The following is a 65,710-nucleotide window of genomic DNA, read 5'->3' as shown; positions in this document are numbered from 1 at the left end:
CTAGCACTACCAAGTCCACTACTAAACCACATTCTGAAGCACCACATCTACATCTCCTTCTTTAAATACCTCCAGGGATGGTGACTCAACCACTTCCCTGGGCAGCCTATTCCAATGCTTGACCACCCTTTTGGTCAAGAAATTTTTCCTAATACCCAATCTAAACCTCCCCTGGCACAATTTGAGGACATTTCCTCTTGTCCTATTGCTTGTTACTTGGGAGAAGAGACTGACACCCACCTCATTACAACCTCCTTTCAGGTAGTTGTGGAGAGTGATAATGTCCCCTCAGCCTCCTTTTCTCCTGGATAAACAACCCCAGTTCCCTCAGCTGCTCCTCGTAAGACTTATACTCTAGACCCTTCACCAGCTTTGCCACCTCAGTGTTTCTATGGAAACAGAAAAATGGCTGTTAATTTTAAAATACACAACAGGATATGCCTTCCAGATGAGTTACTTCATATTTGATTGGATGTTTGTTTTTCTCATCTGTGCTACAAGGTTTTGATTGCCTCTCATCCTGCTGGATGTAGTGGCCTGGATCAAGCTGGCTCAGACCTCCTGCACAGACCTTATGCAGTCAAGAGCTTTACAGGAAAACTGTACTGGGAGGTCTAGTTATAAACACACAGATACTTTTCCCTGGACTAATTTCACAGGCAGTGAGATTCCCAGCTTCAGTCTTCCAGCCTTAGGGAGATCAGCAGTCCTGTGGGTAGGATCCTGTGGAACCTGCTCCTGTTCTTGCCTGAATAACTGTGAGGGCAGCTGGCTCTGTGCTCCCTCATTGCACATTACAGCCAGCCTGGAGGTGTGTGCAGCAGAGGAGAAATAGTTCATCTTTGCCTAATGAGAGAATAAGAAACAGAGGAGAGCCAAGGGGTGGTGAGGGAAGAGTGGGAGAAAACTGGTAATGTATCCTGAACAGAGGGGCAGCTTGTATTTGGCCAGGAACAGACAGTCATGAACTGTGAGAAGCAACAAGATGGAGGACAGGAACCACTGCTGTCCTTATGTTACACAAACTACCTGGGGAACCCAAACACGTTTTCTCCTTTGAGCACTCCATGGGCATCACTAACAACAGGCATATCTCGGGATCTATAAAGCCAGCCATGCCAAACACTCTTTTCCTTCCCTCAAATACCAAACAGGAGTCTGTTAGTCTTAGAAAATGCACCGAGACAGTAAGACTGGAAGTTCCTGAGTCACTGGCAACTGAAGGTTGGAGCTGTATTCTGAAGAAGAATCACTATTGATTTTCCTTGTTCTTATACTCACCCCTAGGCATCCTTTCTTGGCCACTGCCCAGGGACAGGATGCTGAGCCAGATGGACCTTTACTCTGAGCAAGCATGGCCTTTCTGATGTTCCTGTGTAAAGTATGACAAATTGGCCGTTACAAAAAGCAACAGAACTTTTAAATTTACTTGCTGACAGAAATGTCAGTTTAATACCTATTATCTCAATTCTTAGAATTCCTGAAACATGCTTCTGTTTTTGTAATGAAAATAAATACTCATTAAAAGCAAAAATACTTAGAAAAATGCTATTTACTAGCTCCTTGGTCAGCTATTGCTTCTAGATTTTCTAAATTTTCTTCTAGTTTTTTAGATTAAAACCACAAGAAAAGGCCTAACTGGTACTGCAATAAGAAGTCGATATGAGAGCAATTCCTACCAACCTCTGTGAAGAGTTTGGAGAGCAGCCTAGAATGGCTGCTTTCCCTGGATTATACAGGCTTACTGGGAATACAGATAGCTTGTCTTCCTCTGAGCACTCCATGAGGGTATCAAACCACAAACATGTGTGTTTACTATTGTGGTTGAACACAGCACCTGATAGGGAAACAGCTTCACTAGCTGCTGTCTAATCTGTCTGTTGGCTGGTGTTACTTTAATAAATGTGATGTCTGCAATGCAATTCCCATCTGGCTTCAAGTGAGCTCACCATTTCTTTACAGTTTATCCTAAAGCGTTACATAGTGTTGCTATAATCAATTAAACTGACGTCAAGAGTGAAACGAACTCTATGTGCTACTCACTAACTTCATCCAGGTGCTTTCAGATTTAATTAATTAATATTCCTAGAGCACATTTTAATCTTTGAGTGAAAATCTTTATAACACCCAAATGGAAATGTGTTTGCTATGTTAACCTGCCTGACAGCTGTGTGAAATAGGAATACTGACATTAAAGGACAAGAGTAAATCGTCTCAAGGAACACGTCAAGTAGAGAAATGATGTGACAGAGCACAAAAAGCCAATAGTGCCATTCCAACTGAGTGATGAATCTGGCTTACTCATTGATGTCAATAAGATTTTGTTGTCATTGCCTGAAATGGTCTAGGTCTAGGATTGCTGAAGCCCCCCATAGACAAACAGTTGAACATTATTGGTAGATTTTTTTTTCTAGAACAGTACTGTATAGTTAAAAGCTGCCAGTTAAAGACTGTTATTTTTAATCTTTATGGCATCTTTTCAAAGACTTTTATGGATTTTTAAGTTACTTTTTTGAGGCACAACATACAAAATTACATCCTCATTATTTCTTTGAAAGAAAATAACTTATGGCAGGTACCTGACATGGACAATGACCCAAGCCCAGAAAAGACTAAAAATTACCTGCTTGGGAATATGATGGTTCATAGCACAGAACAATACAAGGTAAACAGCAGACTGTCCACCTTAAGGAATAACTGAAATATGCCCGGTCTCTGGGTTCATTAACTTCATGAGCAGGTGGGACAACATTGTTATAAATTAAGTACTAAGTCTTAAGTACATCACACTCGATGTAAATGAACACAAAAGCTGTGAGTCTCTGAAACTGCACCAGTGGCTGTGTGACAGTGAAAACAAATGGAATGAAAGTCACAGCAGTGATTGAGGGTCAAAATCTTGGGGTTGGGGCTCAGCTCCATCCAATGCACCATTTTCTCTGTCCTTTCAGCTGGAAGTGCACACTGAATCACATTTCTTGCAGTAAATGATTCAAAAGCTGCTGGTCCCTTGGCCTTAGATCAACTGGCTGAGAAATCCACACTTGAGCTTATTGAGTAAGCTGTTGGAGCTGTGTGCTGGGATTGCTCAGAGAATGCCTTCTCTGAGGGATAAATAACAATTTATGTTTGTGTATATAGATCCTTTAGGTAGAACTCATTGTATGGCCTGCAGTTATGATGTCTCCTTACTTTTGATGTCTTACGGCTTGGACACATTTCAGTGAAATTGGTTGATCTTTCCTATGTTGGCAGTTTGAATTAGTTTTGAGAGTTCATTCAAAATAGAAAGATACTAAAGAAAAATTTATTTAGTCCAAATTAACAGACCTTTCTCCTGCTTCTGAAAAGCTATTGCACATCCCTGTCACAGGGCTGTCACCTCTAATAAAGAATGTAGTTGGAATACTGGATCCACTGCAGTAAAAGCAAAGTCATCACTAACTTCAAAGGGAAGAGCATTTCATTGTACAAGTAAAATGCACTCTTTCATGGTAGTGCAGTTTTGTTTTTCTTAATAAAGAAATGGGCACTAAATTACTTGAATTCAGCTCTACTCTTTTCACCCAAACACAGATAATCCTCAAGCATTTTCCTCAGGACTGTTCAGTACAGTTCATTGCTTTCTAGGTAAAAAACAAAACGTAAAGCTTTAAACAGGGTTGAGGTTTTGGGGGTCTTTTGTAAATATACTTTTGATAAAAGCTTTTGGTTTTCTAATCCAAAATTAAAGCTAACAGTGACCATTTTTAAAACGAAAGCCTAACTGATAATCTTAAAATGGACCATTGTCACACAAATATTTTCAGAACAATTTTGGATAACATGAAAATGTCACAAGGGTGTTTCAATTTTGAAGCTGTTCTTTGCTTTAAAAACACTGACCATTTTTAAAGTTTTATTCAGCTTGTATGTAAGATGTCGCCCCCCTGAAAGCTACATCATTTCCTAAGTCTACCTAGATGAAGTTTTGATAAGAACTTTCCCTTCTATTAGGAGGGCAAACCTGATTCCGCAGAAGCCAGCGTAACCCCCTCCTCATTACTGCTAACTGTATTTTAAAGTACTTATAAAAAAGTACTCTCCTAGCAAGGCAGTCATGTTAGGAACAGTTTTGGGTTATGCCAAGTACTGCTAGAGAGATAAGTTAACATTACCTTGTAAAATCTCTTAACAGACAATCACAAACCACTATTTTAAAAAAATGTTATTATTGCTTTGCTTTTGGGGATTGAGCCAAATAATGTTTAAAAAGCAGATGGGTCTCAGCTTGGTCCTTTTAATGTAAGTTGGATGTACTGTGTTGAGCCAATGCCTAATAACTCTGTGGGTGTTTGCTTAGAAATGGCATTTAGATTAAACACTGCTTCAGTGTCTGTACTTTAAAGGGTCAAGTGGTGGTGTTGAATTTGAAAGAGAATGAAATTCAAATGCTTGTGTTGGTCATTTAGACAAGGCAAAACTTTTAAAATCTCCTTTTGCAGAAAAGTAAGGCCTCAGCAGCAATAAAACTCAGGAACATGGTCATGACAGTGAGCTTGTGCACTGATGTATATGAAGAGATTATACCTGATGTGCAAAGAACTGCTTACATTTCTGAGTCACATTAATGAGATCTGTTGGCTCCCGAGATATTTGTAAGCTGGATTTAAGGCCAAGACAAAGAGCATTTGCTGTGTTGTTGAAGAAATACACCCTTGAACTGTTGTACCATGAAGTTCACTTTGTGATATTAGATTAATTAAACTGTTCTAGACGTGGTCCCTGGATGGAAAGTTCATATTTGGATTCAGCTTTTAGGTACGAATAGTCATGATCCAGAGTTCCAATTCAATCTCTGACCTAATTTAGCATGACACTGGGCAAAAGCCAAATCATTTCAGAGCATTCAAATGAGAAAACCAAATCCCTGGCGATGATGTAGCTTTGCTCAGTCAGGAGTGGGTCAATATACAGAAGTCTGCAACAAGTAGACCTTTGCGTTCCTTACAGTGAAACTCCTTTTCACTGTCCAGGTATTCCTAGATGTGTGTGGATTCCAGAACTGGACCTTGAATATAAGTGAAAGGCTATTTTCCATCTTGATACAAATATCAGCTGCAAGTCAATTTTCACATTCTCTTAGACCAGCTTCACTGAGAGACTCAGTTATGATGCTGTAATTCCTCTTTGCTTGTGACAATGCTGTGCAAAACACTGGCCTTACCTTCTCAACACTGCCTGAGCAATACAATAAACATAGAATATGACGACAGCATCTCCTTTAAACTCTGGAAACAGAGTTTGCTGGGAACACCTTAAAAAGCAAGTCAGAAATCTCAGTTTATAGAAGGGATTCTTACTCAGTTTATCTGTTCTATGTGTTTTTGTAAATCTTATCTTTACTAATGAAACAGCAAGCATGGAAGAATGAGCTGGATTCTGTCCTGTCTCTGGCACTAGTGGTAGAACTGTCAGATCAGCACTACTTGTAGATTTTTCTCTTGCTTGGGTAATGTGAGAGACAGAACATGTTTCTCAGGAAGGGGATGAGTCTGTGGGTCAGATTCTCTGCTGTAATACTGACTCCATGATTTCAAAGTGAGAATTATGGCACAGTCATACTCTGAAAGTCATGGTGAGCTTCCATACTCCTATGTTTTTCAGATTAAGCCCTCAATTTTTCAAGCTTAAAAGACAAATGTCAGGACTGTGGAGCCAAACTTTTCACCAATGTAGTTTCAAACAGAATCAATTTTTATAAAATTACAGGTCATGAATCTTGTTTTCAAAGACCTGCTGAATTTTCTCTCATTTTCTTATAGATTTCTTGCATGGTTATTTTTAGTTCAGGATCACACCTAGCACCTTCCAGTATGGGGATCAAACTGCCTGCTTTTTTGAAGTAGTTATTGATTTTAATGAAGGAGTGCATAGAGTCCTAGTAGGTCTGTGAATTGACCACATGCTTTCAGAATTTTTTGACAAATATGGTTTGATTTTTACTGCCTTCACTTATACTAGCTTTTTCCAGTATCTCCTTTGACACATCAGCTTCTTACCATGAGTTAGTATTGCTAATTTAGATTAAGAGATAGCCCCCAAAGCTTTTCTTCTGAAGGTTCACACACCTACATCCTTTCTCTCCTTTTCAGTTCATTCATTTTCCTTAGTTTCTCCTTTTACTGCCTGACCGGTCAGTGGCACCAGCTCTGTGTTCGCTAGCTCTGTCTGATTCACAGAACAGTCAGACATGGCAACAACTGAGCACAGGACAATTTAAATCCAACAATGGAACAGATATTACAGTGGCTTATGCTGTAAGGAGCACTATAGATGTGTATCACCTGTAGCTGTTATGCAGGCCAATATATGTAGGAACACACCATGAAGTCAACAGTTCATTTGCTAGGGACAGTCTAAGTTAGAGGTCAGTGTACCCTCAATTACCTCTAGAATCAGTGGTGGGTGCAGATATGCTGTACCTGTATAATACTCCCTCCCCCCAAGAGAAATTAGATTTAGGGGACAGTCTATCAGATCACTGGCTGTCACCCCTGCTGCAAGAAATGAAGAATTTTCCCTGGTAATATAATACGAGTCACCTTAAAAGTATCTATTTCAGGCATATTTTGGAAGGGGAGTGGAGGCAGATACACCTTCTGCAGTTCTAAGTAAATGTCAACATGTTGAACAGGAAATTCGTGGTGTGAGATACATTGAAATGCTAAGAGCTGGATCTGGATGAGTTTTGAAAGAGAATTCGGGGTCTGTGCAGAGAAGCTGAGGTCCAGCTATACCAGCCAGTATCAAAACAGCCAGTCTAGAACTACTGCTCTGACTTCAAAATCTAGTTTTGACTTATGGAATACTTTGCATGTCATCATTCCCAATGGCATTACCAGCAGCAAAGACTAGTTTTAAAATAAGAATGAGATTCTTTTTTCTTGTCTCTGTTTTATGTGCTAATGTGGCATTAGAAGAAAAGGAAACTTACAAAGGTAAGGACTAAATAATACTTCCATTCTGAAGGCTCTTAAATTCAGCATTGACCTGACACTATGAAAAAGAGGGTCTTTGGAAGCTACAGCTATGCTGTTTCATTGCCGTCACCACCTATAATGTTTCATAATGGCTTTAACACAATGCCTCTCCAGGTATAAAGAGGCAGGTGGCACAGTTCCAGAGAAAAGAACACACTGATATTTTTTCAGTAGGGGGAAGAAGGTTAAGCAGAACATTTTAACTTGTGCCCTATCTTCCTTTCTTCACCCCTCCTTTCCCCTCTTCGTTCCCATTATGGTTGAGACTTACATGTTTTATATATAAAAAAACTATTTACATGAAGGAAAAAACACAGCCTACCTGTTAGACAACAAACAAACCATATTTCAGAAAATCAAAGATGTTGGAAATGACTTAACGTGTGATTCAGCCTGTGTTCTAACATACATATTGGCATTACCAAGGTCGCTGTTACAGTGGATATAGTCAGCATAAAAGATCACACACTTGGCTGCAACGCACAGCTTCTACATACCTTGTTGCATACTAAACCCTCCAGGCCCAAGAAATGTAGGGAGAGAGACCCTTAGAAACCAACTGAGCAAGAGGTCGTAATGCAGAGGACTTAGGGCTTAGGCATCCGAGTGGCTGATGCACTAAAGTTCAGCATCTGCCTCCAGTCTTGCACAAATGGTCTTCCACGGTGCTGTGGTACTGCAAAAGGATGGAGTGAAGAAGAGGTCTAGTCAGGGCTTACACTACTGCTCTGCAGACAAGGCACAGGTGAGCCAGGCAATGTTTCTGGGATCAGGTAAAGACAGCAGGTGAGCTGCCTGGCTCAGATATTAATTAACGATATCCACCCATGTTGAAAGCCCCAGTGGGGATCATTAACAGGAAGGGATACAAATGATACCCAAGGCTGCACACGTGCATTTCTTTCTGAAAGCCTGGAGATACCTTTTGCTCACTGGCATCCCATTGCTACTGAAAGCACATTCATTGATGGTTGTGTCAGGTAAGGCATCTTTCATCATTGCTCTCCCAGTATGATATGGTTCACGCTCTTACTGACTCTTTCTCCTCTCACTTCCCCATTTCCTCTGTGCTAAATCTTCTCTGCTCTTCTTCACTTGACAAAGGGGACTGCACACCCCAGCAAGCAGTGCCATACCCGTTGGGCCTGCTGTTGCTAAGAGACTAAGTGAACAGCGGGAGAGAGTCCCTGCCTACACGATTTCCCCTACGGATCCCAATATTCCTCCTATCGCTACTCTCCATTCCTACTGAGATACTGTTGATGCAACCTTGGTATCAACAGATCCAAAGGGGTTTTATGGGATGTTTTCTCCCCCCAACCAGCATCACCAAGAAAGTTCTGAAATACAAAAAGTACTACAGTAGGCAACATGTCATTAGGGAATCAGCACTGACAGCAGATGCAAACTACTGTTTTGTAAGAAACCACTAAGGCCAGAAAATGTAGGAAACCTTGCCATGGACTAGAAGGCATGTGTAGACCAAGAGTGAGGTTCACAAAAATATCCCTGGAAAGTCAAACTAGAAGTGGGCCATTAGAGGTTCCAGCAACTAGCAGAGTGCTGGACTGGATAGGTTCCTGCTCTACCGCAGGAAGTCTCTCCAAATCTTAAAACTATGATTTTATTTCAGTGTTCAGATTGCTTACCCCTTCTCTTCAGAAAGCAGAAGAGTTCACTCTGACAATATTACTGGCAGAAGTCTTTCTCATGCCTATAGAAAGGATAACAAGCTCCAACTGATAACAAATCTATTGACATGGGAAAATACGGGGGAAGTTTTTAAAAGTCTCCTGAAGTATTGTCATGTTGCTAGGCTGACAGAGTTATCAAATCACTTCTGTCCCTGACAGTAGCGACAGACTTCTGCAGAATCATAATAGCTCACAATTGTGAAGCCTGTTTGCTGCCTATATCTTTCAGGCACACAGCCTGCAACTTGCTAGATTTTTCATTCTCCATTAAATTGGGGTCAGTGATGAATATGCGCGGAGGAAGCTCAACCATCATACCAGGCCCGTGTAATATGTGAGTGGGTAATGTCATGACACCTTTGTACATGCACAGAAATAGTTAGGTTGGAAAGCTTTCCTGCTGAACAGAAGGCATATGGAAAATAGATTATGGAGATGGAGAGACTATCTCAAAAAATAAAAAAAAAAGGTTAGGAACTGGCCAGCAAAGAGCTCCTAAGACTATGAATTCATTTAATAGAGTGAATGGAGCCTGGGCTACAGCAGGGAACGACAAGTACCCTTGGGATTTTTGTTAACAAAAGGGAGCAAAGAGATTTGAGACCTGTCAGTTGGAACCTGGAATGTCTTTTCCACCTTGGCAAGTTTAACTTTCTGTTCATGAGCAAGACAGACAGACATCAAATAGGTCACCCTAAGAAAAGCACAACTAGATGGCACACTAGCCATCTAGTTGTGCCTTTGTCAACGAGGCTGAAAAGCCTTACACCCTTGGATCACATCTCTTTGCATACGTATCTATATAAAGTGATCAAATCTTCTTTTGACCTTCCATGAAGGCCTGTTTTCTACTCTTAGATCACTTAATCACTTTAGGATTAGATCTATCTGTCTTGGAAAAATAAAGGACTAACTCCATTGTGTTTCAGCTGGAATACTGCATGGCATCTGCAGTTTACTGCAAAGTTTACAACTGCAAGTATTGCCCTTCCATGTGCTAGCAGGCAATTTGGGATTAAAATCCCAAGCAGACTACTTGAGGTGAGTAGAAACCTATAACGAGACACAAAGGAGAACTGCATGGGAAGCTGATGAGCAAAGCAGCAAGTAGAGACTGGCAGAACTACTGCACAAATGACAAAGAAGAATTATAGACAGCTGGAGAACATGGCATGTTTGAGGGGACAGCTCCTCAGAAGGGCAGAAGGGTGAATTATATACAGAAGAAGCAGGAACTGATAAAACAAATTTTCTGTGCAGTGTTTATAAGGAATGGGGAGTGTGGAGATGATGCCAAGAACAGCCATACATTTTCTAGGGAAGAAAGCAGAAACACTGTCAGAAGTTGAGATCATGCCAAAAATAGTTATAAAATTTTTTAGAATGTCACAAGGCTGACAAAACATCAGGGCCAGATGGGATCTGTCTCAGAAAAATCAAGCAATTAACTAACACAAAATACAGCATTGTATGAATTAAAGGAGTGAGGCCCATCATGCTTCACCCGGGCAATTTCACATGGGCAACTGAGTAAAATAAGCCCCACCTGGCCTCAGTAAAAGGCCAAGTTGAATGTGCCACAGGAAGGTAAGACTCAGGAGGATCCAGCTTCTCATGGGGGAAAACTTCACTCAGCTGCAGCCATTTTAAACCTCTGTGTGCAAGGTGGCTATCTCAAAAGGCAGCGTGTACTTTTGAGGAACGCTGCTTCCACCGCACTTTCTGTTGGTAGTTAAATAAGAGGGATGCGGACACTGTCTCTGGGACAAGAGCGTTAACAAACAGCCAGAGAAACCACAGGAGAAAAGGACCTGGTGGGTTGGAGAGGTGCTGGTGCATACTGCAGTTTAAGAGGGATCCAAGAACCAGGAAGAAGCCCACAGCTTGACTTCCACAGTGAGGGGGTGGATACAGAATGGAGGCACTAATTAAGGACACGCAAAAACCACTCAGGAAGTGATGACCTCATTAATGATAATGACTAGATGGAGAATCATACTTAACAAATCTGTTGAGCATGGATTTTCCAGTTTAATTGGACATTAGAAATGCTCTTTTAAATGCAGTAAAATCTAATACAGAAGTCTGTTCAACAAGGAAGCACACAGGGGCAAAGGTTCCCAAGCAACTAGAGTAAGGGTTTCATAAGAGAGAACAGAAACTTTGGATGTGTACTGGTCTTGCAGATAAAGTACGAGGATGCTTAGGGTGAGATCATGGGATTGAATCTCCCAGTCTCTGGTGACATGACTTGGCAGTTCCCTACAACCACATCATAAGTAAGTATTCCAGCTGGCTCAGCCAGCATTCCTATAGAGCCCTGGAGAAATGTATGCTGGAGTGAGATTTTTGCCAGCTATTCATGACACAGAGCCCAGTGCATGGTTTTTTTTTTTGTGTGTAGACCCCTAGGCCTCATTTAGCACAGAAAATTACTTTGGGATGGAGAGAGCCACTGACAGCTACAATCCCTTGGGGCGGGGGGAAGAAGTTTGGATTAAATTGGGCAGTTTTCTTCAGGGTTGGAAAACTGCAGGCTGTTTTCTCTCCCTCAGCCTTTGAAACCCCAAAGCAGCTACGTTGTTTTCTTTCCCTGAGCTCACCACAGTCCTCTATACAGGATCTATCTACCTGCTACCCATCTTTGCCTGGGAAAATCAGAAATGTAATAATCTCCACAGCAAACACCCCTTTCAGGGCTCAGAGAATAATTCCTGTGTAATCCCCATTGCACTTGACTCATCTCTCTCAATTACTGTACCAGGTATACTCTTCCTGTGGGTGAGAATAACTCACAAGGAGATGAGCAAATGCAACATTAATCCCGTTCTAGTTTAAAAGTAATTTAAGCAGGTGTTTTTTCTATGCTAAGAAGTAGTTTAAAGTAATCTTCCAGTTCCAGCAGGAGAGACAGGGAAGAAGTAGATGGATCTCAGAAAGAAAACCTGAGCAAGCAGTGGTTTAGACTGATAGTGCATTGATAGCACAAGAACTCTTACAGTTAGATGAATTGCAAAAACAAATGAGGAACCAGCCTCCCTCCCCACGATTCATTCCTTGAGTCCACTTACAACAGGATATTCAGTCCCTCTGCATGCTGCTAATACCAGCTCCCATTGCCTGAGAAGAAGCCTCTGTCGTTAATTCTTTCTTCATTATGACAATCTTCACTTCCCAACTCTTGCCAACATTAGTTGGGTGCATTATGCTTCAAGTGAAGCTTTGCAATTTCTTCTTTTGATGAAAAAGCTTAAAAAAACCATTTTTCTCCTATTTTAATTCCTAATAGCCATGGAACATAGCTACAGTTAGTAGCACTCTGTGGTATGTCAATGGAGTATTTACAAAAAGACTACAGTCTCAGAAAATTATGTCCCTTACTTGCTCATAAGAACAACTTGGTAGCATCAGAGAAAGTTCCTGTTGCAGTAAGTACTTGACAGTGCATAGATAAAAGTTCTCCCTCTTGGACATAACAAAAGACCTGCTGAAGCATTTGTGAACAGGCTAGTCTCCAGTGACAGGCAGCAGAGGACGTAGGTTCTACACAGTTTTTTACACACCAAAGAGAAAGATTCCCCTGTAGCTCACAGGATGACTGCTCACTGAGTCCCATCCCTGCTGGAAAGCTTGAAGTCTAATGGGTTATATCATAAAAAACCCCTGAGATCCTCATGTTTCACAGCCTGTCAGTGATCTCAAGAAAGCACTCCTCAGGCAAAACCCTTAATCTGTTCTCAGCAAGTATGGCTGAAACTGTTGAACTCCTGGTGAGGATATCAGCACCTTGGAACAGACCAGAGACCTACTGCTGTCCCACAAAATGCTGGACAAAAGCCTTCAACATAGACCAGAGCCCAGGCAGCCATGTGTAGGAAAATAGAAACCTTCTTATACTCTGTGCATAAAACTCCCCATTCCACTGGATGTGACCTATGTCACAGGAGCTGCTGATTTCCATCCAACTAAGACTACAAAGCTATGGGCAACTGTAGCAGAGAAACAAGGATGAATAGCTCATATTTTTGGACTTCTAACTCATTTTTAAAATTGGTCCCTCCAGATAAGAGGTAGAACAGTATGAGAAAAGCATGCATTTCCACTGTTCTTGTGTTGGTAAATAGAGGATTTCGTTCCTCACAGCTGTCAAATAGATGGGTACCTTTCTCCAGGATCAAAACTTATGTATGCTGGCAAATGAGACTCTGTCGGCATCACGATTCAAGCAAATGTCAAGAAAGGGGAGCAGCATATGTTTTTCTATCTCACAGCTTTCTGAAAAGGCTGTCTTACAATACATAACATTTAATCCTGTCTGAACCAGCTTTTATTGAGAAATAAGAAGTATTATATAAGTTGCAAGAAATTTGATCTGAAGAGTAATTTCATTTAAGGCAGAACGTGATGGCCTTGCAGTAGTTTACTTGATAGACTGATGTTGTTCTCAAGTCACAGATCATATTTTGACTCCCTCAGACATCATCTGAGAGAAACAGTCTGCACATGAAAGGCTCCTGTCTCATCTCACACTCATACTAGAAGACGTGTCCAAGAATAATGACCTTGAGGGAGTCAATCCAAGTGTACAAAGAAAGGAATCTGATCTGTCTAAACATTGCTTGAAGTTGTAACTCGGATACCCTAAGGCCACCGAGATCCACCCAGTAATCCATTCCTGCTTACCTTTCAGGATTGCTTAATCTTTCAGGCACCTAAATTTAGAGGTGCTTCACTACACAGTCAGGATATTTCCTTATTACATAATTTTAGTTGCCCGTTGCTCCTCATTGGTGCTCCTCTACAGAGACTGGTATATCTCCCCCACCTGCAGTTCTGCCGTGGCTTCTGAATTCTGCCTAGGTCCCTCAGAGAAGCCATGATCAGAGCATGAGAAATTTCATCTTACATGGTGGTAGCAGCATTAGCTTTTAAATAATACTCTTGGGCAGAATATACTCACCCAGGAAATTGAGCACACAGATACTGGGTTCTATTTTGTGTGAAATGTACTGAACCATTAAACGTTTGTCCTTCAAAAAGAAAGAAGCAGAAAGGACGCCAAATGGATGAAGAAACCTAATACTTCCTACTGGTTCTCTCAATCTTAACCAGATAAATAGATGCTCAACTTAAGCAGACTTGAGCATTCCTGGAAGACCTGAGGATCTTCCTCTCCACTGACTGCAACAGGGAACTTAAATGGCTATGTTAGGTAAACTGGATAGCTTTGGGTGAAGTGCCTTAAATGCAATGTACCGTTATTGTGGCAGTTTAGACCCAAACAGAATATGGGGAAGGAAAAAAAAGGTGACAAAATTGTGCCTGTCTGTTCTGTGTCCTCCTTCTGCAAACTATCACACTGCAAGGATGAAAAAAGTTTTTGAAGGGGAGAAGGCACAGGGTCTCATCTTGGCAGACAGCAGAATCTGGCAGTGTTTGAGTAAGGCTGGTACTAGAAGCTGTGAGGCAAAGCAGAGAAAAACGTATCATCATGTGGAGACACAGGGACTGTTTAGGCAATGAGATTGTGGCCAGTGGAAAAGAGGGGAAAAGGAACACTGTATTTGTGAGGTGTAGGAATGGGCCTGGAAAACACAAACAGTTTAAAACAGCAAGCCTTGGGCATTTCCAAGCACAGCAACCAATCTACTGAACTATAAGAGGACTCAATAATCCAGGATACTAAATGTCACAAGAGTTAACTCCCAGAAACTTTGTGCTGACAGCACTTACAAAAACAGAATGCCCAGGAGCATCATATAATGCCTACGATCAATAATTTGTTCATGCTGGAGAGAAGACTGCTTAAATCAAAGAACATGATGGCAGTGCACAGGAATGCTAGATGAATAATAAAGAGGTTTATGCTATGTTGCAAGGTAGAGTTTCACAGAGAAAGGGGCCATAAAAGGGGAAATGAGGTTACATTAAGAGAAAAAAGAACTTTTCAACAGTTAAAGAGCATCTCCATAAGTTCAAATGAGGATAGAGACATTAAAGACTGCTAGAAAAAATATAATCAGCGGCAAAGCAAATGGCCAGTGCCACAAGATCACTGCACCTGACACTGGCAGCTGCCGGTGTAATAGTGGAAATCTATAGCCTTCCTGATGCTTTCCATAAGTGTGTTTGTTTCAATGACAGAAAAGAAATGAGAAAAAAAGACAAATAGTATGAAATTAACAGAGCAAGGACCAAACCAAGTCAGTCCTTTTCTTCTGTACAGGTTTTGGGGGATGTTTGGAGGTGAATGAAGATCTGCCTGTAAATTTTGTCATTGAGGTCCATTTCCACCAAGACTTCATGACAGGGAAGAAGAAAAGAAAGACAAAGAACATTATTTCAGTGGCATCAACAGGATATGATTCAGAGTGAAGGACTTCCATTTGACAAGCAGTTGGTGTTAATGGACAAATAGGGTAGAAATTTATTCTAGTCAGGTTGCTTGCTTTATCTTACATGATGCAGCTGCCTGATGCTATTGCAGGTTTCACTGCAGGTTAATATCTGTTAACCTGTAACAGTCAGAGGTAAATTTTAGAATTCATCCCTGAACCTTTAGAGATTGTGCTAGAGGTGCTGCCAAATAATTTAGACAGAGGCAGTCTGACAATAAGCCTAAGCCATTCTAGCCTAAGACAGTAATAAGCAACCAAACTGGGGGCAGACCCAAACCTAAAGCCCAGATGCAATCACCAAGAGATTGAAATCCAGATTTCCATTCATATGCCACATTTCTTGGAAAACCTGGAATGCGGGAAGGCTAAAACTAGACAATTTAACAGTACAAACCCTGAACTAACTGCTCTACATTAAGGTCACCCCTCTTCTCAAACTCTAAGACAACTGAAACTTAACTTGCAGCTAGAAGGCATTTTCCATAGCAAGACAGTGCTAGACAAGTCTGTTGTGCTTACGTGGGAGAAGCTCTTGTGGGTAGCACTGGGCTTCAAAAGTGAAACACAGGAGAGAAGAACCATGTGCCTTTCAGTATCATTGCATACTTAGCGGATGCTGTTTTGTTTGGGCTCCTTACACTTGGATTTGCAGCCACTGTGACTGGGGTATCTGCTCTACTGTCAGGGCAAGTGTGCATGACTCAGAATGGGGTGGGCGTGTGTGTTTCGATGTGTAACAGTGCAAAGCTGCTTGGAGGAAGAACGACTTGCATGAACACTATGAGCTGGGAAGAAAGAAAATCGCTACATGCATTAAAACATGAGGAGGACTGTCAGTGATGAGATCCTCATGCTTTCTAGAAAGGACTGTAATTTGTTGCGCAAAGGCTGTAAAGATGAAGGGACGCTTTAGCTGAAGCCATGAAAGGAAGGCAGGAGCCAGGGAACAGATTTATCCTGCAGTCCAAAACATTTCTTGGTGATCTTGGTAGCATCACATACTCTCAAGACACAGCAGGACACAGCTGCAAATGCCACCATTGAAAGTTTTAGGCTAACAGAAATTTATGGAAAGAAAAAGACTTCCTGTTGTTTTGACAAACTCATGTAACAGAAGATGAGTTAATAAATATGAGGCTACTATTTCTCCCACTAGAACCCATGCAGGTTTTCCACCAGACTGGGCACAAAGAATCCACTTCAGCTTTTTTTTTTTAGGTCCCTCTGAAGTCTGTAACAAAACTAGTCTGGAATCTTGTGTGTGCAGGTTATAACTGTGTACTATGTCAGCAATAGGTGTAGCTCTCATTTGCACCAGGAGGAGCACACGGAGTCAAACTCAGCCTTACGCGACTGACATCTGTCAGATGGAAACTATTCATAAGGTCTCAGTGCTGTGACGGTCCTGTCAGAACAGAGTCTACATGGGCCACAATCGGTACTGGTGAATAAACCATTCCTCTGCACAGAGGTACATTTGTCTGAAAAAACCAGGGCTCCCCAGCCCCAATTTCAACTGATACAATGGATTTGTTAATGACTCTGTCACATCTGTGATCCAATAACTGTATCTCTTGTATATGAATGGAATTTATTGATTTTTTATGTTAGGGGAAATCTAGACTCCTTGAACCAAACTGTTTTCAGTCGCAATAGGTGGAACAATGCTGGATTTACAGTGGTGTACTGGAACGCAGACTTCAGGGCTCCTCCTGCCCCCAGGGTACTGTTAGTGAGCAGTAGCTCTGCTTGGCTCCTTACTGTCTTTGTTAATAACACTTCTAATTTGATTTGTGTTTGGGTCTATTTTTGTATCTCTCTTAACATGCTTGTATGATACCTAAGAAGATGGCTTTGGAAAGGATCCAAGCGTGGGAGTGGGGTGTATTTAAAAGAGATGGACTCTTGGTTAATATAGGTATGTCATTGGTATCCAGTTTGCAGGTTTTCTTCCTTTCTAAAGACAGAATCAAACTGCAGCGTGCCCAGTCCTCAGAACATTGTAACAGAGAAGCACCAACCTTTCCTTTTGCAGGACCTCTAGTTCTCCATTGACTGCATAAGAACTTAAATACTAGTACAAGCAGGGAAACAAGCGAAAGATATTTTACAGCACCAGGGCAAACTCATACAACCAGCTCAACTTGAAGTTCCCTTTGTCCTAAGGGTACTTCCCTTACACTTTAGTGTATAAGTAAAAAAGCCCATACCTGCAAAATGTTTGAAATACAGCTGTGGAAACCCAACAAAGGGAAAATCTCCCATTACAAAATCTCATATCACGCTTCCTTGAAAGTCAGCTGGTGACCATAACACAAATGTCTTCTGCTCTCAGCCAGGAGATTAGTCTCCTCTGACTGGGGATTTGGTGGCCATGAGCCACATTGGACTTCTCCAAGCCTTACATAAGAAATGCTCAGGATACTGATCAAAGCTCCAGCATCTACTTCCACAGCAACGTCCACATGCAGTATAACTAATCACAAAGGCTTCACGGTAAGACCATCGGCTTCTGTCAATCAGGAGGTCCAGCTCAAGTCTTGTTGGCACTGAGACAAGGCTGTTTCACAAACAGGTTGTCTGTTCAGGCTTGCTTATCAAGGAGCTGGCAGCTATAGGTACTCTTTTCACGACTAGAGGAAGTCAGAGGCCAGACTTCTTTGGTGTTAAGAGCTACAACAGTGTGGAAGACCCAGCCATCTGCGGAGGTCCTGCAGTTTTGTTGCCACCTAGGCCAACTACAACACCTACTCTTCACCAAACACCCAGGAGATTAAGCTGTCTCAACTTCTTAAGACTACTGTGTCCACCCTTGATGCACAGCTGCAATGCTTGTCTTCAGTTTTACAGTGCTTGCCTCCTGCAGGAACTACTATGGAGAGAAGTCTGGAGAAGGCTTGGTGAGGATGCACCCCCAGACTTGTGTGTCAATACACTGGTGCTACAGGGGTGTGCCAGGGGAGCTCTGCAATCTGAAACACCATTTTGAATTCAGGTGTGTTTTGTTTGTTTGTTTGAACCATTTTTCGTCTCAACGGCAGGCAAATAATGTTATGTATATTGGTTCTGTGAGTTGTTTTCATGCTGAGAAGTGAAACGAGTATTTGAAAGAGCAAATCTGAAGAAATCTTAGTATTTTTAATACTCACAAATATTACTACTTTTTATAAGTGATAAACTTACTTTCCTCAAAAAAAAAAAAAAATCCACCCTGGGTCATACTTTTTTACCTAGGTTCCAGCATACTTTTTCATTAACAACTTTCTTTCCTCACTTAAGCTCTCCAGGACATAGAATCTTTGTCTCCTGAGTAATGGTAAAGCATGCAGTGCACGGGTGCTCGGTATGAGATGGTTTGTATGGTTATCATGCGCCACTTGAGGAGCGCGAAACAATCACAGCAGAGTAATGTTGCCACCTATTCTTTTGTTTAGAGAAGCTTGGAAATGTCACAACTTGTTACATGATGGTATGTTTAATATACTCTTAGTCAGTCATAACTTTTGCCTTAGGCGCCTGAGAATGTCCATGAGCACTGGCAGCACAGAATTAATGATGCAGTTAAGCCTAGAAGTGCCTGCATTTTAATAGTCGGTACAGTAAGCCTTACGTACTGCCAACTAATCTTAAAGAAGTAAATGAATTAACTCACATTTGTCAAATGCTTTGAGATCTTCCAAGGAAATGTTCCATAAAAGTACAACCTGCTATTAAGAATTTCTGACAAAATATTGTTTTAATAAACCTTAGTCTTTGATTTTATCTATTTGGGCTATTCTCAGAACGCCCTTTTGCTTACTTTTAGTGTAGGTAATGTGGGCTCACCCACACGTAATTTCCAGAACCTTTATCAGTTCATCATGCGGTGGAGTCTATAGAGAATTATAACACTGCAAGTTACTGATAGCATTCCAACTGTGGATTCTGCTTTGCACAGACTAATGAATATTAGTCAATATTCATATCACACAGATTTCTGATCTGACTGTAGTTTGGTCAGCCAGCAGAGAATGATAGAATTCACGTCAGTTACATCAGATCTTTCCAAGAGAAAGTTGTTTAATAAAAGTCAGAAGATTTTTTGGATGAAAGGCATTCAGAAGATAAGCAAAAAAAAAAAAAGAGATTTTACAAGGGATGCCTGTGGTTTTAAGGTTCAGAATGCAGCTATTAGAAAATTTAAAATCCCTATAATCTAGTAACAGGATTTTGCATCTGCGTCATTCAGTTTACCTAACTTTTTCATTGTACTAACTTAATTGTACTAATTGGTACAGAAATTGATTGAACTGTTGAATCATGTATTTGTCAGGTGGCATTCCAGTGGCATATATTCAGGATTTTGTGCTGTGATCTAAACTCCTAGCAGGAATTCCTCATCAAAAATGCAGCTTTGAAACGGACAGTAAGACACTGTGTACCCTCCATCTCTTATGCAAAAATCTTGTATGTGTGACACACATTTTATACCAGGATTAATGCCTTTAATATCTTCCCTGTTTTCTCTACTGAACCCGACCTGCAATGACAGCCTCATTATCACTTTTAGCTACAGGCACGTTCAAGCTTTATCACCATTTCACTCACTAAACTGTTCCGAACAGCAATTGCCAGCCCTACGAAAGCCGATTTCATCTAGTGGCACTGATGTGAATTAAGATACATTTTTACAGTGTCCCAAACTGCGATTAGCTTCTCAGGGGCGCATTTTTCTTTCCTCTCCCTCCTAATTCTGGTGGCTCTCCTCCCTCACGGCAGGGTTTTTCAGACAACAAATGAGTGTGGGTTTAATTTACACCTTTCCTCGCACCTTCGGAGCGCAGCTATTTTAAAACCCGCACACTGCACCGCGTCTCCACTCTTTCCTATCGAGATGGCTGTTCCCCATCCCGCAGAGCCAACCGCACGGCCGCCGGGCCCGGTCCTCACGGCGGGTGCCCCGGCACCTCAGCGCGCCCGCCGCGGAGCGGGCGGGCACACACGGCCCGGCCTGCGCCCCCCGCCGCTTACCGCTGAGCTGGCCACGTTCGGTGCGGGCCCGGTGCGGAGGGGAGCGGGGTTGCGTGAGGGGGCGGCGGGGCCGGCAGCCCCGACAGCCGGGGGTGAGGCGGCGGGGCGGGGAGGCGGGAGGGGGCACCTCTGACGGACGCTGCCCGCCGGGCGAGGGGCGGGGGGAGCGGCGCGGCGGGGCCGCCTGCAGCGCGGCCGGCGGGGCGGGAGCCGGCCAGGGGCGGGGGGAGGGGAGGGGTCCGCGCGCGGGGGGCGCGCCAGGCGGGGCCGCGCGGCGGCGGGAGCGCGCGCGGCAGCAGCTGGGAGCCCGCCGGGGGCACCGTCAGGCACGGCCGCGCCGCGCCGGCCATGGAGCCCTTCCCCAAGGAGGGCGAGAGCGCGGCGGCCGCGGAGCCCAGCCGGGGCGCTGCCCCCTCCAGCGGGGTGGTGGTGCAGGTCCGGGAGAAGAAGGGCCCCCTGCGTGCCGCCATCCCCTACATGCCGTTCCCCGTGGCTGTCATCTGCCTCTTCCTCAACACCTTCGTGCCGGGGCTGGGTAAGGCGCTCCGCAGCCCCGGGCGCGGCGGGAGGGCGGCCGCCGCCGTACATCGGGTGCGGGGTGTGTGTGTGGGGGGTTCTTACGCGGCGGGGGGCTGCGGAGTGAGCGCTCCTCACCTGCCGCCGTTTGACGCGCCTGTGCGGGGCCGCCGGACCCCGCTGCGGCGGCAACTTTCCCCGACGGCGTCGCGGGGAGGGAGACGGCCAGCGCCGCCGCCCTGGCGGAAAGTTTGGCGGCGGGACCGGGGCGGCGCCTCCGCCGCGGGGTCCCGGCCTGGCGGGCAGCCGTCGGGGCAGCGGCCGCCCGTCCGTCCCTCGGGGCGGCGGCCGCGCACTGTCGCGGCGATGGGGGCTCCGTGGTGTCCCTCGGGGTGGCCCGTTTTCCTCGGACAGCGGCGGGGAGCGGTGCAGGTGCACCCGCCCGCGTCCCCGGGGGGGTGCCGCTGCGGGGCTCGGGGGGCGGAGGCCGGTCCGCGGGGGCTGAGCAGCCCCGCGCTTCCCGACCGTCCCGCTCCCTCCGGGCGGGGCACGGCCCCACGCTGGGAATCGTGTGGTCTGGGGCAGGGCTCCAGCTGTCGGGGCTCTTGCGAAGTGGGGTCGTAGTCAGAGGACCGAGGCACACAGCCGCCACATCACTCACCAGCGAAGGCGAGCTTTCCGAGCCCGGCTTCCCGAGTTTCCCGAAGGAGATCCCTCGAAAAGGTTGGTCCCGCCCCGCTGCTCTAAGGAACCGATGCCCGGATCCACAGTTCCCTCAGTGTGAAATCCCTAGTGAGCGACTCGGGAAACGCATCCCTAAGCCGTGGCTGTCATCCCATCTGTAGTTCCCTTTCCTCCTTTTTAATTAGGAAATGCTTACTGCACCTGGAGCCCAGAGTCCAGACACTATAGAGGCACCTGGAACGCAAGGCCAAATACAAGTGTTGTAGCTGCAAACAAGCAAAACAAGCACATTTAAAAAACCAAAACCCATTAGTCTCTTGTAGTCCATTCCTGGCCACCATTTCTCTACTATGGCCACTGCAGAAGCCGCCTTTGTGATATGGGAGTATCTCCTAGCTTGCCCTGCTTGTCAGGAGCTACTGCCTTGCCCTTAACTGCTTCATGTGTTTCGGGTGGCTTAATTCTTTAATGAAGCTGAAGTTCTTCTGATTAAAGTATTGCCTAAGTCTTGAGTGGTATACTTGTGTGCAGTTTTTACAAGCCATTGCTATTCCAGTGTGTTTGCTTTGAATCGATGGATGTATTCTAGAGGAAAACTTCCGCCTTTTGAAATACCTCAGGATTTTCCTGTGCAAGGAATGGCATTGGTGTATGTGCTTCCAGATGTAATGCTGCATGCTCAGGTGTGTTGTTCTCACAGCCCTTGTGTGCAAGCCCTCTGAAGAACCTGGAGTGATGAATCAAACAGAAACTCTCCAGTTGAGTGCTTTCAGGGGGTTTGAGGTTATTGTTATTTAGCACTTAATTTCCCACTGTCTTCAGAGAGAGATGTTCAAAGCCAGAGCTTTCAAAGTGAATGTCATTTTCCATTGGTGTTGAAGACGCTACATCTTGACTGTAGATGTACAAGAAAAAAACTGACTTACCATGCCCTTTTCCTCATTTGAATGATCTTATGCTTCATACTGTGCACACTAGAAAACAGTGTTCTTCCTTCATCCTAGAAGAGTAGATCCCCATAAGCCATCTTCATGCCAGAATTGGCTTGAGGTGTGGTCATCTGCCCGGAGCTCTTCTCAGGCTGCTGCTGTGGGGCTGCTGGAGGTAGCAGTGTTGTGCCTTCCCTGTCGGTAGAGTGACAGCCAATAGCGCATCCTTTCTGAAGGCTCCCAGCCCATGCTGGCCTGAAAGCTTGAGAGTTGAATCTAGACTTTGCAGCCACATATTAGTTGTGTTATCATTGACTAGCTGGACCAGCTCAAAATGGTTTTAATTCTATTTTTGTTTCTTTTTTTAACAAGCAGAGTTGTTTTTTTTTTTTCTTGTTTTCCATTTCATGCACTGATTTCAGCAGTGCATTCTGGCTGGCTGTACTACTGTTCCTCCTGATCTCCTGATGCAAAAGTAGCAAAGCAAGCTGCAAATTAAAAGACATCCTTCTATGTGGCATTCTTACAGACTGGCAAAAAGCATTGTTTTGGAGATGCATCCTAAAGTCTCTGTATGCAAAGCATAGCGCTTAGTCTGCACGTAAATGAACCGTTCTCTTAATGAAGCTGCTAATACTGTGTGCGTTTTAATAGAAAATTTACTCTGAGATAGTATACCCAGCTAGAACATAGCTATTTACAATCTCGGCCATATCCTGTCGTATATCACATAGCCCATACACAAGGGGAAACAGGAGGAACACAGATCTACTAGCAGGAATAGTCAGAGTAAAAAGAGCTCTTGTGTCATTGTTGCATTTCAGCCGTCTCGATGAACTGAGGAACACTTGTAAAAGAAATTGTATTTGTGATGGTGTGAAGTATTCACATCTAGGATGTGAGCCTGTTCCCAATGAAGTAAATAGCAAAATTCCCATCAGTTCCTGTAGTCCAGATTTATAACATCTTAAAATGATGTCCCACGGGCTTGCTGTATATTTTGCCTGCTTAGGTGGAGAGTGACTGCGTTTAGGTGGTAATGGTCGTTCTTTATTTTTCAGTCCCTGAATTCATTCCTCATCTGTTTGGCACATAGTTATCATTCATGTGTAGACTCTGCAGTGCAATTACGATGAAGGGTCAGAAGCCACTGGAATAGACAGGAAAATGGGCAACACTGAGTAAACCAAGTGTTCCACTGCTTGGAGACCTGGGCACCTGAGGTGTTCGTTAGTGCCCAATGCTTCACACCAGTGGTAGCTAAATAGAACTTGCAATCTGTTGCAGGCTACCGAATACTCAGACAGGCTCTCATCATGTGAAAGCCTCTACTTTTTTAAGGTAAATTATATTTCCTATGTTACGGAAGTCATGTATGAGGGTGAAATCTGACGATTTTGAACATCCAGTTTATTTTTCCTTTATGCTATTTATGTTTTGCAGTAGTACTCTATTTGGACGGGAGAAGTAACACTTTGTTTATAGTCAGTTTATTTTTTTCAGTTGGTTAATTTTCAGGGTTTTATGTAGTAACACAGAACTGCAGGTTTTAAGATGCATTGTAAACTGTTTTAATTACTCTTTGCATATATGCTACAAAAGACTCACAGGAAAATTTTCATACCCAGGGGATATGTTAACTTGTGCCTTGCCAAAACTTAAAATTCAGACCAAATGAAACCCAGGAAAGCTTGAGTAGTCCATCTACTTGTAATCTGTTTTGCAGAACAGCCTTGAAATTGCACACTGCTTCCTTTCACTGTGATAGATGCAAACACTTGGAGATGTACTGGATCAGAATTTTCCATGGTCGTACGTGGTCTTCCCCGTCTGCATGTGATAGGGCTGAGCTGTAACCAAGGTGTCCCTGCCTTAGGTTCATAAAAGTAGCAGATAGTATGAAAGGGAGAAGAGGGAGCTGGTGTTGTCAGTGAGTGCTTTAGCAAAAGCCATCATGCTGTTGGCTACCAGGGTTCCAGCTCTGTCACAGGCACCCTGTGCCACAGACGCTGTAACCTCTGGTTTGGCTTAGGGCTTCTGGATCCGACTCTGAGGCCTCGGGGCCAAATCGTGCTGTGATGAGCTCTGGAGAATGGAAGATGATGACACCAGCAGAGCTAAATGGTGGCGTTGCCTCTCTTTTTCAGTTCCCACAGGACTGAGCAGTGTGCACCTCCAGCCGGTACGTGCTGCAGATGGCAATTGAGAGGAGGGGCTGGCCATGCCCTTTAGCTGGCAGACTGTGTTCTCCTGGAGCTGCCGTGTGCCAGTCAGCGTGGGAGAAGATCTGGCTCCTTGTCATTCCCTGAGCTGATACATGGGAATCTTGCCCTCCTTCCTACCAGTTTTTCCCTCCCTCGACATCACGTGTGTGGGAGGGGGGAAACAAAGGGGGAGAACTTGAAGGAAATGTGAGAAGTGAGTGGAATTATCTGAAAGTATGAGGTATTCTCCAAGATTAATCCCTCTTGTCAGAAAGGGGGTGGACTTTTGGATCACAGCCTGAATTATACATGTATACTATTTTAATGCAGGGAGTAATTGAAATACATAACATAAAATTATGTTAGTGCAAGGTGGGAGAGCAGCCACCCATGTGCCATGAAATGGCTGGTGGAGGAGATCAGGAGTGAACAGCCTCTCCCAGGCAGGTAAAGAAGGGATGATTCCCAGCCCGCTGAACTTTCTTCTGCCATGGTGTACAGCTTTCCTGTTCCTGGGTGCGTCAGCTCTTCTGCCATCTCTTTAGTCTGCTTCAGTCTTGATAGAGTTCAAGGGCCAGACCTTCAGCAGTGTAAATATGGCTTTAATGCTTAATTCGTAAAGCCCAGCGTCTGCAGAAGGCTCTCATTAGAAGCCATGGCACTCTTCAGTAGAATGAGCTCTCCAAAGAGCTGAATAGAAGTGCATAACACAACACTCGGGAAAGTTGCAGGGATGAGATCTGCATAAATTATCAATATCAGTTTCATTTTTGTTCTTGGAATGGTAAATAGATGCTTCAAGCATGCCTTCTTTATTGGAACAAAGATTTTAAAGGAAAAACCCCACATTTTCTTATCTACAGTAGGACAAATATTGCAGAAAAGAAATTGGGGCTTTCAAACATCCGTGCATTAAAAATCTCAAACTTGCTTTGGCAGTCATGATCCTTTTTAATATTTTTTTTTTCCCTATGGATGTGCATATCAATGAATCTGGGTGATTTACAAGCTCATTTGTGGAAAACAAAGGTTTTTCAAGAGTTTATATGAATTCTTGTTTGTGAACTTTATTGCTGGAATTCTTTAGCTAATGTGTCCTTCAGCCTCTGATGTATAGACCCCTGGTAGTCTGCAGAAACAAGCTATTTGTTCTTGAGAGCATAATTAAACAAAGCAAACCTATTTTCAGCAGGCTTCAGTCTGTTGGCTTTTGTATTTTCCACTGAAAAGATCGGGAAGTTCTTTATGGTAACTTCTTCATCTGCTTGTGCAATGTGGGAAAGGAGACCTGTGATGAACTGTGTGCGTCCAGGTTCCTGCTCCATTGCTGGCAGCAGTGGTGTCAGCTGTGCTGTAGATACTGCTCATGGTAAGGTGAAGTTGGGCAGAACAACAACTGGATCTGCAGGTTTCTGCTGCTGCAGGTCCTGTTCTTGTCAGTATGGAGAAGGCCATTGATTTACTTTTTTTTTTTTTTTTTTTTTTAAATACCACAACACCACACCAAAACAGTTTTAAGTGACACTTCTAAATGTCTTATATAACTAACTTGGCTGATCATATTGAACAGTCACTCAGCGATCTTGCCAGCACAAGGTAGTCTGGAGTATTTCTGTGCCATGAAGTGTCTGGACCATCTAGAATGACAAACAAGCTTGGAAAACTCATGAGTGGTTTGCAGATAATTTGTGATCAGAATAAATGCCAAATTATTTCAAGTTTTTAGCTCCTTGGTTGAGACAACTCCAGCCTATGTATCTGATCAGCAATAAAACAATAGGGTTTTATCTCTGCTGAGGGATCTGGCATGGCCACTCAGTTTCAATCCAGTGTCAAATAGCATACCCTGCTGTATTTTAGGAAGAAAGCTGCTTTCTGCTTTCTGGCTGTATTTTATTAGCCTGTACTTGTCTGAATGCTTAATATTTTCTTCTTCTTTCTGCCTTTCCTGTGTTTTACACTGGATGCCTTCCTTGAGTGTGGCCATTATGGCTAAGTGGATAAATATGTGTGTTCCTTCCTATTCATCCTCCTCCTATGGCCTTTGTTTTACAAACGCAGTTATGGGTGTACATGGTAGAAGCACAGCAGCACCTTGTTCTTGACTACAGTCTCTGTCACAGTCCAAATATTTAGTAGTATTTGTGTCCTTCGGTCAGCTTTTGCTCTTCACTTCTTGTAGTTGGTAGAAGGCAGCTGTTGAGCTCTACTTGGCGTTTATAATGACTTTTTGGTTCATTTCACTGTCAAGCTGTGCGCTAACCTAATGCTGCTGCTTTTGAATGGCTGTCAGTGCCAGACCAACTTACATGCAAACAAGTTTCTCTCCCCTCCCTCATGCCTTCTGTTTCCATCAAAATAGAAGACAAAAGAAATGGCCAGTGACGTCTTTGTTCACTGCTGTCGTTTAAGCAGATCTGTGGAGGTATTTATTACTTAACAAACACGTAAGTAGACAGGGTTTGCTCAGCATCCTGCAGTCTGATTTGTCATTTAATGCAGTTTGGACAGATGTACTTTAAGATTAAGAGTGAAGGTGGGAGCAGACAGCAGAGAAGAGCTGTTAAATGGCCAAGTAAACCAACTGAATTTTAAGAAGCCTGGAGAGCTGTTCCAAATGAAGGGTGTGACATGGAGAAAAATAGAGAATCAAGCCCAGAGGAGAAACGTACATTCTCAGAGATTTGTTTGATAGGGCCAAAGAACTGGAACTTCTTGCAGCAAGGGAGAAAAGGAGTAAAAGGATTTGAAGACCGAAGTAACTTGGATGAGGAGAGTGCTTTTGACAGGTGAATTTTGGCTAGTCTGGATTGCAGGGTGAAGAGGAATTGTTCTCCTGCTCTGAATCAGTGGGTGTCAGAGGTATCTACAAAGTCTTTATCAGACTTTATCTGCACCATTGCCTGCAGCAGTTCGCTGCCATTTTATCTCTGTTCCACCGTGAAAAGAGCGTTTAGGGTTTGTGGAGCTGTTCAGGATAGCCAAGGCAGGAGCGGGAAGCAGTAACCAGGTTCCTCAGGCTCTTTCTTACCTGTCAGATCATGTGCAGCACCCTGAACACAAACACAGCCGCGGGTGGCAGCAGGCAGCATAAAGCACAAAGGTGAATTTTAGAATCTACACAATTTTGAATTTTGTGGAGAAACAAGTGATTGGATGATAAAGGAATTCTCAAATAGTCCCTCAGTTTGTAAAAAATGGACTAGAGTTTGCAATACATTTATGAAGACTTTCATTCAGAGGTAAGCTGGAAAGGAGAAAAGGAAGAGCGCTTTTTTGCTTATTTTCTATGAGATACAAAGTCAATCTGACATAACCTTCTGTCTTTGTACTTGTCTTCATTTTATAGCTTTACAACTTTAAGGTTACACAGTTGCAGCACTGCAGTGGATGCGTGTGGACTTGGTTGTAGCACTGTGTAAAGATGCTGGTCGATAGAGCTAGAACAGAATGGTTCAATTGGGAGAGACCTGCAGCGATCATCTTGTCCAACTGCCTGACCACTTCAGAGCTGACCAAGAGTTAAAGCATGTTGTTAAGGGCATCGTCCAAATGCCTTTTAAACACTGACAGACTTGGGGCATCAAACACTTCTCTAGGAAGCCTAGACCACCCGCTTGGTAAAGAAATGTTTCCTAATGTCACGTCTGAACCTCCCCTGGTGCAGCTTCGAACGATTCGAACGCCTGCTATCACAGGATACCAGGAGAAGAGAGCAGCACCTCCCTCTCCACTTCCCCTCCTCAGGAAGCTGTAGAGAGCGATGAGGTCGCCCCTCAGCCTCCTTTCCTCCAAACTAGACAAGCCCAGCATCCTCAGACACTCCTTGTAGCACAATCCTTACAGCCCATATCTGAAAGAATGTAAACTGGTTTAGAATGTTGTACCTATGCCCAGTACTTTGAATTTTACTGGTGTAAAGGTTCTGGCAATGTGGCAAACCTTACTAGCAATTAAAAACATGATCTGTGCCTTACACAACTTCTGGAAGTTACTGCTCCAGCAGCAAGGGAAGCAGAAGGGAATGCCCACCTCTGCTGCAGCTACTCCAGTTCACAGTCCAACATCTTATTTGAAACTGTAGTTAGAGCTCATTTGCCGTTCAGCTGCTGACCTGGTGCTGTTGTGGTGTGGTACACACATGAGGAAGCTGGTGTGGCAGCAATATTTCCTAGCAGAGAGCTGGAGCCAGCATCACACAGCAACCTTCGAAATCACTGAATACAAGTCAGTCCCACGAGATGACATCAGCATGGGCTCAGCATCACATGGGAAAGTAAAGTTTGTGTTGACCGAGCTTGCTTTAGAGATTCCAGGAACATGAAACCTGGACTTCCCTGTTTCTGCTGAAGATTGGGAGCTTTTTCATTAAGTGAAGGAATTAGTCAGTCTTCCCACTCTTCCCAGGATTTTTGAGCATTTATGTTAACTAGAAGCCCCAAAATGAAAATTTTCTGAGATCTTAAGAAAAATTATATGTCATTCTATCTAGTTATATGTCACTCGTTTATTTCTGATGTTGTAAACTTACTAGGCTTCATTATGTGTAGAGTCAAGGAAAAAATAAGTAGATGGAATGTGATTTGATTTACTTGCCTTGTATTTGATTTAATATATTTGATTTAAAATACTCCTTTCCACAGGTTCTTTTCTCTCTATCTTACCACTTAAAAGCTGCTTGCACCCTCCTTCCTCCAGCAACCTAGTCCTTACTATAAAGGGAGTTCAAAGCTCAGTTTTGCCATTCTAAGGCAGTTACAGGCCAAACAATTTATCTACTTGACAGCCCCTCAAAAGACCTGGTAATGCGCTCCTTTGGTGTTTCCTTAGAAGAACCCTGTCCCCTGAGGCTCTTGTTTAGGTGAGAGTCTTCTGCTTTCAAGAAAAGAAAAATAATGTAACTCACAGCTTTGGAGCAGGATTTGAGGAGATGATCCTGTCTCAAAAAATATAAAAAAGCAGAACGGGACGGGGGAGAAAGAAAGAATTGCAATTTTTAAAAATCTCAGTTTTGGAAAACCTGGTTCATGACTTTTCAGCACTGGAGGATGGCAATATTATACTGAGCTTTTAAATTAAAAAGTAGATACATTGCTAACTAATTTAGAACTCTGCCAGACTAGACCAAACCATGGACACTCATGTCTTTGAGCATATGATTGTGAAATATCCAGACTAGTAAATATAGATGAGATGGTTGATGAAACTGATTGCTAATACACTAATTAAATGTTCCAGTATAAGTGTACCCAAAGGATATGCCCAGAGTGATTCATGGTCAAATCTTGCTAGAGAAAAGAGTGAAAAAGGTCAGTAGAGGAGCTCTTGGAAACATGATCGTGTTCACTGCAGGGGTTTGACCTGTACTGCATTTCTAACTTCAGTAATAATGCTTATACAGGGAACTGTGCAGCGGACTAAGGCTGCTGTCTTTGGGAATATTAATTTAAACACATCACAGATAATAATCCAGCATCTCACCCACTTGTCTCTTGTCTAGGGTGAGCTCTCAGTTTGCCACAAGCATCGATGAATATCCACACAAAACTTAAAATGCTCAGAGTTTGTGGATAATAATTTTGCTTCAGTTATAACACAAGCAAATCTATGAAGAATGCAAAGGCTACATGGTCAAATTAATCTTGAGATTGTGTTGGAAAACATTGCAATTGAACCAAATAAGAATGTTGTTTTTAAAAAGTGTTTGTACATTTTTAGGTGTTACAAGCCCTTGAAGAACTGAGATTTTAATGAAGATTAATAAACTACACTATAATGAGCAATTGTTAAAAGTTGACTATGTTAAAAAGTTGAGTAATTTTACAAAGTATTAGTAGTGGTATTTATATGAAATATTTTACATGAAATAAAATAAACCCAGTGATCACATTAGTATAACACTGTCCAGCTGAAACAGTTTTTCTGTTTCAAGTTTAAAATATGTATTTATTTGTAAGCATATATCTATTACATATGCCAATACGATGAGATGAGATCTTGGGTTTACATGATTTCTTCCTTAGGTAGGTAGAAAACCATTTGTTGTATCTGTTTAAATGCATTCACAAAAGAATGGATGTTAGATTTCATAAATGGGTTTTGTTAATTTGCTATTTTTAAAGTACTTGCAAGGCCTTTTCTGTTGCCATGACAATTTGATTTCCATAAACATGATTTTTGTGTGTGTGTGAATATCCAACATTGGTGTTTGCTGTGCTGTGCTGGTAAAAGGAGATGGCAACTTGACACCTTAGAAATCACTATGCAGAGCGGCCTGTAGAGTCAGACCTCTTTTCACTGACAGTGGTCAGGACTAGGTTCTTTATAATAAGATAAAATAAGCTCTTGGAACAAGGTTTATATATTTCTTGTAAATTAGTTTGGTGGTGGTTTTTTGTTTTTTTTTTTAATGTCTTGCAAACACTGTTTTGGAGTCAGGAAGCTTTAGGTTTCCTTTCCTCTGAAAATTGGTTCCATGAATCTGAAGACTAAATTCTAGCTAAAAGTGTGGCTGGACCTCCTTGGATCTACATATACAAAGCAGCTGTAAGGACATAAAACTCTTATTGCCCTGCAACCCATTCTGGAGTTGCTGTCCTAGCGCGAGGGGTTCACAAAAGGTTTAGGACTGTGAGAAAGGACTGGTCACAAACTGAGACATTTGTGAGGTGTAGCCAGAAGAAAATACTTTTCTAGCTGCGAGATTGGCATGGTCCCCCCACACCTTCCTTCTGTCTCTGTGAAATGATTGTGACAAATCAGACCTGTATCTGAGCTCCTTTGCACCAAACCTGGTTATCAAATAGACCATTGAAAGAGTAGGTACATTGGGTTTGATGTAGTTGGACAATGTAGTTAATGCAGATTCTCTGGGTTGGGCCATTAAATTATCTCTCTATCTATTTAGTTGTGAAAGCGTTGCCAAGTCTTCCTGTCTGTATTACAAAAATTATGATGTTTTTTGCTGCATATCTCTGTTCCTTAGCTCTGCATCTAACAAACTGATCGATACCAGAGAAGGCTTAGCAGGGGTTTTAGAAAACAAATACTAAACATTTTTTAAAAACAGTATTTTAGACTCAGCATCACGAGTTTTTTTTCCTCCTACTGAAATTTCATTGTGGCTACAGAGAGCTGGTGGGATGGTTCCTTGTCTCATGTAAAAGAGAGAAAAGAGCACAGGAACTACGATCATTGGCAACTGTGAGTATAAAAACGCTCTCTTGTTTTCTCTTTTAAAAGCCAGAAGGTAATTTTATACATTGACTTGGCATCAGAGTACTTATTTCACTCAGTCCTGTGCTCCTCCTACACATCCCAAAAACAACATTGAGATGGATTCTCCTGGTACTCCTTTGAAGCTGACTCCTTGAGGTGATCTAACTTGCACCTTGTTTACATTGGTCAGCTGTACACGGTGACCTGATTTTTGTGCCTTGAGAGCGAGCCCCTTACATCATATGCTGCCACAGAAGGCTACCATTCTTTTAGACCCACACTGTGGAGACATAGATAACTGCAAAAGTTATCTTGGGCTTGAACCAAGCCACTAACCAAGTGTGGACAGAAGAATGGGCAGGATTCATGTGCAACCACCAGCCATTCTGTATAATCAACCCATCTTGATCCAAATAACTTTTTACACACAAGGATGCCAACATGCAAATTCTCATTGCCATAGGAGTTAAGCCTCAGTATTCCCACTTGGAATGGTAGATTCAAGGCAGTGCAGTTAAAAGCAGGATTTGCCTCCTTGTGCTGCGTGCAGCTGACACTTAAACCTGTGGTGCAGCCAGGGATGGAGTTTAGATCCGAGCATTAGTTCCCGGGAGCCACTCCTGCTCAGTAATTACACAGTGAATACTTTTACTGAAGCTGTGATGAATAAATGCTAACATTCTGCCCTCAGTATTAATGACACAAGGAATAAGAGATTTTTCTTCTGTGTATTAGCTAAAATTTGGTATACATGGTACAATTGAAAATCTGGCACTTGTGTGTATATGTTCTGCTCTCCCATCAGTGCTTTCAATCCACTAGATGTTTAGTGCTCCTTTCTGTGTGCCGAGGCAGAACAGAGAGGGGCAGAGAGGACATCCCCTTTCTAGTTGCTCTATGGACTCTCCAGGTCACATTGCTTGGAGCAACAGTCATTTGAACCAGTACAAAACGTTCCCATTTCAAGCTAAACCCACTCGTCAGAACTGAGAATCCATGGTGGCACAGGGGAATGCAATGTTGAGCCTCTAGAACCATTTTGCCTCATGTCTGCTCATCATTTTTGCTGCTTTTTGTGACATGGAGCTGGCCCCTTGAGGTTGCCCCTGTGAGTAAGTGTTACTTACTGTGAAGAAGAGTTTCAGAACTGAGCCGTTACATTGCACGTAAAACCAGAGAAGACTCTTTCTAAGTTGCAGTACCAAGTAGGACACTTACTGAGAATTGTATTTCCCAAATTAGCTAGCTAGCTAAAGATCTGAAGCTGCTGCATCACAAAACTTACTCTACTTTCTCCCTTACAAATGTGGGTGTATTTTAAATATTTATGACACTTCATCATACACTAGTAAAAGTTCTTTAATATATTTTGTAAAAGGAACGATACCTAAATGACATGAGGCCTTATTCCAGTGATGACTGTGTTTTAAGTCTTTTCTGAGAAGTCCGCTATTTACTGGTGTGAGAAGCACTGAGTAGGTAGTCAAGCAGGGTTTTACTGCATTATTATTTCAGTAGCACTGTGAAGTGCAGACTACACTCAAGTCCTCTTATGTTGCAGAAACATGAAGGAAGGATTATAAGCCACACACACAGACTGTTTGCAGTCTGAATGGAGAATTCAGAGGAGATAATCTGCTGAAGACTGTCCAGGAAGCTGGTGGCAGAACTGGCAGGAGAATCTACATGGACTTCTTGCAATTCAGTGCCTCAAATCATGCAGCCATGCTTTAGTTTCCATTAATCTCTTCCAAGGAAACTGTTTTTAATGAACTACCTCCATCACTCTTGAACTTTGCGTTTGTCAGGAAGCAAGGTGTTGTCTTTGCTAGGCATTAGTGAAAACACAGTAAATGAGTAGGATGGACAAAAGCAGTTTGTAGTTTGGATGTGCTAGTTACTCCCTCATGGGATCATATGATCTGCTTTAGCCTGTGGCTTTCACAGACCCATCTTGTACACACAGCGGGGACTTCAGCACGTTTTAGTTAGGACGTGGCAAAAAAGCCCCAAACCAAACCCCAAAGCCAAGCAAGTACAGATGCACCCTGGAGTTGCCATTTGATAGAACACAGATTTGTACTGTGCTTTGTAGTTTAGTATTAACAGATACTTGCAGTGAGTAGGCTCTGCTGTATTCCTTTTTGTTTACACCACAATGGAGTGCTAAACAGGGCCTTACCGTGACCTTAAAATATACTATTTTAAATTATATTATTTATACAACTGTGTAGGTTGACTATGGCACAGTACAGACAATGGAAAAAGAATGGGTCCTATCCCAGAAGGTTGTGATAGAAATGTAACCACAAGAGTCAGATCCAAGTTTAAAGAAATCTTAATAAAAAACATACAATACAGTGTAATGAAAAGTATTTCCTTGAGTTGTATGTTTAAAGGCAGAGTTTTAAAGGCACAGTTGGGACTTGTTTCTTAGCAACAGGGCTCATCTGAGCCATGCAAACACTGTCATGTTGAAAAAAAGATACCCTCAAGAAGAAAGGCAATATGAAAGGAGCTAGAAACATCAAATTTAGATGTCTTCCTGCTGTTGTAGGAGCATTTAATCAGCATTGCAAAGCTTTCAGGCAAAGACCAAGGTCATTTTGATAAAATGTAATGATCAGAACAAAGAACTCATCTTTACTTCTGTTTCTCAATAGGGAAAAATGGCAAAAATAACATTTAAAAACACGTGCATTGGTATTATAGGAATATCATAACTCATAGTTTAGGTCCTCTCTTCCCTCTGTATCCATAGCATGGCTGTATTCTACACTGAGGGCACAGGAGTCCTGCAGAAGTCCTTGCTCTGTGGTATCTCATACTGTATCCAGTATTAGATATATCAGAGGAAAATCTGTAATGAACAGAGCCGAATGCAATAACCTGCCAGCACCAAAAGCTTCTCCTAAAGGAGTCTATTAGCTGGCTGATACACCAAAGCAGGGGGTAATTTTTTATTAGTATTATTTAGTCAAAATAGTTTAATGGCAAGTGTTCTTTTTATTGGATGTATTAAGTGGGATTCATCTACCTGTGCATTTGAATTGGTTGCTGTTACAATGTGTGGGGAGGAATTAGGCACTACCAGCGTGTGACTCATCTCTTCTCTAAAATAGGTTAAGTGAATCACACCCTCTGGGGGCCTCAGTCTCCTTTTTTTTTTTACTGCAAAGGGTAGCTGGCTCAGATGGAGACATCTCCCTTGCAGATATCTGAAGTTAGGTCAGATGAAAGCTACCCATTAACTGGTTTGCAAAATAAGGTATTTGCTTTAATAGTTTCAAAATACATCACACATTGCCCACACATCTTTCTGGATCTCAGCTTGTCCTTACAAGAACTCATAAGTCGGTCTGACCTCCATGCTGTTTCCTCATGCATATACATCTACCATGTCTCATGTAATTCATATACTTTTGAAGCTTAGACCTCCTATCTTTCTCGGGAGTCCTCAACAGGAAAAACCTTTAATTTCTGTATTTACTGTCATTGCCCTTCCCTGTAGTTTTTTGCTAGCCCTTTTCCAGAGTGTATGTGTATTGGGTGTTGGTAGCAAGGTTTTGGCTGCAGAGTGCTGCAGGGAAGGGGGGACACATCGGTGAGAACAGCTGGAAGAAATGTGTATTACGGAGAGCCCATGCTAGAACAGGTGCTTCTGACGGGAACTGCAACTTATGGAAAGCCCGTGCTAGAGCCGGTTTGTCCCAAAGGACTGCAGCCCCTGCAATGTTCGACACCAGACCAGGGGAAAAGCATCAGGAGGAAGGAGCGGCAGAGAAGAACTGCTGTGGACTGACACCCCCACCCCATTCCCCACCCGTCCTGCACTGCTCAGAGTGGGACAGAGGTAGAGGAATCAGGAATGAAAGAGTGAAGTTGAACCTTGGAGCAGGGGTGTGTTTTAATTTGTCTGTTTCTTGCTATCCAATTTCCTCAAGTCCAGTCTGTTTGGCCTTTGACTGTAATTGGTAAATGATCTCGCTGCCTTTATCTCAACCCACAGACTTTTTAATCTTATTTTCTCCCTCTGTTCTGAGGAGGGAGAGGGGAGCGAGAGAGCGGCTGGGTGGGTGTCTGGCAGCCAGCCAAAGTCAACGCACCACAGCATGTCACTGATTTCTGTAATGCTGTTACAACCTCTTCCATAACATCCTTCCTCTAGTAATACTGTTACAAGTTCTTCCATGGCATCCCTACTCTAGTACAGTCTAAAAGTTTTGTTAGCTTTGCTGACTGTGGAACACTTTGAGCACATGTTCCCACTACACTGCTCGTGATCATTTGGATCCCTTCCTTGAAGGATGTGCTGGATGTTCACAGTGTTCTTTCCTTTATGCATTATCTATGGAATAGAAAGTATGAGGGATGTCCTTGCATGCTCCGTATCAGTAGCATTGAGAGCTGCTCTATTTACTAATGGGGCTGGCAGGTGAACTCAAATGAATATTGAAAACTGGCTACTGCCTCTCCTCACAGAATAACCAGGTTGGGAGGTACCTCTGGAGATCATCTAGTTCAACCCCCCACTAAAGCAGGTTCCCCTTGAGCAGGTTGCACAGTCGCATCCAGGCAGGTTTGAATGTCTCCAGAGCAGGAGACCCCACAGCCTCTCTGGGCAGCCTGTCCCAGTGTTCTGTCATCCTCAAGGTAACAAAGTTATTCCTTACGATCAGAAGGAACCTCCTGTGCTGCAGTCTGTGCCCGTTGCCCCTTGTCCTGTCGCTGGGCACCACTGAACAGAGCCTGGCCCCGTCCCCTTGACACTCGCCCTGAAGACATTTGTATGCATCGATAAGATCCCCCTCGGCCTTCTCCAGGCCGAACAGCCCCAGCGCTCTCAGCCTTTCCTCAGCAGGGAGATGCTCCAGCCCCCTCATCATCTTCACAGCCCCCGCTGGACCCTTTCCAGTAGCTCCCCGTCTCCCTTGACCTGGGCAGCCCAGCACTGGGCACAGCACTGCAGGTGTGGCCTCACCAGGCAGAGTAGGGGGGGAGGGTCACCCCCCTCGCCCTGCTGGCCACGCTGCTCCCAATGCACCCCAGGATCCCACCGGCCTTCTTGGCCACCAGGGCACGCTGCTGGCTCATGGGCAACCTGCTGCCTACCAGACTTCCAGGTCCTTCTCCGCAGAGCTGCCTCCCAGCAGGGCAGCCCCAGCCTGTACTGGTACCTGTGGTTGTTCCTCCCCAGGGGCAGGACCCTACACTTGCCTGTGTTGAACTTCATTAGGTTCCTCTCCACCCAACCCTCCTTAATTCACCCTAGCCAACCAGGATGACACCTAGCAGTAATCTCTGGGTGTGATGACTAACAGAAAGGTTTCCTTCTCACTCTTCTTCTGACTTCTGGGACATTGACAACTCCATCAGAAACTTGATGGTGGCAGCTTAAGCAGTTACAGCTGAAGGAACAGTGTCTTTTCTATGCTCTAGCTGGAGATAACACCACCTCACATCAAGAGATGGCAGAGGAGAACATCTACTAGTACCTCAGTTTGCTTTAACCGTGGCTTTGAACTAAGGTTAAGTTTAGGAAAGCTTTGGTAAGACTTTATACTGAATCTGATGTAGGACAGACACGTTCCCTTTAGTGGACTCTGATAATTGGCTTATGACCTATGCTAAGATTAATTGCCTGGCAGCTGGCCCTGTTCAGCCTGTAAATCCTCAGAGTTGCACAGCACAAGCACTTGGTAGTATGCTATTCAACCAGTTCTGCTAAGGTCATAAAAACCCCAGCAGATATCATTAGCACTGCTTGAACAGGAAGAAATCTAAACTATGACAGCACAGGAAAGAGACTTTTGCAGGCAAACATTCTTTAATATCCTGTAGTATCCTAATTTTCTGGTACGTACAGATTGGAAGTGAAACATACTCATAATTCTATTACAGCTAAAAACCTTGGAGGGCAGTAAGGCTAAACTAGGAAAGCCAGGATTTGATAGAGTAACCTGACAGCTCTTTCACTGACCTCAAGCATGATTTAGCCTGCTGTTCCTCAATTTCAGTGGGAATTAGGTGCCCAAGTGTTTTCAAAAACCTGTGTTTTAGCTTCTCTGCCTGCCTTCTTTTGTTTTTCAACAAGGAAGAGAACACTAGCATACATAATTACACAGACATGCACTGGGGTATCATTAGTACTTATGAAATGCTAAGATAACAGAACTAGATGAAGTGCTGCTGTTGGTCAGTACAGACATTAGGAGAGAAGTGACAGTATGTTCAAGACAGAATAAGTAGAAAGATACACACAGAGTTATTTGCATATGTTAAAAAAAATTGGAAAGATTATAAATAGTTTAGGGCCAGACGTTTGAGAAGGATAGGAACTACGCTCGTGTTCTTTCCCTGCTGAGCAGTTTGGCTCAGCTGTTAATTTCACTAACTGGAAAATAAAAAAAGCACTTTTCCAATAGACTTGTATTGCCTTAATCCCAGATCTAGAAATGTGATGTTTCACGTGGATTCCATACATGGTGCAGACTATGCCTGCCCTGCATGGTTTGCCACTCAGCTAGCAATGATGAGACTCAACTTTCCTACAGCACCAGACAGGTTCTGCTTTCTACAGCCAGCCAAAGCATCAGCAAATGTGCCAGCACCTTGTCCCGGTACTCCCTTCTTCCTTAAAGTATTCTGTGATTTAGGAACTTCCTACCCTACAAATTGTAATTGCATCCCTGTGTTGTAGTAGCCTTTGACTGACCTTTGTTCTACGTGTATTTTGGCAAGTATTAGTTCAATTAGTAGTGAGGGGAGTTGATCACACTGTCTTTACTCTGTCCAGTCCTCTTCCTGCTCTCATCCCACCCCAGATCTGGTCTTGCTTTCTGTGAGATGGGCAAAACAAAGAGCAAGTTCCATGTGACCCATAGCTACTAGCATGGGCATTGTTTTGAAGCATCCTGCTGCCAGCCGTACCATCTCTCAGGTAAGGCATGGCGAGCCTTGTGCAAAGCATCATTCCAGTTTCCAGAAGACCTAACACAATCCAGCCAAAAGACCAAACACTATCCTGGTGGCAGCTCATGTTTGCCTCCAAGCCCATGTTGCTCTCCAAGAGCAGACACAGAGTTCCTGGGGAGCATAAAGCAGCAATATTCATTCTACCTCTGCAGGAACAGGTTGGTTTTGAGGCTCTTTCTGGAAAGGGCAGGGTGATCCACGTGTTGGGCCTAAAACACTTGGGCCTTCTGCAACAGCTGAGAAGAGTACAGAGCAAGCTGAAAAGGCAGTTGCAAAGATTTCTAAGTGTCCTGGATTGCCTGTAGTTTCTTGCAAGGGAACGCGGTAGGAACTGCCAGGGGAGCAATGCAGCCTTGAGCTGTGTGCTTAGTGATCCGTGGTGGATCCCTCATGTGCTCAGGCTAGTTTGCTCGACTCACACCCCAGTCCCACTCATGATTCTGACTTTGCTCAGCCCAGACACAAACACCCAGTGATTTTACTGTGTACAGAAATCCCTTTTCTATATGAGGAGTGTTTTCTGGGTGAGAACTAAGGTGGTCTGCACAATCCTTAGGAACTTCGCATTAAGGAGTTTGATCCGTGGATCTTAGATGTGAACTTTCCTTCTCCCCTGCTGTCCTGTATGCCAACTTGCTATTGCCTTTCCCTGCAAGAAGCTGCCACAGGACAGTGGCTCCATTGTAGGGCACAGTGTAATCGTTATGGACTCAAGATCTTACAGTAGCCACTTCTGCTTAGATTATTGCGCTGTCTTAGTCACCCTGGTATCTGAGCTAGAGACATGTGGTTTGCTGTGGATAGTTCTGATGTCCCAGAGTGCTGGTGATCCTGTTCCAGTCTGCCTCCAAGGAAAGCAATGTTGCAGCTGCTTGGTGATGTGGTCCTAATGCATTGACGTTGGATTTTGCATGGAACAGACATTTTTCTCTAGAAAATACTAATTATAAAATGTAAGGTAATTTTTCATGACTGCATCTGGTTAAACAAATGTTCCTTTGAATGACAATAACAGGCTTCTGCTATCAGATTGTTCTGTGTAGCACAGTCAGCTAAAAATACATGCTTATTTTTTTCATTGCAGGCACAATAAAACACAGCAGAATAGCTCTAATGTGTCAGATTGTTGCTTTTGTATAATACTGTACTAGAAATCTTATTTTGTAAAATGTGAGGGAAGAAAAAAATGCTATGTTTTATCCCTAAAATGAAAGAAAAATTAATTATTTTAGCTAGAAATGTGGGGTTATTTAATCCTTAAGTGTAGGAAGCTATAATGACTGTAGAAATACACTTTGGGCACCTATAGGGATTAGCATAGAAAAGTAAGGAATTCTTAAGTAGGAAGAGAACATCATGGTATATAGCAGTATGTCAGTGGTCCACTCTCTCAGACAGCACACAGTAGCCCATGCTTTAAGGAGGGGGAGGGTGTGCAGGGCAGGGGGAGGCATGGACTCGCCCCAGTTTGGGTTAGGGAACAGCTGCTCTCTGCCACTACTTACTGACTTTGGGCAGGAGAAACTATAGCCTTCTGTCATTTTGGTGGCTAGAAATGCAGATATCTACATGCACAAGAAAAATATCTGACCTATTACTTAGTCTTAAAAAAAACCCCAACAAATCACACAAGTGACTTAATGGATTTAGCCTTTGGTAATTCCTGTGGTGGATGAGGACATTTGCTAACTACAGAAGTTAATTGTTGCAACAACTTACCTTGTGTTACACAGGAACTACAACAGATCCCTACTTCAGGGTAGGGGTTTTGTGTTGCAGGGTGTATATAAATGATAACAGCAACAGATGTTCATCAGCTCCAAAAGTAAGATCTTAGGAATGGAAAGCATTTGATATGGTGTGCGAAGGGAAACTATGGCTGGAGAGTAGGCTATAGTGATTGAAGTGAATGTAAGGGAAGAAAAACATTGATCTTGTTGATGTAAGAGAGGAAATAGTATTTGAGGTGACCCGAACGCATGGGAAAAGGAGATGTAGGAAATAAATACTTAATTCTTCTCCTTTTCTCTTCACTTGTAAGCCTGATTGATGGGAAGGTGGTCAGTGGCATCATTAGTGAGAAACATTCACTATGCAAGGAATTGGAGTTTGACTTTGCCATCTTTGTTAAGACAAGAGGATGTTCAAGCAGAGATACCAGGAAGACTAGGCAGGACATGGGAGAAGTGTCCTAAAAAGATGCAGGAGCTTGAGTTATTGGCATAGAAATGGAGATGGCACATGAAGGCTCATGCGCAGATGAAGCTTAAAGGCAACGTGGTATGGAGGGAACAGAAAACAGGGGGAAGGGAATTGCAGAGGCTCAGTCTGTGCCTCTGTGAAATAGTAAGAGAAGGTTGGTAATGTAGAGTGAGCGATGTGGTAGGAGAGAAAAGAGTAGATGACAAGATGTCAAAAAGCAGAGAGCCTCCAGAGCTAGGAACTAGAAACCCTGCAGATGGAGCAGAGGTCCTGACACACACTCAGACTCTTTGCAGACCTGAGTGCGCACGGTTTCAGCAGAGGGGACAGAAGCCTCGTTGATAAAAAGAGAAAAGTGAGGTAACATTGCGACATTTCCAGGACAGAGGGAGGGAGGAAGGTGGTTAGGAAGCTGGAGCAGCAAGTGGAGCTGCTTAACTCTGACACAACCCTGCAGAGGTAGGAGGCTTACTAGAGGCCTTTTTCTGTAGCGGGGTAAAGCATAGATCTCCCCTTAGTTTCAGCTGTGCAGTCCTATAAACTGAATTACGTTATAGTGCGAATGCTGATGCAGTGAATCCAGGCCAGAAGTGAGCTTAAACCACCATCAGCTCTTAGAAGCTTCAGGGTTACAGGAGCTGGTTAACTCGTCTCCCAGCGATACAGCTTCTAGGCACAAGGTGAGCCTGGAGACCCTTCCAGGATCGCCAGGCACCGTTGTCCTGCTCAGCTAGGGAGCAAGGAGAGCAACACCGGCTGCTGCACAGAGCAGAGACAGTTCCTCACACAGCACAACAGAGTTGCTAAAACGTTAGCTCAGTTCACTTATGCATATAGGATCAATTTTCTACAGTCTCTAATTCTGCTGGAATATGTATCCATGCAATTCATGTTAGCCCTGTTCAAGTTCACATTTGAATTTGATTCATCAGCCTCACACCAAGAAGCAGGCGTACACTGTTTGCCATGGCCCGTTACTATTATTTAAACTGTCTTTCTGCTGTTTGCACTGCTGAATTGCTGCCAAGATCAAGTTAGACCTGATGAGCCAAATTAATCCCCAGTGTAACTCTGTGGCAGTCAATGGATTTATGTCAGAGATTAATCTGGGCCCAATATAGATGTATTTTTTGGCAGAAGGAAGAGAACAACAACAGAGGAATGAATAAAGGTTAGATGGATGGTCCCTCAGCTGTGCCTGCCCTTTCAAGTAGTGTTTTCCCTCTATGCCCACACCCCTTCTTTCCAAGGAGATGCATTCCTCTGCCTTCCCAGCTGCTTGCTCCAGAACCCTGAACCAGGGGAGCCATGCAAGGTGCAAATAGGACAGTTCCTTGGTTTGCAGGTGACAGAGCTTTTTGAGCTGCTCTGGAGACCCACAGGCTCTTGAGAGAGCCAGTACATGACACCAGTTCCTAAGAAGATACGGAACGAGTAGCTTTAGGGATATTCAAGAGCTGAAGGATGAGCTCTTTGGGACAGGGAGACTCTTTTGGGGTTCATACGTTGCCTACCACCAAGGAGGTCCTGGCCCTGGCTGGCATGCAAGTAGCAAACGTGAATTCCCTTTCCTCTGTGGGACTGGTACCCCCTAAAAAATAGCCCTGTTGAGAAAACACCATGGAAAACTGGGTAAGAACCAGCAGTTAATTCCTGGAGGATATACAGAAGCAGAGAAACAATATCTTTGTTTAGGTTGTGAAGTCTTGTGCTGTGATGTCAGTGTTGGGTGTCAGGGCTGGTCCCCTGCCCCCAATCCAATGGCTTCTCAGTAAAGCAGGAGAGAACATTTAAAAGTCTGAATCTCATCTCAGCTGTACCCTTTAACATTTAGGTAAGTGCTTCTAGCAGTCTTGCAGGAGAGTTGAACCATTTTTCCTTTGTCCCTAACCTTATTGTAACCTATTCAGTGTGAGAATTCTAAAAAAAAAAAACCAACCAAAAAAAAACATGTCAGACAGTATGAAACTACCATAGTTTGCAGTTTCTCTTTGTATAACACTTTCCCTGGTACATCTCACACCCTATAAATCTTCTCTAACCTCTGAGGGAGGACTGGCGTCCTTGATTCACTGTATAATACAGGTATTACTTTTCATATTTCACTCAGAATAATTACACACTATGTTGTGATGCTGTTCTTTGTAGTATCTACAAACAAATGCACACACGTTTTCATCTAATGCTGACCAGTAGCTAGATGGCAGATATTGGAAATTATTTGGTAAAGGGAAAATCTGTCCTGTAATGGAAGTAAGCATAAATTGGATGCTATTTCCTGCAAATTTGGAACACAAAAACCAGAGGTAGTGGTGTGCAGGGGACAATCAGATGAAAAGACCACATGTAAAATCTCACAAGCACTCTTGCATGGCTGTGCAGAGGCCCAGGCTCTGCTGGACACATCTCGGCTGACCAGGAGGCATTAACTGTTTGGGGATAACCTGGCTCTGAACATGACCCGGTATTCACCTGCGTTCCTGACATGCTCAGCTAAGCCATGGTGTTTCCTTTGGCTTTGCTTTCAGACAATAGAGGACTACACCCTGCAAAAAGGATGATTTTGTCCAAGTCAATATTTCTTTTACATTTAAAGGAAGACCACACATATATGAAGTGTTATTTCCCCTTAACATAAAGGCATCTCCCCTCAGAGGCTGGCTGAGCGTGCATGTGCTCACAGGGGCAGTGTCAAAGGGCAGGGGGGGCTGTTGACTTGAAGTTCACCTGTTCTGGCACAATCAGCAACTCACAAGCTTGCTTTCTGCTCAGGTGTACCTATCGCTACAAGAGTAATTGCACCTGATGTTTAAGGACCAGAACAGCTCTTCAAAAATAAATAGAAAAATGATGAAGAGCCCTGTGTTCAAGAGTTGTTAGTCATGTAGTGGCAGAAGGACGTGGCTCTGGGAAAATAAGCCTGAGATAGATCAGCTAAGCCTTGCATAGATTAGTTGAAGTTACTGACATCCTATAGAATAGCTGAGGCTGGAAGAGACTTGTGGAGGTCACATAGTCCTTCGTCCAAGTGGGTTAACCAGAGCAAGTTGCTCAGGTCCTCGTCCACAGTATCACAGGACACCTGCTGATGCAGATACACTGCAGTAGCCTCCCTAATCTCCCTGGTAAGAAATCTTCCTTTTAGAAAACTGTGCTAGCTGGGCTGAATTAATTTGTCTTGGCTGGTGCTCATTTTCACAGAATCTCTAAAGTCATGGATCGCTCCAGCCTGCTCTATTTATGGAGACTGCACTGGGGTGATGTCAAGCATAAGGTACCACAGCTCATTTCTCTGCTGCCAACAAAGACTTGCTTGGTCTGCCTGGGGCCTTTCCGCAGGGAGCCAAAAAGGCTCTGGAAGACTCTTATTTCCCCGTCTTCCCCATAGGAGCAAGACTCCAGAGAGCAGATCATGCCTAGAGGCTCACTCCGTGTGCTTCACCTCTACAATGAGAGTGCCAGCCCTTCTCACCAAGGAGAGTGGGGGTTGGTTGCAGCCCAGTTCTGTGTGGATCCTCATCCTCCTCATCCCACCCTGCTCTTCCATAGAATTGATTGGTTGTGTTTGAGTCTACTGTTCAGGAATGTTAGTGTGGGAAATTTCAGTTAAAATGGATACAAGTTAAGCTGCAAAAAGCGTTCCCCGTGGTTTTACTGATAGGGTAAGGCATCTTTATATTCTCCGTTAGGTAAATTATCATGAAATAAATATTTTTTTTAATCTGTCTGAATCACCTGAGGGTACCAAAGCCAAAAAATATAAAGCATCATCTCCTAAATATTTCAGATGTTATGTACATGAATAAATGTACTTTTACATTTAATGTAAACGTAATAGGGGCTCAGAATGGCACTCTGTGTTTTACTGGGTGAAGCCAGATCAAGTGCTCACTTGTTTTCCTGCCTCTGCCCTCCCACAGGTTAATTAAGTGTCATTAGTGCCTACCTCAGGGTGCTCTAATTCAGCAGAGGGAAAGCAGCAGGCTAAGGGCAGCGTAAGGTTTCCTCTCTCCTGCCCTGTCCGCGTGCAGCCAAGCACCCACAGTTCAAGGCAAGGTCTCCTCGTCTGTCTTTCTGATCATTTAGCCCCCTTTAAATAAGCAACTTTGATTGTCTTTAGTAGGTACAGTGCTTTACCTTTCATCTAAGAAAGATTAGTGCTTCTGTGAAAACTGTCCTTTAAAAGCAAGAACTGGTCACTGGCTTAGGGTAGCACTGAACAGAACAACAGGGATATAGCCCTGTCACGTTAGGTGCATGAAAGCTGTTAGATTTCCTGAGACAAGGACTACCTAAATAGAAAAGACACTTGAAAGTGGTGGTGTTAACACCTTGATAATGTTACTCTGACACTACAAGAATAAAGTTACAGCTTGAGAATTATTTAGCAAGTGGCCATAAAGCCAGGACTGAATTCTGCCATCCCAAATCATATTCCAGACTCCTGGGTGCAGCACCGCACCTCCGAGCTACAGAGTGCAACTCTCTCATATCCCCTTTAAGTCCCTGCTTGAGATGCTTTGGCTCCTAAAATGCATGCACTGAGTTTTCTGGATTAAAAAAAGGTCTTTTTGTTAGTCTCCTGCATGCTTATCACTGCAGATCTCTGAGCATTTATGTCACAGTTTTGTGTTACGTTCCTATACTACTTAAAAGATAGCTTGTACTTTGGGGTGATATTGGAGGCTGGCACACTTTATTACACTTCCATTTCGGCTGTCTTGATCTGTAGCAAAACCTCTAATTGCTCTGCATCCCCATCTAGCTTTCTAATAAGATTAATTCTGTCTTGTGTCTTGGTAGTCCCTAATTAACATGATTTGTCTTCACAGTTAAGGACTCCAGGGTATCACAGCAAGCTCAGATTCGCTGCTCAGTGAATCTTAGAAGTAGTTAATCTATCCTTCCATGAGCAGAGCAAATGTGGTTAGGTGGCTTCAAAGGGCTAAATGATCAGAAAGACAGACGAGGAGACCTTGCCTTGAACTGTGGGTGCTTGGCTGCACGCGGACAGGGCAGGAGAGAGGAAACCTTACGCTGCCCTTAGCCTGCTGCTTTCCTTCTGCTGAATTAGAGCACCCTGAGGTAGGCACTAATGACACTTAATTAACCTGTGGGAGGGCAGAGGCAGGAAAACAAGTGAGCATTTGATCTGGCTTCACCCAGTAAAACATGGAGTGCCCTTCTGAGCCCCTGTTCTGTGGAAGCTGAGACTGGAGGGGCACGTACGCATGCCACCCACTGTGCCCCACAAGAAAGAGCTTTCCCTGGTACAGACAGTTAAGAATAGACTTTAGTTCATCACTGTATAATTGGCAAGAGCCTCTGTGAAAGCTCTTGAGAATCCATAGCCTTTTCCTCATTATTTTTCCACTGTTACACAGCTCTTATTTCTGGGGGCCTTTAGGAACTGAAGGTTTCGGAAAGCCAAAAATCTTTCCTTACAGGTGGTTTCCTGGCCACTCTGAAATGAGGAAGGGCTCTCTCCAGACATTCTGTTTGTGAAGCTTCCAGGTTTGTAAAGTTTGGATGAAAAACGACATCCAAATAATTTCAATATCAGTTAATGGAATGGCTTGAAGTTTGTTTCTGGATGCACATGAAGAAAACTGATTTCTAAAGGTGCTTGAGAACTGTGAGTTAGGATCATAGTCTCAAAAAGAAGAGATATTTTAGTGAAAGGTTGTTTTTGTCTCCTTGGGTCCTTTGTCACTTGGATCCCAATCTCCTGCAGCAAGTGGGTGCAGAGCAGCCTGGGACTCAGCCTTGGCAAAGCACCCAAGCTGGTGTTACTGGGTGGGGAGGAGAGAGGAGCATGAGGTGGAATGAGCACGTGGTTTAATAGTAGATAGTACAAATACAGAAAGTTCTGCGCAGCAGAAGACAGCAGAGAGAAACCAGCAAGCAGAACTGTTCCCACGAAACTGATCTTTTAAGTTGCTGATAAATTACAGAGCAGCAGGAACGCATCCACTTAGGGCAGATGAGTTTATAACACAATGCCCTATGCTGGAAACGGTGGGCATGCCTTTTATTCTCCTTTATGTTTTTGTTATAATTGGAAGCCAATTACATTATTTCTCTCAGTGCTGGCATTTTTAATAAGGATGCAAATTAATTAAAATTCCTCGTTCTATTAGCAAAGAAAAAAAGTAAGCAGAAGCTAGGCTGCAGCGTCTTTGTTCTTTTCATCGCAGTGCCCCTGGCTAGCAGTAGAAGAAGGGACATGGTATTTGGCCTCCCTGGCTCTTTGTTCCCTGTTAGTAACATGCAGACGGCCTGTGGTCTGCTTCATAGCAAACATCTACCTTACAAACAGCAGAGTACTCCTGGGGAATCGCGTTAGCTTTAACCAAGGCAGTCTAGCTGTGGGCCAGAAGCGAGCCAGATTAGCCTATGCAGAGCTCAAACTGCTAGACTGCTGGCTGTGCCTGGAGGATATCTTCTTTTACATCCAGCAGAGCATCTCTCTATACCACTGCGGTCAGCAGGACAGGTATAATGAGTAGCTATAGTGCTACTTGGACAGGCAGGGATGCTCAAGTGACCCAAACAGGAGCCAGATTTGGATTGGGAAGAAGATGTCTGTTAGTGAGGTACTAGCATTACATCGGGAAGCAGCTGGGAGTAAGTGGCAGGTTGTTGTTATGTTCAGAGTTGACCTGAGCATCAGCTAAGACACTGTGATAAGTGGCAAAGAATTTCTCCTTGTGGCATGTTATCTCGGAAGCGTGGCAAAAGGTGATACTTCTGCAATCTACAATGGGCTTATCTTAAGCAATTAGTTTTCTGTGACTAGTCAGTAGGTATTGTTCGGTGCACCCTTCCCCTTTCCTATGTCTAGGTTTCTGTGTAGCAGTATTTTCCCCCCTTTACTTCTGGGAAATTGTAAGCTCTCTCCAGTGGTTCATACTATTATAAAGCATTATGCAAAGTGTCAGTGGCAATGCTGGGACCACAGCTTTTATACAGGAGGGGAAAAATTAGAGTCAGGCAAGTACAACTTGCAAAAATAATTCAGCAAGTCCTGCCAGAAGTCTGTCTACTTCACCACCATGGATTATGCAGCAGGACTCTGCATCGCCATGCAGCAGGAATTCTCCAATCTCAGATACTTCAATCACACCCTTAATTTTAAGCATCAAGTCAACAGAATTAAACTGTAGAAATGGATTGGAAAACTTCACTCAAGGATTGTGGAATGTCTGGCAGTGGAACAAACTGTACTGCAATCTCACTATTTATGGGTGGCTGCTTTTAAGTGTTCAAAACATTGCAGTGCTGCAGAGCAAAAATAATGCCGATGGTTCCGTGTATAATTAAAGCTTTAGTAAGTCACTTCACCTTCATGCAGCCCCTCCCATGTAATTTAAGATTTTGCTGTGTATTTTTAGCCTTGTAAGTCTGTGAAGTTTGTTGCAGTTAAGTTTTGAAGTTAGTGTTAAAAAACTCTGCATTTTCAGAAGAGTTAACTTTTTCTAAAGCCTTAAATATGAGAAAAATCTCATTTTTTATGCAAAGGCAGTGCTATCTTACTTGCACGTGGGCTGTCTTCTCTAGATGCTACATAAACACTGTCAAGTTCTGTTCTGACCACATGACATAAACCTACTAATAACAAAAGATGCAGAGCTCAGTGCTGGAGCTACAGCAACATACTGAAGCAGTTGTGGTCAGTCATAGGCATATAGTGGGACATGCTGGACATTTTTAATGTATGTAGGGAAACCAGAAAGCTAATCCTATATCCAGCTTGTCTTCTGCAGACTTGGGAGTTGGAACAAATCCTTTGGAGACAAGATCTGCAAGAGCCAGCTCTCACTTGTCAAGTGACTATATTTTTTTTGTCTGTGGCAAGGCCAAAAGGACCTGACAGCACCAGAATTCACTTTGAACATCCTTCTGATATGGAAGGGGAAAATAAAACCAACGTGCTGGCAGTAGCTAAACAAAGCATTTTTAATAGCAGTCCATGGAGGAGAATTCACGAGCTACTCTCCATGGCAACATCTAGGTTCTGTCACGTTTGCTGCCTCCACTCTCTCCTCCTTCCCATTCTCTTGTCCCTTTCGTACCCTTCGGCTCCTGCTGTTCTTGCCCGAGTCCTGCCCACATGCTGTCCATGAGACCTGGCATTTGCAGACGGTCACTGCCACCAAGGTGTCTGCACATCACTTATGTCCCCCACTCTTGCAGCAATGCTTGTTGCATCTGGCCTGTGCCCGTGGGGTTCAGATTTTCAGTTCCAAGAGGTGCTGCCTGGGACCAAGCAAGCCTGCTGTTTTCTAAGCTGTCCAGTGCTCCTGCTCTTCTTCCTCCTCAACTCATCACCTGTCTGCCGTAGCTCCCCTGCACTGTATTTGGCGGGGTAGGCTTTAGCCTGTATGGATACTGGAAGGGGTAAGAAAGCTTGCCAATGGCTATTTAATTAAACTTCAGGCTAAGACCCAAGCTTTTAAGATGTTGGGTCTAAACGACCATTATCTCTAGAAGGAAACCAGGTAATCGCACCAAGTCCTGGCTTCCTTCTGTGGCTGAACTACAAGGGGAAGGATGCAGGGGGACCCACTGACACTCAGGTTGCATGTTCTCTTGGGTGGGACACCTAAACCTTGCTGATGCTGCAGCATTGTGGTGCAGTCTTGCCATCTCTACATGCTTTATATTTCAAGAGAAGCAAGTCCAGCATCCACTAAGAGGTGAGGAATTGCTGTGTAAATGACATCCTCTGTAACCTGGACTAAGCTCTGGGCCCAACCCAGAGCAGCAGCACGAGTTCTTCAGCATTCCCGAGCTGCTCGGTGTGAGAAGGCTGCCGGCACCACGGCTGGATGCTCTGCTCCAGGAGCACAGCTGTAGTTGTGTGCAACTGCTGTCAAAGGGAGCTCAACAGCAAGTGGCTCGGCGCCTTCCTTTGCATGGGGCGCCTCCGAGCAAAGCGCGTGGGGGTATGGCCTCCTGGCAAAGGAGAGCGTCTGGCCACGGCGTCAGGCCCAGGTACTCAAGAAAGCTTAGCTCCCTCAGGAGGACACCCTCCAGCCTCCACACCTCCACTTTGGCTGCAGACCGGAGGGATTCACTGCATGCCCCCTGCCTGCAATCACAGCTCTCTGAGGAAGCCGCGGGTGGGAAGAGGAGGCATGGTGGAGACCCTAGCGAGAGCACTGCACTCATGAACTGCAAGAGCCACAGTAGACCACACACAGGTGCATGAAATGGTCTTCTGAACCAGCCTTTTCTGTTCAGAGAGCTGCAGTAAGCTTGCAAAGAAAGCACTCAGAGGGTTTAGGTGATACACCTATGCTGGCAGGTTCTCTCTGATGCAGCCTAAGCCCTAGTGAGTTCCAGCCAGGTTGAGACTGGGGACGCTGGTGAGGACTCGCACTGGCCAGAACGCTTCCAGAGGGTTTTACTTTGCATCTGTTTTCTCAGGCAAAGGCACAAACAATTCTCTGCTTTAGGAAACGTCAGCAGGTAGTCAGCCTGAGTGTTAATGCTTTGCAACTTCATTTTGTTGTGTTGTTAACAGCATCCTTTCCACAGCCCAGCTCTACCCACCTAAGCAGAGGGGAAGGATTTTCAGCACCAGCAGACACAGCTATAGCCCTTTCTTGGGCAAGCTTCAGTAGCTCTCTTTCCCTCATCGTAACCCAAAGGGATACAGCTTAGCACATGGATTGATGCCAAGGATAAGAGGCCTCCACAGCAAACAACTCCTTACAGCTTAAACTAAAGTATAAAAATGAGTTCATGACACTGAGGACCCAAGGATGCCTTGACCAACAGATTAGCACATTCACTGTAATGCTGAGGAAACAAGTGCAATCCTTATTACCCTTCTTGCACAGTTTTTCTGACTCACACAAGCAAGAACCAGCATACCTCATGAATTTTCAGCGCATCCACAACATCTGCCTCATATACCTGCCAACACTGTTTAATGACAGCTAATAATCATTTTACACAAAAAAATTCAAAGGCACATCAGACGTGTCCCCACACAGCACTCCCCTGACACAATACAGCTACACAGCTACATCTCATCCCCACAAAACCCACACTCATTAATTACATCTCCCACTCAATCCAACAGCCTTGCTCCCACAAACACCTCGAATTTCATTCCCCTGTGCTTACCTGCAGCTGTGGGCCACTTGCAGCTTTGCTCCAACTCCTGGGTTGTGACATGGTCCTATTTTTCCCCTCTGGGAGCAGGAAAGGAGGCACCATGCCACTGCCTTATTTACTCCCAGGGGAATGATCTTAAATGATCTGCAGGCTTGTGGGAAGAGGAAGGGGTATTTCCCAGCCCCTCCCTGGCTCTAGGCTTTTGTAGGTAGGGATCATCATCTCCACATGGTGCCTCTGGCTACAGTAATTTGGGTTCCTGCTCTTCCTCCACCTGTAACAGGACATGGTTTCCTTGCAGCAGAGGTGCTTTCCGTAGTGAAGTTTCAGGTATCTGATGGTCAGTGGGAAGCCCACTAACAAGTTGTCTGTGTGCTCAGGTTACTTACACTGTGGTCGTCGGTGTCTCGTCTCCCTCCCATTTGCACCCTGGCTCCATCCAGGCTCCCACTTCTAACGTTTCTGGGAAGGTGCCATCAGGAGTTTCTCACAGCTGGGTCCTCCACATAAAACGTGCCAAGCTCCATGTCTGACTGAAGCTTTTGCAGGAGTGCCTGGGACAGGCTTTCTTGCAAAAACAGGAGAGAAAAACTTGTGTCACGCAGCTTAAGATATTCCATAACACAGTCACTGTTGCACTCAGCGCAGAGGAGGCTGCTCAGGACAGGCCGTGGACTTGACGTCGTGTCTTTCTCCACCCCAGTAAGTGACCCAAACAGTAGTAAACCAGGAGAACTCTCTCCAGGGTGTGAGTTTTTCCTCTAAGAGAAAAAGCCCCACACTATTTCTCTCTCATACTATTATGGTCTGCTCTGTGAGGCCAGTAACCAGCAGGCGATGCTCTTGGGAGGGTCATGGCTGTCAGGGTACCAGCATACACCAGAGACGGGATTTTATCCTGCCTGACAATGGACTGAAGGGGAGAGAAAGGGCAAAGCCCCCTCTGTTGTCTCTCCCTTTATAGTGTTGTCCTACAGGTAATACTTCCTCTTCATGTTCAATGGGTTAAACTGTTGAAAACAAAAAGCCTTCCAAATTTCCTCGTATAAGCTAAAAATACCCCAATTCTGCAGGCAGCAAAAGCAAACACAGGCTCCCAGGGGCTTGCTGTCCTTGCCCAGTACTGTGTGGGTGCCCAGCTAGCTGACACTGCTCCAAGTGACGCGAAATGAGTCAAAAGAGCAAGCTCAGCTTCCCATCCCCTCCTAACCTGGCTGCACATGGTGCCGTCACCCTCTGCCCACCAGCTGGTCCAGGAGGGCAGCCCCCAGCTCCCCCCTACCCTGCCCAGCCCCTGGTGCTTGCTGGCTGCCAGATGGGCTGCGTGGCTCAGCCGCCTGATTGCAATGGGCCCTGGTGCCCCATGAGGCTGAAGGAACAGACTCAGGTAGCGTAGGACATCTCTCCACCATCTCCCCTCTCTCTCCAAAGAGGCTGTATTCATTCATGATTTAGCATAATCCCAGGTTTTACTGCGTTTTGGGTATTTTTCATCGGGAAGCTGTAAGAAATGTTTGATCTAATTTACTTATCTCATGTTTTGCTGGCATAACCGTGGGGGCTTTTAGTTGACATCTGCTTGCAAAGTTAGGAGTTTGTGCTTGCTGGTTACACTCCCAGCCTGAGACCTTTTTTGACGGCTGATTTATTTGGCCACCATCATCCCAGCTGCCGTTTGCATACCAAGTTTATGATTTCCAGGCTATAGGTATTCAAGTGTCTGAATGTCTGGTCAGGCAGGGAAATGGTTCAGTGCCCCAGCTATGACACAGCCGGGTGGTATCAGCAGATACAGCTCGCTTGCCTTCCTCCTCCCTCCTCCTCCTCTCTGCTTCCAGATGCAAATGCTTCCATATTCGGCAATGTGTAACTATGATGGCTTCTTAAGGGGAAAACATCTACCTTGGCAAATGCATTCAAGACTCTTCTGCTTCACATTTTAAAGCATATGTGGACTAGAGGAAAAATACTCCCATTTTATGCCTGCTGGCACATCTCTAGTCCTGTATTTAAAAATGCCAACAACCTCCCAAAGATTACCTAATCATAATTAATAATAAAAAAAAAAGCATTGGGAATGGAACGGAAAATGAATTGGCTGCCATGAGTAGGAAAGTGGCCTGAAGAGGGAATCAGAAGCCAAGGTTCATGAGATTGTAATCCTAGTTTCTGTATTAATTCCCTGTCCAGAGAGGTACGCTTACCCTCTTTGTTTGCTTTATTCCTTTCTGAATGGGACTAGACATTAGCTTAGTCACTGTGGTGTTTAGGGGATTAATTAGCTAATTCAGCACCTCGCTGTAATGATGTAAAAGTCTTAAAAGCTTCACTGGAAGGATTTGAAGCTGTAGCTTAAGAATTATTGCTCATTTATGACCTTTTTTGTAACACATCTTGGAGAGTTAAAGGTAAGGCAAGAGGAGAAGATTTTCATTTTCATTTTCATTTTAAAAAGAGACATGCATTTCCATTTGGCAAGACTTTGCCTCCTGATGGGAAAACATAAACACTCAGTCTCTGATCTTGCCTCAATCCATATTTAATCTCAGAGAGTGCTGTTGGTGTAACTTTGCAGACAACGGTTTCAGGAAGCATGGAGGAATATCCCAGGCTTCCTTTTGCTTTGGAGAAACAACAAAGGAAAAAAAAGGTGGGTGAAGCAGGGCAAAGATCTCACATAAGCCCACGTGGAGGACACAAAAGACATGGAAGACAAAGCCACAGAGCAGAAGACAGCCTTTTAACAAGCAACAGGGAGAATTATACAACATCCTTTGGGATTAAAACAGTTTCCCCTTTTCCTCTGTGCAGGCCGTTTTGTTTTGGTGGACAAGGGGATGAAACCCTGCCTGTAAAAGCCCAGCAGTCAGGGGACAAAGCCCGGGGGGATTTCTCACAGGGGAGAAGACGTGCCCCTGTGCCTGCGGGTGATGCTCTGCAGCAGGGCTGCCTCCCACCGCCCCAGCAGCGCTCACCCACTCCCCTCCGCAGCTGCTCAGTGCCCAGCTTTGGCGTGCGGCACGTGGAGCGGGTGGGAGTACGAAATCGGAACGAGCCAGCGGCAGGAAGACAAGCGGGGTTTTAGGAGCTGGTGGAGTGTTAGGAAGATGCTGGAGTTGAAGCCTGCAGAGGATGGTGAGATTAAAAATAGGCTGTAGCCAGCCTTCCCCAGCATTTTGGCATCTTAACTGCCTGTTATCCTTGTGACCCACTGAAGAAGAGGCGGCGATGGATGAGATTATCTCTTCCACCGCCCTGGCAGTGCAGGAGGAAATGGTATTTTGCTCCTAACCAGGTTGTTCTCTCTCTGTCTGGTGAGGTCTTCTGGAAGGGTGTAAAGTGAGTGTTTCTTCCCCATCTTCAGTCAAACCAAGGGACTCCCTCCTTCCCTTGAGTTCAAGGCGCTTGTGTGCATTGAAGATGTGCTCATTCATTCACATCTTAGAGGGTGTTTGGAGGCTTACATCCTTTGATAGGAAAAAGGGCAATTCTTGTAGAAATGATTGGACATCGTGCTTCAGGATTTTTGATTCAAGACAGTCATTAAAGAAAGCATTTCACAGAGCTACATTATCCAGTGGAATCCACATTACACTGTTGTACCTATCTTAGCAACGCTGTATTTATATCAAAAAAGGCCAAAGATGATCTGTAATGTTAAGAGGTGTTGAAATGCATACTTAGATCAGCTGACTGAACCTCCTGGTCAACAACTTGTACATTATATGGATCAGAAACAGTTTCTTCTGCTTTTTGCCTGTGCTTTGTATTTCTGCAGATTAATTGCGGGGCAGACAAGGCTTCCCTGAGCTGCAGGTTTCAGCTAGCCATGGACCCAGGGCACCAGCTGCGAGTAAATGGTCAGGCTTGTCCAGTGTGGTAAACTGAGGATGGATCTTTGTAAAGGCTACAGTGGTGTAGTTTCCAACCCCCTCCGGCTTGAACTTTCCTACATGAACAAGATCCCCCATCTGAATTGTTTTAGGAAGTCTGAAGGGTGTTTGCATGTTTTCTAAGTTGGGCTCAAGCAGAGCCAAGGGCTGCAACACCGAGTCGCCTGGCTCCAGCACTGCTTTAGCTGCTTCTGCTTTGTTAAAACATGCTTTTAGGTAACAGCTTGGGACTGGGGAACGTGCCATCCAAAGATGCAGCACCCCTTTTCTTTGTGTGTGCTCCTTCTAGAGCAGTATTTGTTAATAGTAACAGATGCCAGACCCATACAGCTTTCCAGAGCTGGTCCAGCTCTAACTCTGGGTGCAGCTGTCACTTTTAGAGCTTCTGTGTAGTAAATGTTCTTACCAAGATCCGAGCCACCAGGCAGGAAAAAGGTAGACTAGCATTTCCACAGACACACAGCACTTCCTTGTAAACTGCCTACAGTGCATAAATGGTGACTGTTGGGTGGGGGGAAGGAACCAAAACCCAAAGAGTGTGTTTTCTGTCCTGGTTCTCAAGTATACATATTGTTGTAATTCAATGGGAGACAGTAGCATGTTTGAGTGTGATGTGGCTGTGCCTCCATTTGTCCTCCTGTAAAGAGTTCCCAACTTTTCAGCACTGCAGTGGGAGCACAAGAAGTAGGATGCTCTGAGAAGTGGGTCTAAGGGAAGGAATTTGCCACAAAGCCATGGTTTTCATGGGGCATTTTGTTGCTGCTCTCTCCTTAGGAACATTTGTATCTGCTTTCACCGTGCTGTGCGGAGCCCGGACCGACCTCCCCGACAGGCACATGTGTTGTGTCTTCTGGCTGAACATTGCTGCTGCTCTGATTCAGATCCTGACGGCGATCGTGATGGTTGGCTGGATTATGAGTATATTTTGGGGGATGGACATGGTCATTCTTGCAAGTAAGTACAGGGCACTCGCAGCCCTCAACTCCTCCTCTCTGTGGCTGTGTTGCTGGGTCCCAGCTAACACCCCTGCAAGCCACTGGACTGCACTGTAGGGACAAGAGCCACAGGATGGGCTCTGCAGGTCCATGAGAAACACAGTAGGCAGAGGAACTGCTGGGAGGCAGTTGGGATGGGCCCTGGGACACATCTGGACAAGCCTCCCATTGCACCACATGGGTTAGAATCTTCCTTTCCCCTTTATAAAATGAAAAGTGCAGGAAGGGGGGAGGCCCCCAGCGCTGTGAAGTTTGCTGTCTGGAGCCCGTTCTGCTCTGGTTGCATCCATGTACATATTTAAACAAAAAAGCCCTTTCTCCCTCACAATTCTGGCTGCATCTCTCGAGTTAGTGAGACCTTTCTGTGAGATCTGTTCTGCTTTCAGATAGCATGCAGGGCAAGCTGTCCACAGAAAAGCCCTGGGGGCTCCCCTGGACCCTCCCCTTTCTCCCCAGAATACATCTACCCAAAGGCTTTTTGTCACGTTTCACATCAAGTTCTTAGGCTGAGCAGGACTGCTTAGCTACTTACTGCCGGAAGGATTTCCCCTACACCCTTTAAGAAGCCTCCAAAACATTAGTCTAGGGAAAGAAGAGAGGAATTGTTTTAAAACATACGTAATTTAGGCCACCCAGTTAATATATATTACCAGTCTAGAATACAGGTTCTGTAACTATCCACTAAAGACTTACTGGTGTAGAAGTTGTGTTGTATCTGTTTCATACCACCTGTATCATGTTGCAGAGAAGCAAGGTGACAGCCTCACCTTGCCTCCAAAGCCAGAATCAGCCCACAGCTCAGGGTGCCGACTGTGTCTGCAAGACCCCACTCCCTTTCCAAAGGCTGGTGGGCATTGCCCCAAACCAAACAGGTCTGAGATCCTTCAGGCTGGCAGGGCAAGTGGTTCCCAAAGCAAGAGCTTCTCCCAGAGAACATCTTATCAGCAGCTTTTGCTTTTTGATTTGAAGGGGCTCCACACTGTCATCTCCGGTGATGACATCTGTGGCTGCACGACAGAGGAGGAGAGAGGATCTCAGGAAATGGCCAGGCACCTGTCTGAAGATGAAATGGAAGAAACAGAAAAAACAAAACCAGCAGGCAACTAGTGCACATCTTCAGCTGCCAAACCCAGGGGTTAAACCCTGTCGTCAAACCACCTGCTAATTTCTGAGCCAGCATCAATTTACAGGCCGAGTTAAGAGCAATCCCCACGCAGAGCAAACGATGGATATTAAAAACCTGAACATAAGTGAGGTAAAAGGCTTTCCTCAGGATGAAGGCAGCTGCCCTGTTTTTCCCTGCAAACCACTTGCCAAGTTTCCTCTCAGATGCACCCACAGAGCAGGGGTAGCCAAGTTATTTCTGAGGATAAATTGTGAATCAGTGTACATCTGTGATGTGTCTTTAAGAACCTGCCCGATCTGTGTTTAATCCCATAATTAAGTGTTCATAGTCATATGCTCTTCTGCTGTTCCTCTGCTGGACAGCCTCCATATGCAGTTTGCTGTTTTGCAGGACCTGGTTCTGCAGTTGTGGGGAGAGGCAAGAAAGCATCTATGCAGAGAGAACGCTACAGCTGAAACCATGACTTGCTTTTCTCCGTAGTCCTGTTCATCTGTGTCCTCCGGGCAGAGGGGCTGGGGCTCAGGAGGGTCTTCCTGCTTTTCCAGTTTGGTTGCTGGGCAAAGCCATACAGCTTGGAAGTATCACCCTGAAGCTGTTCCCCACACCTGGCTGGAGCCCACTGGTTTGGGAGGCAGAGGGTGGGTGAACAGTGTGTTTGGGGGGGCCAAGAGGTCCCCGACCACAGCAACAGCATTTCGTCCTGGCCACTCTGGTGGCAGTAGCAAAGGGTGAGAGGAGTCAAAAGTGTCTTATGTTAACCAGCTATATGTCATTCACCAAGTTGCAGCCCTTGGCAGTTTCTTGCTGTCTTGTTAAATAGCTGGGGTTTAAGTTTATTTACCATGCAGAGAAAAAAAATGGCAAAATGAAGCAGCTCTTGGTTGATGGAGAATAAAAGAAAAACCTCATTTTTCAATCAAAACAAAGAACAGAACTGATCGATTGCTCCCAGCTGGATCAAACAGCCCTGTCAGACCAAAAATGGTTTGTTTTTTCATGCTTAAAAAAAAAAAAAAAAAAAAGGTAATAACTTTAAAAGGAAACAATGTTTCAAATGCAAGAAATAAGACATTTCATTTGGAAACACTGCCAGGAAACAGTTTGCTTTGGTTGGGCGTTGTTTGTGTGCAAACAAGCTCTGATGCACTGGGCAGAAATTGTACACCAATGCAAGTTGAATCTGCATGCAGGTGGGAAATAGTTAAAAAACATGAAATTGCTGCCCACCTCCAGTCTTCCTCTCCTTGAAATGGCTGATTCCATGCATCCCTGTGAGGGTGCCACACAGTTTTGATGGGCTGGAGGCAGGGCACAGCAGGTGGTGTCTGAGCTGATGGAGGCTAGCAGTGAGAAGGGTGGGAAGCCACTGGGGTTCAGGGTCTCCGCTCCGGCTTTCCCTGAGGGATGAGTGCCTTACTCCCTGGATCAGGGCCTGTCCGTTAGCCGGTAGGGAGCTGGGTGGAAGTTAGGGAGGCTCGTTACAATATTTCATCTTCTGGTGGTAATCCTCAGCCGTTAAAAGGGGGAGCCTGCTCCAAGGAGATAGCTTGGGGGATAACGTCATACCGTCTTTAATGAGAGGAAAAGGAGAAGAATTACAGGCCAACCCGGTATACTTCAATTCCAGGAAGAAGTTATCAAACAAGTGACTTGCATGCAGTTAGAAAATAAAAAGAAACAAAGTCAACCTGGGTTTGTCCAGAGCAAGCTGTGTCAGACTGGTGTGGTACCCCTCTGCGGCAGAGGGATGCAGCGACGGTCAGCCATCCCTCTCGACTTGCAGGCGCTGATGCCCTCTCACACAGCCTTCCTACCAGCAAACCAGGGAGATGTGGCTTGGGTGAAAATGCATTTGAGAACTGTTCTCTAAATGCATTTTCCTCAACTGGAGAGGTACAAGGAGAGGTGTGTTGAAAGGTCCCTCCTGAATCAGCTCTGTTCAGTATTTTCATTCATGGCTTGATGATGGGCTGGTGAGGGCACAGGGAGGGCAGCAGGCAGATCCAAGCAAGCCAAAGAACCGGCCTGAAAAAAATAACGCTGCTCAGACACTAAGAAAGGATTAATCAACTGCATAAATACACGCTAGGGAACAACTTGTTTTTCAGAGAAGGATGTAGTGGCTGCAGTGAGTCACAAGCTGCACAGGAGTACATTGCTGTGGAGGGAACAAACACCGCCCAGGCAGGTAGGAGCAGAGCCTGTAGGACATTCATTAGTCTCCTCACCTTTCTTGGCCCACATAAATCTGCAGTGAGGCTTGTACTTCTTGTGGACAACCAGGAGAGAGCCCAGAGGACTGTGAGACAACAGGCAATGAAGAGGTTTGGTGGGCTAGTAAATGTGAGAGGGCAGCAGTTTAGCCTAAGGTAGACTGAAATAACAGCAGGAATGATCAGTGTGGAAATTAGGAGACGTTTTCCCTCTAGTCAGGTGAAAATGCAGAAGAGATGGCATGGCAAAATCTGCCGTCTCTGTCACAGGAAGACCCCAAGAGCAGGTAGACCCATGTCTGTCAGGAGCAAGGTGGGACACGGGAGGAGACTGACTGATCTCAGGGGGTCCCAGCCAGCCCTCATCTCCTCTAAGGTGCCCTTTGGAGGGATATATCCCAGAAGGAAATTTAATTGAATGCAGTTTTGCTGTCACACAATTACTTTTGGCAGCACAATGGCACGGGGCATTTTCTCTGCTAATTTAAATGAATTGCCAGCTGGCCCCATTAAACACCACAGATACCTTCTTTAAGCAGCCATATGGCTTTGGGAACAGTCCTTCGCTTTACCTGCTGTCTGAAGGCACAGGTAGATTAAAAGGAATGACTTAATTATTTTGCAAAAGAAAAAAGAATAACCTAGACTCTCCCCTTGCCACTGCAAACATCAGCTGCCCTGTGGGTGGCTGGGCAGCCTCAGCACGGCCACAGGGATGAGGCACGGAGCTGAGGCAGAACCGAGCTAATTAGCTGCCCAAAGCCAACTGGAAAATGAGCCTCCTAAGGCTCTCCGAGCAAGTTTCCCCTCTGCTAAAGGCACACCTTGTCCCCAGCCCACACAGCACATGACTTCGTTAGCTGCGTTGGGTGGAATGAACACAGAGGAACGGCCTTTCCAGGAACTCCCTAGCTGCTCAGAGCTCGTTACAAAAGGGTTTGTCCCATTTCTTGGCAGAAATAGCACAGAAATCAATATAGTGATGTCACGCTGAGGGGGCAGAGGGGATGGGAATCAGGGACTGTTTGTCCAGGCACTGTTTCACCTCTAATGAACACAGCCAAGAAGTCGAGCTGGGTTTCTGAAGGAAACGGGTGCTGGCCTCTGAATTAACGACTTGCATGGCTGTGCCTGTGAGCCAGCAAAGTTGCTGTCACCTGTGGCTTCACAGGACAGGGACTCCTGCTGCAGTGGGCAGCTGACTCTCGGGGACTGCTTGCCAGCTGGTAGTAAGAAGTTACCTGTAATCATGCTGTCCACTTGTCACTCCTTTGCTAATTACAGCACTCAGACCTTGCCAGGAGCAGTAGCAGATGATTGCATGGTTACCGTAGGCTCGAGCTGCAAGGGACTTTGGAAAGCATCGCCGACCCCCTCTTCTCTGCAGGACCCCTGCCAGGGCAGGTAACGCAGCTGCCCTGGGAAGGAAAGGGAGCAGAAAGTGCTTGAGACACTTGGAAGAGAACGACATCCTAAACCAGCTGGGCACCCTTCATGAGATGAAGGAAATTGTGAGAACAATTTACCTGCTTAAGACCTATTATGATGTTTTGGTGTTTTTTTTTTTTAAAACATCTAACTAGATCCCCAAACTATGCCTGAGGAAATGAGTTAAGATGCCTTTTTTTGCAGTTTCCTACCAAACGCTGCAGTAGGGTAAGTTCTTAAAACACCGTAGGAATGTTAAATACCACCAGGGTTTGCAGCACCCTGCTGGGCTGAGGCACACGATGAGTTACCTGTGGGCACAAACTCCACAGCAAAACCAACCTGCCAGAAAGCTGTCGGGTGTCGTTCTCCCAGCTCTCGGACTGTGAAGAGCATGCCAGGTGCTGTCTGGTGCCCCGTGATGTCTTGTTTGTTGCCTTCCTTCAGCAGTTCCCTTTTGGTCAAACCCATGAAGTGGCAGTGTCACGGAGGAAAGTGCTGGTGGGAGCATCGCTCAGAGATGTTAGTCCATCCAGCCTGTCTGGCTTCGGGCTGGTGAGCTGGAAAGCAGATGAGGATTCCCCCATCCTCTTTAAACAAGAGCCCCAAATGAAAAAATCCTCTTCAAGTACAAGGATTTTAAGTAACATTTAGCCCTGGTGTCAATATCTGATTAGGGCAGCTGTTCTCCATTTACTCTGCAGCCCCAGTTTATTCATTCTTTTCTGGTTCTCCATGTGTTTTGAATATATTGTCTACAGTTACATTTCTCCCTCTCTCTTTCTTTCATGTTCCTTTGCCTCCTTTTGTTCACCATCAAAGTTTCACAAGGTAAGTTTGTTTCTGTTCTTCCTCCTCCTCCTCGCACCCCGTGGCAGCTTCCCACAGAGAGCTGCGAGCACTCGGCCAGGGCAAGCTGCCTGGGATTCGCCTTGGCTGGTGGTGCTGGTTCCCAGCCCCCATTCAGCCGTGTGCCTGTACGTACGTGTGTCTGTCTGTCTCTGTGTCTGTCCTGTGGCCACACAGCCATGGGGACGTGTTCTCCACCTAGAGCTGAAATGCCCCTTGGGCTGCCCCAAGGGCACCCCCAGAGCAGGGCAGGGACCCGTTTCAGCCTCCAGAGCATCCTCAGGCCACCCTCTGCGTGAGCCCAGTCCATCCCAGTAGGACAGCCTGTGCACAGACTGGTTTCTTTTTGCCTGACTCTTACTTGCAATGGATTACAGAAGTGGTGCAAGCTCAAGCAGACTTGATTCAATCAGTGACAGAGCTGCGCCTTAACTGTATTGCAGGCATACTAACATAAAGCTGCTTCATGCAGAGCAGCTATTCCTGTGCAAGAAATGCAATAACTATTTTCACGTATAAACTATTCTGTAAGTTGTCTGAAGTATTTTAAGAAATAATCTTAGCATAGGACAGGTCACCTTTCAGCTTAGTTTGGTCATGGAAGAAGAGATACAGACTCTGCCACTGTAACTGCCTTCCAGCCAGCTCCAGAACTGATAGCAGGACTGAAAGGATTGCTATTACATCTTAATAAGAATTTGCTACACAAGCAAGTTACTGTAATCATAACCTAGCTTGCTGACTTTAGCTAAGGATTTATGGCATGCCCCAACTCTCTGGTCCCTGTAGTTGTTGTTGGTTGTTTTTTTTTACTGTGCTCCCTAAACACGTTAAACTAATGCTGTAGACAAGCCCGTATTACAGATTTCCAACCAGGTCATCTTGCCTTCAGAACTAACTCACACTTAAAACACAAACGTATAAAAAATTCATCATTTTTTCCCCCTAGAAAAAGCTGTTTGAAAGAGGTGAGAGTCTTTCTTTTCAGCTGCACACAATGGGCAGCAATGCAGTGCAGGGTAATGTGTGCTGGTAAGTGTCATTAATCTCTTCCTCTGTATCTTGTGCTCGTTTAGCAGCAGGAGATACAGGCTGCCAAGGCTGGGTGAACACTTGGATTTTTCCAAAGTTCATTTGCTGGGGCCAGTTCTTAGTTCAGCAAGAAGTCCTTTAAAGATAGGGGTTGTGGCACCTGCTGGCATTTTGCATTCAGCTTTAAGGGACTTATTGGAAAAAAGTATTAATAATTATCAATGGAAAAGTGTTTGAAGAGCTAAGCATTCTTCTGAGATGTGGCATTTCATACTCATTTGAAATTCAAAATACAAAAATGACAGGCTACTTATGTTAAACAAAGGGAAAAAATCTCCACATTTTTAAAAGGTTTCTAGTTGAAAATCTTTGCTATTGCAGGCAGTGCAGGTAAAGGCCAGTTCATCTGCTCCTTTAAAAAGGAGATCTTTTGCATTGATACTATCTTAATCTCAGCTTCTCTTAAAAAGAAAGCGGGTGAAGCTTTTGTTGCAGGCATTGCAACCACCTAGGAAAATGCCAAAAACCCCCTGTATTTTTCTCTTTATCCTGTGTCAGCATGAGCTGTGGGTGCTCTCCTGTTGCCCTTCCCCGCCCATGCCCCCCAGGAGGGAAGGAGCTGTCCCCTATGGGATTTGCAGCCTCCCCACAACCACTATATGTGGCACAGGAAATAAAGTGGGGTGCCATTCCCCTGGGAGCTGTGATGAGCAGCGGGACAGGCTGCTTTAGTCCTTGCAGCATCCATGTGGCTGCAACACAGCAGGGCCAGGTGTCTGCAGAGGCCAAGCATGAGCCGCACAGAGCCCTCGTGGTCCTTGCTGCCTTGGTAGGGAGGTGCATTAAACCTCATGGCTAGGGGAAGCGGGGAGAGGGTGGAGGAGGAGGGATCCGTGTAGTTTCCCAGTGCGATTGATTTTGCTGCTGAAAAGCTCAGTTTCCTCCAGTCCCACCAGACAGCTGCTGTGCCCCACCAAAAGCACCTGTAATTCTGCTGGGCTGGAGCAAAGCAAGGGCATAACGAGGCATATCATTAGGGAAAGGGCCCACAGAGGCATCCTGAAGTCTGTGTTTGAACCCTGACATGTCAGCCTGTGATTAAAGGCATCCCCTTGCTCCTCCAAGAGATGTTTGTTCACCTCTGCAAACCGCAGTGCAAATTGGTTGCTGCTGGAGAGCTCTGTTAGCAAAAGCCAGCATGGGAACAAAAAGGCAGATAAAGGAAACCAGCCTCCTCCTACCTGGCAGTCCCCTGGAAGGACGAGGTTCAGCCGTAGATCACAAGTAGAGATGTGATGTGTCGGATGCATGATAAGTGCTGCCAGGTCAGCGCTGGGGAACAGCAGTATGTAAGGCATACATTTCCCCTACATGGCAGAATTAACACGCTTCCTCAAAGTTTTAGCTTATTGGACTGTAGCGGCATTGGTGGCCGCCGGTACCTCCTGTGCCTTTATGGGCAATTCAAGCAGACAGGCCTTTGCCCACGCCGGTGGCTGGCAGCACGGCTGGCTGCTGGCAGCCACATCGCTGTGCCTGGGAAAGCACGTGCACCCCGTGCCTGCACCGGGCAGGCTACAGCTAGACAGGATGGCTTGCCGGGCCGAGCCTGCCCCAGGGGGAACGTGGCAGCCCCCTATTTTCCCACATGGTTTGCCACTCCTGGTAAACCAGGCTCGTGGCTCACTTGAGCCTCGCCAAGGGTCCTCGTTAGGAATTAACACTAATCATGTTGCCTTCCCCTCCCTCCCCACAGGCTACAAGGAACAGGGGATCCCACAGCAGCTGTAGTGGCTGGGACAAGTGTGGTCAGAGAAACACGGCGAGAGATTTCCTTTGGCAGCTGCAGGCTGTGGACATTTTCATTACCCTTTGTCTCTCTTCTTCTTCCTTTTGTTTTGTTTCCTTCTGTTTGAACCTGGTTCACCTGCCCATCCAGCGGAGCGGAGGTGCAGAGCGACCGACGGAGACTTGCACTGATCAGCGGAGATGGGGCAAGCACGGCGTGGCTTAGGACTGGTCCCGGCCAGCATGCGGTGGGCAGCTGATGATGACGAGGAGGGTGCCAGGAGAAGGAAACACCCTTGGCGAAGGTGGCACCTGGGCAGGCAGCTGAGCCGGGGGAGCGGGAGACGCTGCTTTCTCTCTCCTCCCAGAGGAAAGTAGCTGAAGACATTTCGCTTCCTTTTTACGCTCACCATTAAAGGAAACTGGCTGTGAACGACAAATGCCAAGGAGCTATTAATAGATACATGTACAGTATGTAAAAGCAAACCAGTGGTACTTTTTCCCCACCCTGAGAGTCCATCCTTGACTGCTTTGTGGTAGTGGAGGGCTCAGCCCAGCCTCCTCTGCTGTCTCTGTATATACGATGCTCAATGAAGCTCTGTCCTTGCAGATGTCTCGAGAAATGTGCTTGCTGTAAATCGTATTGTACTGCTGAACGACTGGGGCCATCCCCTGCTCCCATCCACCGGCACCATGTGAAGACCAGACCTCCTGCCAGCCCCTGGGGAGACTTTATCTAGCATGGGACTGGTGCCCCGCAGCACCTTGCCTCTAGGGTGGTGGGTACAGCCACGTGCTGCCAAAAGCTTCTAGTGTAAGACAATACTGGGGGAGCCAAAAAAAAAAAAAAAAAAGGCGACTTTTCCTCCCCTCCCCATGAAAGGGACTTGCTGGCAGCATCTCCGTGCTTTGGAAATGGATCCCCTTACAGCGTGCTGCGTGCTCCTGGCTGAAGCAGCATCCCTGCTCTGCTTCCCCGGGGTAAGTGCCCAAAGCAAGAGCAGCCTGACCTGGTGTTAGCCAGGGGCTCAGTAGCAGCTGCAGCTGGAAAGCCTGTGGCCACATGGGGTAGGGCTGTGTTTCTGTGGCTCGAACACACCATGTGCAGGTGGAGTGACCCCGCTGGTCCTGGGTGGTGTTTCAGCAGGGCAAGGGGAGCTCAGCCAGGGAGGGGGACCTGGTGGCAGCCCCCTGCTTGCTTTCCCACTCCAAAAAGGAGGAGCCCTGCTGAAAGTGGGCAAAATCAGGCTGCTCCCAGGGTCCTCCCGGTGAGATGAGCTCCACACAAACCTGCTGCCAAAACTGGGAGCCACCTGAGCACGATGGAGCTGTGACCTGCTTCCAGCCCATCACTCGTGCAGAGAGGCAGCTGGTGGGCAAGGGGAGAGCAGCAAACCCTGCTCCCC

At 45.0% G+C, this 65,710-nt stretch overlaps 1 protein-coding gene across 2 annotated transcripts; it reads left to right on the top strand.

Moving 5' to 3' along the window:
- The first annotated feature begins 20,390 nt into the window (after nucleotides 1–20,390).
- On the top strand, nucleotides 20,391–64,927 carry STUM (stum, mechanosensory transduction mediator homolog). Of its 2 annotated transcripts, none has more exons than XM_056357375.1 (3): nucleotides 20,391–20,659; nucleotides 55,648–55,827; nucleotides 64,456–64,927. In XM_056357375.1, the coding sequence occupies exons 1-3, from the start codon at nucleotides 20,473–20,475 to the stop codon at nucleotides 64,494–64,496; spliced, it is 408 nt and encodes a 135-aa protein (XP_056213350.1). In that variant the 5' UTR covers nucleotides 20,391–20,472; the 3' UTR covers nucleotides 64,497–64,927. The 2 variants fall into 2 exon arrangements, with proteins under 2 accessions (XP_056213350.1, XP_056213351.1); XM_056357376.1 differs by having other exon boundaries at nucleotides 20,393–20,659; nucleotides 64,273–64,927.
- The last annotated feature ends 783 nt before the right edge of the window (nucleotides 64,928–65,710 follow it).

Source organism: Falco biarmicus, chromosome 12 (genome assembly GCF_023638135.1).
Source record: "Falco biarmicus isolate bFalBia1 chromosome 12, bFalBia1.pri, whole genome shotgun sequence".
Classification (NCBI taxonomy): Eukaryota; Metazoa; Chordata; class Aves; order Falconiformes; family Falconidae; genus Falco; species Falco biarmicus.
The sequence above is the reverse complement of the archived record's forward strand: the minus strand, read 5'-3'. Positions and strand labels throughout refer to the sequence as shown.

Excerpts from the sequence above, each read along its gene's own strand:
- STUM (XM_056357375.1), top strand. The coding sequence starts at position 20,473 with ATGGAGCCCTTCCCCAAGGAGGGCGAGAGCGCGGCGGCCGCGGAGCCC. Across the intron at positions 20,660-55,647 it reads CACCTTCGTGCCGGGGCTGG|GAACATTTGTATCTGCTTTC; the intron begins GTAAGGCGCTCC and ends CTCTCTCCTTAG. Across the intron at positions 55,828-64,455 it reads GGACATGGTCATTCTTGCAA|CGGAGCGGAGGTGCAGAGCG; the intron begins GTAAGTACAGGG and ends CTGCCCATCCAG.